This window comes from Mus musculus, chromosome 5 (assembly GCF_000001635.26).
Source record: "Mus musculus strain C57BL/6J chromosome 5, GRCm38.p6 C57BL/6J".
Lineage (NCBI taxonomy): Eukaryota > Metazoa > Chordata > Mammalia > Rodentia > Muridae > Mus > Mus musculus.
In genome coordinates, this window is record NC_000071.6 from 67,377,100 (window position 1) to 67,449,188 (window position 72,089).

Here is a 72,089-nt window from a genome sequence, read left to right on the forward strand (position 1 = left end):
GTATAGTAAACCAGCCCCGAGACCCTCAGCAGCTGGAACCAGAGCTATTTCTCTTCCTGAAGTTGCTTCCTCTCTAGCTTCTCAGAAGACAGGGGCTGGCTCAGGCCTTGCTCCATTGCAAGGCTCTCAGCTAGGCGGGCCTCAGTGGGGAGGGCTCAGACCCACCACCTCCCAGGCAGGTTCCTAGGTCTACCATATGGCTCAGACTCTCCTCCTCACCACAAACACAGGTACAGAAGCCTGGAGTGAATCATGACTGACAAGCCGGACTCACAGGAAGAAGCTGTACTAATAGCCGGAGATGTTTTTGTGAGTGGCTTAAGGGTTGAGGGTAGGGAGCAGGGAAGATGGAGGAGGGATCTCATTTCTGACGTTAGCTTAGGGGTCTGACGACTACAACTTATGACCTAGAAAGCATTTGAATACACGCAAGAGGAAGCACAATAAATAAATCCATGCAGACAGATACAAAGAACAGAAGGAAGTGGCTGCTAGTGATAGCGTTCAAGCATTCCAGACAAGTGGGTGAAGGGAACTGCAGTTGAAATACAGCCTTGGGCTTCCTGGGAGCCAAGGGAAACTGGGAGATACTCGGGAGACTGTGAGTTAGCTCATCCTTAGGGACTGGGCTGGATTGTTTTACATATGTTCAGCTGGTGTACAGCTTAGTACATAGCATGGATTCGGGAGGTTCTATGATTTTTTGAGTCTTGCTTTCTTATGTCATAGCAATATATCTTTTAATTAAAAAAAAAATATTTATTTATTTGTTTGGACACACCAGAAGAGGGCATAGGATTCCATTACAGGTGGTTGTGAGCCGCCATGTGGTTGCTGGGAATTGAAGTCAGAACCTCTGGAAGAGTAATCCGTGCTCTTAATCACTGAGCCATCTCTCCAGCTCATTTTTTTTTTAAATTTTTTTTTATTTAGTTAGAAGATTGCTACTTTTCTTCCTGTGTAATTTTCTGGTTGAGTGTTAATGATGCTTGGAAAAAAATAGCTTTTTTCCAACTTTTCACCAGTGTTAGACACTTTCCTTACATAGGCCTCCAAAGATTCTGGGGGCTCCCAGGAATTCTCCACTTAGGTTTCCTTAAGGAAAAAGGTGGGCTAGGAGAGGCCCCAGTCTTCATGAGTTTTTACCTCTCATATTCTACACAATATGTGTCTAGTTTGGGCTTGATGTTCTTCTGTAGTTTCAGAAAGAAACACCTACTCAAAAGATATTAGAACCCAAAAGGCAATGAGCAAAAAATGATAAGTCCCATAATCAACGCAACTCCTTGGTTTTGTAATTGAGTTGAGCGTGCCTCTTCGTTGCTAGATAAAAGAGAATCATCACACATGAATATACATAAGTAATCAGACACACACAGTGCAGTCAGACACACCACCACCACACACACGGACATACATAGATTGTACACACACACAGAGTTCACTCAGACACACCACCACCCACACAGACACACACAGATGGCAGGCATACATACAATGGAGTCAGACACCCCCCCCACACACACAGAGATTGCAGACACACATAAATACCACCACACACAGAGACCCACAAACAGATTGCACACACACACAGTTCAGTCAGACATACCACCAAACACACAGACACAGATTGTAGAGACACACACACAATGCAGGCAAACCACCACACACAGGCACACACAGATTGCAGTGCAGACACATACACAGTGTAGTCAGACACACCACTACATACAGACACACATTCACATAGACATACTAATATATACCAACACACACACAAATATATACACACATTCAATACACAGAAACATTGTCACTCTGAGACACTGACACACAAAGGCACACACATACTTAAGACAGACACACATTCACACATATAAACACATAGACATACTCACATACAGATATATACAACCATGTAAGACACAGGAGCATACACATAGGTACACTCATACACATTTACATACACAGACCACAGATACATTCACACACTGGCACACACCACACAAGACCCAGACACACACATTCACACACATAAACACTCTCGTATACAACACAGAAACACACACACACAATCATATACAGACATACACCCACACAAACACACATTCTGTAACATACACATTCTCACACACAGACACATAAGCAGTCATACACAGGCACACAAATACACACATTCACACATAAACACAGAAACAGTACCACAAAGACAGACTAGAAAACACAGAAGATATTCTTATTGCTCGCACCCTCCCCACACCCCCCCCTTTAGCAAGATGTGAGTTTTTCCGATAGGATCTGAAGGCAAGTGAAAAGTGCTTTAAGCCTCACTGTTAAGACGAAACATGATCAACAGAACGCCAGCTGGATAGCTACAACGCCCTCTGTTTAGTTACAACCTTTTAACTCTTCCATCTCCTTCCCATTCTAGTCCACCGGCATTAGTCACGCTGTTTTGAGGCAGGGACTCGTTTAGCACAGGCTATCCTTGAACTCGACATGTGGGTGTGGATGATGTTGAGCTTCGGATCCTCCTGCCTCCACCTCCTGAGAGATGGGATTGCGGGGATGTAGTACGAAGCCCAGTTTACGCAGTTCTGGAGCTCAAACCCAGGGCTCCCTGCATGCCAATCTAGTGTTGTCCCCCCGCCCACCCCCCAGCCCTTCATTAGTGGTCTTTCTTCTTCTTCTTTCTTCTTCTTCTTCTTCTTCTTCTTCTTCTTCTTCTTCTTCTTCTTCTTCTTCTTCTTCTTCTTCTTCTTCTTCTTCTTCTTCTTTTCTTCTTCTCCTTCTCCTTCTCCTTCTCCTTCTCCTTCTCCTTCTCCTTCTCCTTCTTCTTCTTTCTTCTTTTTTGTTTTGTTTTTTTGAGACAGGGTTTTTCTGTGTAGCCCTGGCTGTCCTGGAACTCACTCTGTAGACTAAGGCTGGCCTCGAACTCAGAAATCCACCTGCCTCTGCCTCCCAAGTGCTGGGATTAAAGGCATGTACCACCACGCCCGGCCATTAGTGGTATTCTTAAACAGTCTTGTGTTTTGATAAATATTAATTTTTTTACAAAACAAATAAACAAACAAAAACAGGGAAGGGAGATGCCGTGAAATAAATCAATTCATTCTTTCATATATATGTGTGTGTGTGTGTGCGTGTGCGTGTGCGTGTGCGTGTGTGTGTGTGAGAGGGAGAGAGAGAGAGAGAGAGAGAGCAAGGATGAATGTTTACATCAAAGCTGTAGCTTCAAACCATGATTTAACCCAATTTGTTAAAAAGTGACAACTGTTAAGTACAAGAATTAAGATACTTTATTCCTGACACGCTTTATCCCACCCTACTTATTTAATCAAAGTAGCAGCCCCACCCCCATCCCGGGTTTCCGTATCAACTTTCCGTCCTTGCATTTTTAATTGACAAAACAGTGCAAGCCTGGTGTTTGGTGTGAATGCAACCTGTGCGTGTGCTCTGTGTCTGTGGAGAGCAGAGGTCAACTGTGGAATGTCACTCCTCAAATGTGGGCCATCTGGTTTTGAGAAAGGGTCTCTCGGTGACTTGGAGCTTTCCAAGTAGACTGGGCTGGCCAGCAAGCCTCTGGGGATCTCCTGCCTTTGCCTCCCTAGTGCTGAGATTACAAGCATATCCTTCACGCTTTGGCTTTAAAAGCATTTTACTTTAAAACATTGTGTGTGTACGAACGTGTTCATGAGTAGATATATGAAAGTGAGTACTGTGCCCAGAGGTCAGGAGAGCGGCTCAGAGCTCGTGGAGCTGGAGTTACGGCGTGAGGGTGTGGTCGGACATGGATGCTGGGAACCAAACTTGGGTCCTCCACTGGAGTAGCATGTGCTCTTGATCTTCCAGAGCTCACGGCCTGACCTCTTATGTATGTTCTGGGGACTGACCTCAGCTTCTCAGTACTTTATCTGTTGAGCCCAAATTTATTGCTTGGGGATGGGAGTGGTATCAGCAGAGAATTTTACTGTGTGGTCCAGGCTGTATTGAATTTTCAGCAACCCCTGCCCCGCCTCAGCTTTCTGAGCACTGAGATTACGGGGAGAATTCTTTTAATTCAGACTTCAAAACCCAGTGTATTAAAAAATATATTTAAGAGATTTGACAAAAGGATTAACAAAAAAATTATCCCACTCTTCAAACTGTCATTATCACAAGTTTACAAGCCAGTCTCACAAACTCGACTCCTGCATTTAAGTAAAGGAAAGACAATTGTAAGTCACAGTATTTTGTTTTATCGGTTACACTACTGAAAACAGGTTCTCTAGTCTGTTCACACGGACTGTGTCATCTTGGTACTTTACAAGACCAACTGAAGTGATCCCATCCCAACAACACGGAGGGAAACATTAAGATGTGGTACATGTGGGAAGAGAAAATTCAGAACTTTGAAGATGGAGAACAAACTTAAAATGCAGTTAAACAATAACTATTGACGGTGGTGTTTTTAATTCTTGAAAAGTTTAAATTAGAAAAAAATTTTAAATGTGTATTTGCATGTGTCTGTGCATGTGTGGGTACCCAAGGAGGCCAGAAAAAGGCCTCGGATTCCCCTCGAACTTCAGTTAACGGGGTGGGGGTGGGGCGTGGGGGGATGAGCCACTTGATTAGGGTGCTGGGAACCAAATTCAGGTCCTTTGCAAGAGCAGCATGCACTCTTAACAGCTGAGCAGGCTCTCCAGTTCTGCCCCACCCACGTCCCCTAAACGCAGGGGAGATCATCATGTCATTTGGTATATTTCTTAACATCAAGGCCAATTCTTACATTGGCCTCTGGGTATGAACATAAGACTGCCTATGAACACCAACCTCATCAATATTCATGAATCTCATCAATATTCATGAGCCTCAGCCTTGGGGGTCACAGACAAAGTTGCATTCTTGCTGGGTCATGCAGAGCTGGGGAGACTTCTAGGAATGGATTGTTTAGTCAATCTCATGATCACACCATCAGACTTGAAAGTCTTTTTAAGATTTATTTATTCTGCCTGCATATAGACCTGCAGTTCAGAAAAGGGAACCAGATGGTTGTGAGCCACCATGTGGTTGCCGGGATTTGAACTTAGGACCTCTGGAAGAGCAGTCTGTGCTCTCAACCTCTGAGCCATCTCTCGAGCTCAAGTCTTTGAGGACCGCCTGAGAGGACAAAAGCATCAGTGTGGAGTTAGACTCCTGCATCTGCACTCTGGAGCCTCTCCACAGCCTCCACGTCCACAGAGCGGCGACATTAGAGCTTCCCCATGGGCTGAATGAAGGGATGGCCATAGAACGCCTAACTAGCGAGCCACAACCGTCAACTACTCAAATGATGAAGGACCAAGCGGCTCTCAGGACCTCAAGGAAGTGGAGCAGAAATCTTTCAGGCACTGGCCTCACCCACAGATCTGCGTTCGTGTCTTCTCCTCGGCCTCACTGTGTTGGGGGAGGGGGTTGGCTGGACATGGTGGAGTGTTCACACTGTGAGGTTTCCAGTGTGCTCAATTAGAGAAACCTCACATTTCATATCTCCTGTGAGATGGGAAGGAAAGGGGGGTTGCGATATGATCCTCCAATCTGGCTCCTTCCTCGCCATGTTCCTCGGATGTCATGATCACATTTCCTAGCAGGAAGGAGCCCTCTACAATTTCAGCCCCACAGCTGCCAACGCCCTCCCTGCTCTGACTGGCCAGTGTGAGTCTGGAGGAACTTCAGGCCACTCTGCTCTTACCCTTTACTGAAGTCTCAGAAGTTCTCTGCAGCTGCTGGCTGACCACCGGGCGTGGTATCACTAAGTCTGCCTGGGTGAATTCTGACCAACAGATCTTAAAATGGAGAGCGAAAGGAAGAGGGGGAGAAATGGACCCAGCCAGCATTTGGAATTCACCAATCCGTGAAGGAAAGATGCTTTAACTGACAGTGCTACGTGAATGCTGGTCAAACTGTCTTTGACACTCACAGCCTTTTATGACCAATTCCTCCCTTCTCAGTACAACTTCACCTTTGGAAACAAGGTGCCCAGTGGAACCTGGGATTTTCTTATCATTAATAGATCCTTATCATTTTTTCCCTAACAGTTAAGTAGCCATTGGCTTACACTACAGTTCGCTAGGAACTAAGTATACCACGTCTCAGGCGTCTCAGGCTTTGGACAAATGTACTGTATGAGCGTATAACCAGGTTCCAAGGGACCATATTACATTGGGCTTCTTAATTAGGTCCACAGTGTACCAAGAAGCACTCTAAGTGGTGCCTGTCTGCAATTGTGTCTCTCCTGGGCATTACATAGAAGCGAAGTTGTAGAATAGCTGTTTGTGTGCACGTGTGTTGTCCACTCTGTTCACTTACTGTAGTTCATCCGGGTCATGCTGTGCTCTCTGCACTCTGACCCTCGATGACCGCATAGTCCAACATGAGGAACACGTTTTCTCACCATGTAGGGATTCGTATGGCTTCACTTTTCACCGCTGTATACACAGCCTACGAACACCTGTGAACCTAGTTTGATTTTTCTTGGGTTCTGGGGTGCTTCCTCTCACCTTGAGGTGATCTAGACTCATCAAGGCATCTAGGTTCTGGGTGTGTCTGTGAGGGGAGCTCTGAGCTCCTTCCAAGGGCTAGGGTTTAGGATCCCACTTCTTCCTGCAGGAGCTAAATATCCTGTTGTCCTGTGTCTAAGGCTATTCTTCCTCTATGGAACCATTTTAACACCTCGGTTAATTATCATAAATGTAGCTCTCACTGTGGCCTTTCCATTCCCACGAATGGCAGTTAGCCTGGCAGCAGCAGTCTGCTACTTACAGGCCAGAGCTGTTAGCACTGCACGCTAACAGCCCACTCCTTCACTACAGGGTAGCTCTCCATCGTTCAAGCATACAGTTTCCTATTTTATAGTCTGCAGTGATTGAACTTGGAATTTATTTTGTTAAAGTTTCAAGAACAGTATTCTTCCGATGCTACTATAAGGGGAATCGCTTACTTTTCTTCTTAGACTGGTTCTTGCTCGTGCATAGAAATGACTGGTATTTGTACTAGATTTTGAAGCCTGTAACCTAGCTATTTCAATCAGGTTTATGCTGGACATACCTTGTTATATTCAATCCTTTCAGAGACTGAGTAACTTTCATTCAACTTGAACTGAGAACTCTAATTCTAACCAAAATTATTTGGACTGAAGCACTTTTTGTTAAGACAAAAAAATTGGCCCTTCCGCTCGACTCGAGACTCGAGCCCCGGGCTACCTTGCCAGCAGAGTCTTGCCCAACACCCGCAAGGGTCCACACGGGACTCCCCACGGGACCCTAAGACCTCTGGTGAGTGGATCACAGTGCCTGCCCCAATCCAATCGCGCGGAACTCGAGACTGCGGTACATAGGGAAGCAGGCTACCCGGGCCTGATCTGGGGCACAAGTCCCTTCCTCTCGACTCGTGACTCGAGCCCCGGGCTACCTTGCCAGCAGAGTCTTGCCCAACACCCGCAAGGGTCCACACAGGACTCCCCACGGGACCCTAAGACCTCTGGTGAGTGGATCACAGTGCCTGCCCCAATCCAATCGCGCGGAACTCGAGACTGCGGTACATAGGGAAGCAGGCTACCCGGGCCTGATCTGGGGCACAAGTCCCTTCCGCTCGACTCGAGACTCGAGCCCCGGGCTACCTTGCCAGCAGAGTCTTGCCCAACACCCGCAAGGGTCCACACGGGACTCCCCACGGGACCCTAAGACCTCTGGTGAGTGGATCACAGTGCCTGCCCCAATCCAATCGCGCGGAACTTGAGACTGCGGTACATAGGGAAGCAGGCTACCCGGGCTTGATCTGGGGCACAAACCCCTTCCACTCCACTCGAGCCCCGGCTACCTTGCCAGCTGAGTCGCCTGACACCCGCAAGGGCCCACACAGGATTCCACACGTGATCCTAAGACCTCTAGTGAGTGGAACACAACTTCTGCCAGGAGTCTGGTTCGAACACCAGATATCTGGGTACCTGCCTTGCAAGAAGAGAGCTTGCCTGCAGAGAATACTCTGCCCACTGAAACTAAGGAGAGTGCTACCCTCCAGGTCTGCTCATAGAGGCTAACAGAGTCACCTGAAGAACAAGCTCTTAACAGTGACAACTAAAACAGCTAGCTTCAGAGATTACCAGATGGCGAAAGGCAAACGTAAGAATCCTACTAACAGAAATCAAGACCACTCACCATCATCAGAACGCAGCACTCCCACCCCACCTAGTCCTGGGCACCCCAACACAACCGAAAATCTAGACCCAGATTTAAAAACATTTCTCATGATGATGATAGAGGACATCAAGAAGGACTTTCATAAGTCACTTAAAGATTTACAGGAGAGCACTGCTAAAGAGTTACAGGCTCTTGAAGAAAAGCAGGAAAACACAGCCAAACAGGTGATGGAAATGAACAAAACCATACTAGAACTAAAAGGGGAAGTAGACACAATAAAGAAAACCCAAAGCGAGGCAACGCTGGAGATAGAAACCCTAGGAAAGAGATCTGGAACCATAGATGCGAGCATCAGCAACAGAATACAAGAAATGGAAGAGAGAATCTCAGGTGCAGAAGATTCCATAGAGAACATCGACACAACAGTCAAAGAAAATACAAAATGCAAAAGAATCCTAACTCAAAACATCCAGGTAATCCAGGACACAATGAGAAGACCAAACCTACGGATAATAGGAATTGATGAGAATGAAGATTTTCAACTTAAAGGGCCAGCTAATATCTTCAACAAAATAATAGAAGAAAACTTCCCAAACATAAAAACAGAGATGCCCATGATCATACAAGAAGCATACAGAACTCCAAATAGACTGGACCAGAAAAGAAATTCCTCCCGACACATAATAATCAGAACAACAAATGCACTAAATAAAGATAGAATATTAAAAGCAGTAAGGGAGAAAGGTCAAGTAACATATAAAGGAAGGCCTATCAGAATTACACCAGACTTTTCACCAGAGACTATGAAAGCCAGAAGAGCCTGGACAGATGTTATACAGACACTAAGAGAACACAAATGCCAGCCCAGGCTACTATACCCGGCCAAACTCTCAATTACCATAGATGGAGAAACCAAAGTATTCCACGACAAAACCAAGTTCACACAATATCTTTCCACGAATCCAGCCCTTCAAAGGATAATAACAGAAAAGAAGCAATACAAGGACGGAAATCACGCCCTAGAACAACCAAGAAAGTAATCATTCAACAAACCAAAAAGAAGACAGCCACAAGAACAGAATGCCAACTCTAACAACAAAAATAAAAGGGAGCAACAATTACTTTTCCTTAATATCTCTTAATATCAATGGACTCAATTCCCCAATAAAAAGACATAGACTAACAGACTGGCTACACAAACAGGACCCAACATTCTGCTGCTTACAGGAAACCCATCTCAGGGAAAAAGACAGACACTACCTCAGAGTGAAAGGCTGGAAAACAATTTTCCAAGCAAATGGACTGAAGAAACAAGCTGGAGTAGCCATTTTAATATCGGATAAAATCGACTTCCAACCCAAAGTTATCAAAAAAGACAAGGAGGGACACTTCATACTCATCAAAGGTAAAATCCTCCAAGAGGAACTCTCAATTCTGAATATCTACGCACCAAATGCAAGGGCAGCCACATTCATTAGAGACACTTTAGTAAAGCTCAAAGCATACATTGCACCTCACACAATAATAGTGGGAGACTTCAACACACCACTTTCTTCAAAGGACAGATCGTGGAAACAGAAACTAAACAGGGACACAGTGAAACTAACAGAAGTTATGAAACAAATGGACCTGACAGATATCTACAGAACATTTTATCCTAAAACAAAAGGATATACCTTCTTCTCAGCACCTCACGGGACCTTCTCCAAAATTGACCATATAATTGGTCACAAAACAGGCCTCAATAGATACAAAAATATTGAAATTGTCCCATGTATCCTATCAGACCACCATGGCCTAAGACTGATCTTCAATAACAACATAAATAATGGAAAGCCAACATTCACGTGGAAACTGAATAACACTCTTCTCAATGATACCTTGGTCAAGGAAGGAATAAAGAAAGAAATTAAAGACTTTTTAGAGTTTAATGAAAATGAAGCCACAACGTACCCAAACCTATGGGACACAATGAAAGCATTTCTAAGAGGGAAACTCATAGCGCTGAGTGCCTCCAAGAAGAAACGGGAGACAGCACATACTAGCAGCTTGACAACACATCTAAAAGCCCTAGAAAAAAAGGAAGCAAATTCACCCAAGAGGAGTAGACGGCAGGAAATAATCAAACTCAGGGGTGAAATCAACCAAGTGGAAACAAGAAGAACTATTCAAAGAATTAACCAAACGAGGAGTTGGTTCTTTGAGAAAATCAACAAGATAGATAAACCCTTAGCTAGACTCACTAAAGGGCACAGGGACAAAATCCTAATTAACAAAATCAGAAATGAAAAGGGAGACATAACAACAAATCCTGAAGAAATCCAAAACACCATCAGATCCTTCTACAAAAGGCTATACTCAACAAAACTGGAAAACCTGGACGAAATGGACAAATTTCTGGACAGATACCAGGTACCAAAGTTGAATCAGGATCAAGTTGACCATCTAAACAGTCCCATATCACCTAAAGAAATAGAAGCAGTTATTAATAGTCTCCCAACCAAAAAAAGCCCAGGACCAGATGGGTTTAGTGCAGAGTTCTATCAGACCTTCAAAGAAGATCTAATTCCAATTCTGCACAAACTATTTCACAAAATAGAAGTAGAAGGTACTCTACCCAACTCATTTTATGAAGCCACTATTACTCTGATACCTAAACCACAGAAAGATCCAACAAAGATAGAGAACTTCAGACCAATTTCTCTTATGAATATCGATGCAAAAATCCTCAATAAAATTCTCGCTAACCGAATCCAAGAACACATTAAAGCAATCATCCATCCTGACCAAGTAGGTTTTATTCCAGGGATGCAGGGATGGTTTAATATACGAAAATCCATCAATGTAATCCATTATATAAACAAACTCAAAGACAAAAACCACATGATCATCTCGTTAGATGCAGAAAAAGCATTTGACAAGATCCAACACCCATTCATGATAAAAGTTTTGGAAAGATCAGGAATTCAAGGCCCATACCTAAACATGATAAAAGCAATCTACAGCAAACCAGTAGCCAACATCAAAGTAAATGGAGAGAAGCTGGAAGCAATCCCACTAAAATCAGGGACTAGACAAGGCTGCCCACTTTCTCCCTACCTTTAAAACATAGTACTTGAAGTATTAGCCAGAGCAATTCGACAACAAAAGGAGATCAAGGGGATACAAATTGGAAAAGAGGAAGTCAAAATATCACTTTTTGCAGATGATATGATAGTATATATAAGTGACCCTAAAAATTCTACCAGAGAACTCCTAAACCTGATAAACAGCTTCGGTGAAGTAGCTGGATATAAAATAAACTCAAACAAGTCAATGGCCTTTCTCTATACAAAGAATAAACAGGCTGAGAAAGAAATTAGGGAAACAACACCCTTCTCAATAGTCACAAATAATATAAAATATCTTGGCATGACTCTAACTAAGGAGGTGAAAGATCTGTATGATAAAAACTTCAAATCTCTGAAGAAAGAAATTAAAGAAGATCTCAGAAGATGGAAAGATCTCCCATGCTCATGGATTGGCAGGATCAACATTGTAAAAATGGCTATCTTGCCAAAAGCAATCTACAGATTCAATGCAATCCCCATCAAAATTCCAACTCAATTCTTCAACGAATTGGAAGGAGCAATTTGCAAATTTGTCTGGAATAACAAAAAACCTAGGATAGCAAAAAGTCTTCTCAAGGATAAAAGAACTTCTGGCGGAATCACCATGCCAGACCTAAAGCTTTACTACAGAGCAATTGTGATAAAAACTGCATGGTACTGGTATAGAGACAGACAAGTAGACCAATGGAATAGAATTGAAGATCCAGAAATGAACCCACACACCTATGGTCACTTGATCTTCGACAAGGGAGCTAAAACCATCCAGTGGAAGAAAGACAGCATTTTCAACAATTGGTGCTGGCACAACTGGTTGTTATCGTGTAGAAGAATGCGAATCGATCCATACTTATCTCCTTGTACTAAGGTCAAATCTAAGTGGATCAAGGAACTTCACATAAAACCAGAGACACTGAAACTTATAGAGGAGAAAGTGGGGAAAAGCCTTGAAGATATGGGCACAGGGGAAAAATTCCTGAACAGAACAGCAATGGCTTGTGCTGTAAGATCGAGAATCGACAAATGGGACCTAATGAAACTCCAAAGTTTCTGCAAGGCAAAAGACACCGTCAATAAGACAAAAAGACCACCAACAGATTGGGAAAGGATCTTTACCTATCCTAAATCAGATAGGGGACTAATATCCAACATATATAAAGAACTCAAGAAGGTGGACTTCAGAAAATCAAATAACCCCATTAAAAAATGGGGCTCAGAACTGAACAAAGAATTCTCACCTGAGGAATACCGAATGGCAGAGAAGCACTTGAAAAAATGTTCAACATCCTTAATCATCAGGGAAATGCAAATCAAAACAACCCTGAGATTCCACCTCACACCAGTCAGAATGGCTAAGATCAAAAATTCAGGTGACAGCAGATGCTGGCGAGGATGTGGAGAAAGAGGAACACTCCTCCATTGTTGGTGGGAGTGCAGGCTTGTACAACCACTCTGGAAATCAGTCTGGCGGTTCCTCAGAAAACTGGACATAGTACTACCGGAGGATCCAGCAATACCTCTCCTGGGCATATATCCAGAAGATGCCCCAACAGGTAAGAAGGACACATGCTCCACTATGTTCATAGCAGCCTTATTTATAATAGCCAGAAGCTGGAAAGAACCTAGATGCCCCTCAACAGAGGAATGGATACAGAAAATGTGCTACATCTACACAATGGAGTACTACTCAGCTATTAAAAAGAATGAATTTATGAAATTCCTAGCCAAATGGATGGACCTGGAGGGCATCATCCTGAGTGAGGTAACACATTCACAAAGAAACTCACACAATATGTATTCACTGATAAGTGGATATTAGCCCCAAACCTAGGATACCCAAGATATAAGATATAATTTGCTAAACACATGAAACTCAAGGAGAATGAAGACTGAAGTGTGGACACTATGCCCCTCCTTAGATTTGGGAACAAAACACCCATGGAAGGAGTTACAGAGATGGAGTTTGGAGCTGAGATGAAAGGATGGACCATGTAGAGACTGCCATAGCCAGGGATCCACCCCATAATCAGCATCCAAACGCTGACACCATTGCATACACTAGCAAGATTTTATTGAAAGGACCCAGATGTAGCTGTCTCTTGTGAGACTATGCCGGGGCCCAGCAAACACAGAAGTGGATGCTCACAGTCAGCTAATGGATGGATCATAGGGCTCCCAATGGAGGAGCTAGAGAAAGTAGCCAAGGAGCTAAAGGGATCTGCAACCCTATAGGTGGAACAACATTATGAGCTAACCAGTACCCCGGAGCTCTTGACTCTAGCTGCATATATATCAAAAGATGGCCTAGTCGGCCATCACTGGAAAGAGAGGCCCATTGGACTTGCAAACTTTATATGCCCCAGTACAGGGGAATACCAGGGCCAAAAAGGGGGAGTGGGTGGGCAGGGGAGTGGGGGTGGGTGGATATGGGGGACTTTTGGTATAGCATTGGAAATGTAAATGAGTTAAATACCTAATAAAAAATGGAAAAAAAAAAAAAAGAAAAAAAAAATTGGTTAAAATTTTGAATCTTGAGAGCAAAAATAAAACCCCCTTTGATTTCCTGGGACATGAAACTTTAGCTTTTGATTTAATCTGGCTCGTGAAATAAGGCTCGTTCAATCCTGCACTTCTGTAGTGGTCATGTCAGACACTTACTGCAAAGTGGAAGCCACAACCATGTCCCTACTTAACCACAGCTGATGTGCTTCTACGCTCAGCACACTGGTCAAATACCACACACGGCCAAGACCTGTGCAGTTGAGGGATTGTGAGCTGCAGCTTCGGGGACTTCCCATGTCGCTCCTAGACCTGACAGGCTGCTCCCCATCCACCTTACTAGGTCAGATAATTTCCGACATCACGGACCAGAGAATTCTTTCAATCACATTTATTAGCATGGTTGTAGTAGCAGGCTGGCAGAGGACACCTTATGGGAGTTACCCCTCTCCATCCTTCATGTATGTATGGGGTATCAAAGTCTACTGGTTGCTTTTAGGCTTGGGGGCAGTCACCTTTACCTGCCAAGACTTCTTGTTGGATTTTATTTGGGTGTTCAGCACAGAACATTTCCATGAATTTTGAGACAACCAGGAAAGCCTTGGCTTCTGGAGGAAAGGGCTCTAGACAAGAAACTAGAATTTTTAAAACAAACAAACAGGGCTGGAGAGATGGCTCAGCGGTTAAGAGCACTAACTGCTCTTCCAAAGGTACTGAGTTCAAATCCCAGCAACCACACGGTGGCTCACAACCATCTGTAATGAAATCTGACTCCTTCCTCTGGAGTATCTGAAGACAGCTACAGTGTACTTGCATATAATAAATAAATATTAAAACAAACAAACAAACAATTAATTGGCAAAAGAGGCCAAAAACCCCAAACCCCCAAAAACCAAAACCAAAAAACCCCCAACCCCACGTTAGCTGGGAAGATGGCTCAGAGGCTTATAGACTTGCAGTGCAAGCTAAAGGAACTGAGGTTAGATACCCAGAGCACAACATAAAATGCCATGGAGGTGGTGGCTTGCCTGTAATTCTGGGCCTGGAAGGCAGGGACAAGAGCTCCCCCCAGCAAGCCGCCAGCATGACTAGCCTTATCAATGTGCTCTGGGATTGACTGTGAGACTCTGCCTCAAAAATAATATGGTAGAAACACAGGAAAATTTTGATATCAACTTGGGCCCCATAATGTATACACATGTCCATACACATGTGAACATGCACACACATATGCACACATACCCCCCCCACACACACAAAAAGAAAAAAAAATCAAGTCAAAACACTTAACAGGTAACTTGACATTTATTGTGCAATTTTACCCCCAACAGAACATGTGGCCTTCTAGAGGTATATGAGGTAAGAAAAATCAATATTCCAATTAGAACACCCGAAATAATTAGCTCTAGTAACAAATGTCTCTTATAATTAAAAATATTGAATGTTTAAAAAACTCTTATAACATTTTAAGTTCCTAAAAGAAATGGCCTAACACTTAAAAAACAACTTACTCTTCTATATAAATTGTTCACAAAAATTTTTTTGCTATTCTATATTATACTATGCATTTTAGCTTTATTAACATATCCCTAGTGTGTATGAATTCTACACAGTACAATCAAATAGAAATTATTTCGAGAAGCCACAAGACTCCAACAATAAAAAATATTAGGATCAATGGATTTGTCACAGTTTCTCCACAAGTATTCATCATAGAAAATAGAGTAAAGGCAACTGGCCCCCGTGTTAGCTGCTACATGCCGTTCTGCAGAGGAGCAACATGAAAGCAAGGCTTAGCCTGGGCAGGGGTAGGCTGGACAGTGACTGAGTTCCCCGCCTGCCTCCAGCAGGCCTTGCTCCCAAGAGGCACAGGCCAGGCTCACCTGGCCTTGGCATGCTTTCAAAGGATGTTAAGTCTTGAACTACAGGGGCAAACCCAACAGGTCACTGTAGTCTTTACACAATCTCTATAGTTCTCACAGTGACATCGTCTACTAAAACCTCTCCATCCTACCAAATTGGAAGTGTCACCAGGGGCTGCGAAACCAGCCACACAGAGATGGGAACCCTGACCAATCGCCAAGGCTGTCACCAGGTGTCACGTAAGACGATCTAATCACGAGATCCAAAGTTGTCCTTTATGTCCCTGCATCTTTGCACAGGGAATCTAGAAAAGCGGAGGGAACTAGACTTCTGATATGTCCACTTTAAGAGTTTCTGGTCTCCCTCACAAGGTGTCAGTCAGGCCAAGCTTCGTGCCAGCCCTTTGACAGCTCTGGAGGCCTGGGCTGTACATGCTTGTTACTTAAGCACCTGTGTATTTCCAAATCAGATTTAATGATACAAATACCAACTTTCCCTTCATAGCATCAGAAAATCAAAAAAAATGTTCCCTCCCAAAGTGTTGGTAGATTTTGAGAACTACGCTTGACTGGGGCAAACAGAAGCGGCCATTCTGCTTACGGAGCTCAAAGGAAGCTCAGGTGAGTAGCCCGGCAGGAAGAGCTTAGGGCAGCTGAGAAGGTACGAGGAGAGTGGGGGATGCATTAAAGTGCTTACCAAAGCAACCGGCACACACGAGTCAAGAGTCACACTTAGGTAGCTGTAGTTACTATTGCGGTGCGAGTGATTTCCAATGGGACCAAGTCATCCTACAACACGCTGAGGCACCTCTGGCCACTTGTCCTGGTGCCACTGTACAGAGCGACCCAGGTTTTTGAATGGGTATCGCTAGCAGATGTACTTTTGTTGCAATTTGGGGAATGGTGATTCAACAAGAAGAACACAGCCCTTGCAGTCAGCTATGAAGCTTAGAATCAAAAATTTTTGGTAATCTAGTGCCTTCAGTAGTCAAACTGACAAGGCCAGTAATTTAGTGTGGGAATTCCAGTTCTCCCAGTATTTCCTAAAATCCAATATAGTGTGGGGAATGCAAGTGGCCTCTAATTCGATGGCGTATTCCTTTTGCCCTCCACATTGCCAATGTTAGTTCTTCCTTCTCCATTTTGTGTGCACGCGCGCGCGCACACACACACACACACACACACACACACACACACACACACACAAACACAAACACACACAGAAGCCCCTGGCTGATAATGCGAGTAGCTTTGCCATCAGTTAAGTGACATTTCCCTCCAATGTTTCAAGTGGTTATTTTTATCCAGTACTTATATGACTGAAAGGAGCCATCACTGTGTTTACAGAAATACATCATAATGACACACACTGCTGTTGCGACACATTTGCATTAGAGCTGTGACTCAAGCATCCCTTTTGACGTGTTTGCCAAGCAGCTTTGGCAAGTGTTGCCACATTAAGCACACAGCAGGAAGACTCACACGGTATGTGCAAACCCACTTTCCATTACATTTCTACAAACCCACATGTGAAAGCTGTCACAGACTAACACAGACCTGTACTGCGAGATGATACCGCACTGAGGAAATTATACACTTCAAATTCTAAGTCACCAAAAATGACCTTCAAACTACAAAAAAAAAAAAAAAAAAAAAAAAAGTCAACTGATCTATAGAGAAACTAAGGAGGTAGCCAGTGGGTATCAGGGCTAGTCTAGAGCACATACATGGTTGACTCCCTGTACCGCAAAACACAGAACTCAAATGAGGGTCATGTTTGCGTTCTGGACATAATTCACACCTTCCCAGGAGTTTTGTCCACTTTCTCAGTTGCAGAAGAGGCACAAGTCATTAAATGGCAGGGATACGCAGAAACCACACACCTGCAGATTCCTAAGTTTAGGAGTTATTGTTTAGATTTTGTGTTGACAGCAAATCATTCAAGAATCATTACTGGACTGAGAGAAAACCACAATCCAATTGTGCCAGTGCCGACCACCTGATGCCATGCATCCAGCTGCACCAAGTAAGACTGCAGTAACCTGTCTCCTTGTCATCCTGACGAAGGCATGGCCTCGGTGCAGATCACTGAAGGGTAAGGGGCAGTCTACAGGAACAGCCCACTAGCGACTGGCAGAGGCACGCGCTTCCCTCACCACCTGACCAAGAGATCAGCATGCTTTTACTCCTCCACTCTCTACCATAGGGAAGCCTTAGGAAACACATGGTGACAGTCCCCTAAATGCTGTGACCGACGAGGAACAGGGCTAAGGACTTGTAGAAACAGCTACACTTTTCTTGATACCACGAGAGGCTCAACACCCACAAATGGGCTGATGAGAAATGGGGCCTTATCAAATGTAAAACTCTGCTCCCCTCCACAGGTCCCTGGTCTCAGTCCCCTGACAGCTCATTCCAGGGCCATCATTCTCTTGGCAAGATCTGTGCCTGAGGTTAAACACTTGTGAGAAGCAGGCATTTTAATTTCGAAAATGAAGGATACACCAGGAAAGCACCACTGTGAACTATCGAGCCTTGGACACTGGGACTCCGGACCTACCCAATCACTGACGAAAACGCCACATTCAGTTACACCAGCCCGGCAACCACATTTTCCTCACCAATGACAGGGCACAGCTGCATCCTGAGATATTTTTAACTCAAGTCTACTTCCAACCAACGCTGAACGGCTCAGGGTAATTCTAAAAGTTGACAGAGGACTAGGTTTTGCATCACGAAAACAATGTGTCTGACTGCCAGAATGACGTGGAAAAGCAAACCAAGTCAATTTGACAACATCTTCAGACCTCTAGACAACAAACTCAAGGCATGTGGGGAAATCAGGGTAGTCAGCTTTAACAGGGAGTTCTGCCAGAAGCGGCACCTTTTGCAGGCTGACTTAATAGTCAGGGGACCACACAGGAAACCACTATGACTTGAGTAGCACCCCAGCCTTAAATGGATGCCCACACAGGGAAAGAGCCAGCAGAAGGCTGAAACAATCCTAAGTGTTTGACTGCTGGTATCAGGTGGTAAACTAAGCTGAAGAAAACAGCAATCACATAAGCAGGCAGAAAAAAGGGACACTTGACTAGGCTAATTCTAGGCCCTCATGTAATTACATGTGAGAACTGCTACGGCGGAGGTCAGCATTGTAGTCCTTAGTTTCCACATATGCACAACAGCTAGGTTCCCGACACTGGAGATTTCCTAGGCCAGACTTCCCAGACCTTGGATCACACACAAGAAACACCCCTTTCAACATCATATTGAACGAATGCTCCAGATGTAATTGACAACAGCTCATCAGTAGTCCACTGCACTTCTTATTATTATCATCCAGACCTTGCAATACAGTACAGGAAGCAGCGGGTGCCCTCTGCACATCTGAAGCAAGTGGCAAGAACCCTTGGTGTAGGTGTACCCACAAATGATTTAGATACCCCCTTCCTTAAAGCTACATTTGATAGTGAAGGTGATACAGGCTCTTAGTCAACTAAAGCTAATGTCCGCCTATGCAGAGATGACAATTAGAAGCTGCATTGACAAAGGCTTGTCCCAGGGCATGATGCTACCCAGAGTTGGTGTTGAGATCAGAGCCTTTAAAGAGGTGGAGGAGGAACTCAGGCCTCTCCATGGGGACTGTCTGATTCCTTATGCTAAGGCTCTAAGGCCCTGAGGCTAGCTCCTGCTAACTTCCCAAACTTAATGTAAAAGTTGCAAACTCGTGGAAGAGAAAACTCGATGGATCATTTAAAGACTACAAGACAACCAAGGGAAGCTTGTCCAAGCTTACTGACTAAATAAACCACCAAAGAGAGGAACGGGACTCAGCAGAGCAGATAAACAGCAGTATGAGAAGTCTTCGGTGCTACAGATGAGGATTTTAACAAGATGATAGTGAGTGCCCCAGACCAGCAAGAAGCTATCAACATTAATGCTATCCTGGATGTTATCCGGAGACAGTTTTTATAGTTAGGAAAAAACAAACAAACAAACAAACAACCCTTTCTCTTGGACAGCCAAAGACACTGGTCTTGGGTCCACTGTAAATGACAGCTCATTTACCCATTTAATTTCTTTTACTTCTAAACTGTTCAGCTGATTTGTTCAATATTTGCTAAATATTGAATCTAAAGGATGCGTGATTATTCTGACAAAACTGGCCTCCCCAAAAGTCCTTTCTAAACGGATACTCACAGTCTGAATTTCTACCCCATTTTCAAAGCTCTTTGCTGTGTTTGTAGATGACACTCATAATTTTCACAAACGCTGCCCATTTAGCTTTTGGTTCCACAAAGAACATAGTAATCTTGATTTGTTTAATAAAGCCAGTGTTCTCCGCAGGTCCAAAGCGTAATCTCCATCAGTAACAATTATAGCACCTCTGTAGCCTTTACTAGGAAGTGGTTCCCAGGGCATCACTAACCTCACATACGGATTCCACAAATTAAGCAGGGAAGCAGAAGGGTAACTCAGAGCTTAGACCGAGGAGGATGTGCACAGCTGGATGGGGCGTTTTCATCCATGACAATGGGAAACAGAAGTTTTATATATGCTAAACCTTCACTCAGCCCAGCAAAGGCCTCAAATTTCAGAGAAATCACCCACCAGCCATTGCATAGTTGTCAGAACGGCCTTGACGCTCCACGTCTACAATACCAGACCCCTGATCAACAGCAGATGCCGTCGTTCATGCCCTGCGTTTGATCTTACTCAACAGCCAGCTTGTGGGAGTTCTCGCTGAACCCACCACCCCGGCACTGTGTCAACGAAGTATGACTTAAGGCTACGGAAGCTGTGCGTTAGGAACTTATGAAACGAGGCATTGGAAAATGGTTTTCAATCTTTGGATGTTTCCTAAAGATATAAAGAGAATCTCCTGCTTGTCAACCACAGCGAGGAGGTTGCCCTTCTGATGGACACAGTGAGTTCTGTCTGTAAGGTAACAGAAAAAGTAGCCGACGTCCACACCTACGCGCTCTCTATAGACATGGCCTCTGTTCTGGATTCTTCCCGTCAGCGTTTAAAACGGATGGAGGCTTACAGTGTCACCTAGCTTGTGTCTTTGCTGGGAACTCTGAAATGAAGTCTTAGGAAATCGAAGACAGCTTACTTGTTACAGTTGCTCGTCTTCCCTTCGCCCATGTGCAGGAACACTAACTGAGCCTTCCCTGGAGACCAGCTCTGCTCAGGGGGCCAGGCTTCCCTGAAGATCTGGGACTGGAGACACCCTCAATGCCTAGCTAGAAATGACTTCATGCCAAATGTACATTTTCCTCTGTGATATAACACACCCCAAATCTACTGCAGGTGCTAGAGATTTCCCCCCCGAAAATCCTAAAGTGGATTCCTGTTTGGGAACTGTGGCAGTGGGTCAAGAGTTTTAAGTCCGAGAATGTGTAAAGTGTGACGGAATTACATGCTTTGGACTCTAAGTGACATGGGAATGGACATTCACAACTGGAGCTCTTACACAAGAAACCACACAGCACTGGGACGATTGTGTCCACTAGTCCCCAGATCCGTCCTGTGTCTTGCTGAAGACCTCATCCTGGGAAGCCTGGTGATCCATCCCTTCATAAAACGAGCCACCGTTGTGCAGGAAAGTCCCCACGGCCCGCCCCTGTCGGGCATGACCTACAGCATCGCTGAACACTTTGTTTATCTGCTCCTCCGAGGGCATCCACCAATCAGGGTTTGAGGTACAGTGCATCCTAATGAATTCTGTGGGAACAGAAACAACAGTAAAGACGAGAGAGAAAACAGCTGGTTTTTGGACAGATGATACGAAGGCAGCTTAGCCTACACCAGAGGCAACTATCAGCGGAGTCACATGAAGGTCCCCAGCAATGCAATGACCGCACCACTCACTCCATCCAACCTACCCCACGCCAGTGTTCTCGTCAGCAAGGCCAAAGCTATTATCTACACTCTCTAGGGAATATTTGCTGCTGAAAAGAAAGTGTCTGCCCCAAGTGTCTTTACCCAGCTTTTTATATGGGTCATCTGAACTCAGACCCTCAAGCTTGCATTCTACTAACTGAGAATCACTTCCCCAGAAGGGATAGAGCTGCTCTAAGTTTTTATTACACAGATAAGAAGTGCGAGCCTCTGCATCTCTGTGAGCAACTCCACCACCTTTGATGATGTTGGGGAATAAGAGGCATTGCGGTCAATTAGCTAAATAAGATAGATTCTAGAACTTTCCAACAGCCTGGTCATGCTGGAATTTTAGACTGATCCACAGGACTGATACTAGTGAATTCGTGTATTCCCGTGGCAGTGGCTACCCCAGACCTGTCCGCTTGCATGAGAGTCATCTAGGATGGTTGAGAGTCACGCATGCACCAAGCCTCCAATCTCTGCTGACCGTGAATCTCTGGACTGAACTAAAGAAGCCTAGCTGCTCCCCGACAGAACACGTGTGCTCTTCAGGCAGCAGGGCGTTCAGAGTTCAGGGATCTAGGGAAAGCTACATCTTGGGCTGAGTACAGAGACAAGCCTTGCAATCGGCAATGTGGTATAAATACATTTAAATTAAATAAAGTGTGACTTTCTCCCTAGGGAGAATTTGGATGCCTATGCAGACTAAATCAACATGTCCTTCTGGTCAATAGAACTGGTCCTGAACTGTGGAGGGCCTGCTGCTGTGCCTGCTGTTTTATGTGCCAGGGCAGTGTTCTGGTGGCCTTGTCGCGGTCCTACGTGTCTGTGTTTATCCTGAAGCTGCCCCATCACCTGCTAGTTCCCCAACCTCTGCCTGACCTGCCACTGACCAAAGCCGTTATCTAAAATATCAGCGAACTGTGTTCTCTAAGCAGATGCTCAGCTTTGAACATAGCAGCTCTATAAAAAACAAAAACTAAAACTAAAACCAAAAAATCTAAAAAGGTTTTATGGCTAAAGCCTATTTCAGGTATGCTATGTACCTAACAAGCAAGCTGGATGGAGGCCCATGGAAGCAAGATACGATCTTTTATTTTTTTAATCAATTACAGAACAGCACATATTCTCTCCCTACACTCCAGTTTTGCTAAATGTGGCCTTCTCTGGCAGCAAAGAAAATCCGAACCGAAAGCGTGAAACATGAGGTGCTATGCGATGCCTTTGGACATGACTCGAGAGCGAGGCTAAAGCACAGAGTCATTTACAGAGCTTCTCGGTACCACGTAGATGGGCCACAGGAAGCCTGGAAGGTCTCGGTGCAAAAATTAAAAAAAAATAATAAAAAAATAAAAAAAGGTACAGTAAGGGCCGAACACTTGTGTGGGGAGCACAGCCAATGCAGTGAAATGGCAATCACGATGGTGACACTGAGGGGAGGGATGCGGTACCTCGGAGGCACGTGACTTTAACTGGATCCAGAGGGCGTCTTTCGGGACCTGTCTCTCCTGACTGCACTGACCTTTTCCTTTTCCCAAGGCCGCATGAGTACTTAAGCTCATCTGTGGTGAAGACAAATCTGATGAGGTAGCGCAGGAGCCGCCGCCCGTCCTTCTTGGAGGAGTTCACGGCCTCGTCCCACTGTTTGCTCGTTATGTACACAGGGTAGTTGTTCAACAGCTGCTTGCTTCCCTGGAAAAGGGAAATATTTTCTCATTACCTGCCGCGCCAGCCAGCCAGAAGCCAAAGCCATCTCCATTTCAAAGGCAAACACGCTTTTTAACCAAGTGGCTACGCTGACAATGAACCGGGCACTGAAGAGCACACGTAATTGCTCACGCTCAGAACGGGCACTTTTCAAATTACATTTGCATTTTCTATAACAAGAGCCAATGAGGTATAATGAACACCTTTGAAAGAGGAGCTATTTATAACTCGCATTTTAACAGGTAGGTTAAAATGTGTCAAGATCCAATGACAGGGAACGCTATTTAAATATAACCTGTAACTTTCCCTTTCAATCTATTAAATATGCAAAAATGACTTTGAAGAGTGTGATCAAACAGGTCTCTTCATCCTCTGGCTGGCAGTTCGGTTCTTAGAGGAATGGCGCCGCGGTCTATTTTAATAGGCACGGCTTGTGTTTAAGGCACCTAACACATGGCTGTCATTGTGTTACAGTGAAAACATGAAAAGAGTGGGTTTCAAAGGAGAGAACTAAAAAAAAAAAAAAAAAAAAAGCAAAACAGCCCTTCTCAAATGGTAGCTTCTACAAGCGCCCCAAAAAATGTCAACCCAAAAAATGCTCTTGCTTCTCACCTTCCTAGTTTATGACTGCTGTAAAATCCCCAAGCTAACCAGCTGCAGTGGGGCTAATTAAGGAGACTTCTATAACGTTTATAAAGCCGTGTTTCGTCAACTGCACCCACACAACCATTACTTTAGTTCTGGCTGTCCATAAAATTCTATAGTCCAGGACAAATTAATTAACCCATGATCTCAGTTTTAATGTACTTCCCCAGTAATTAAGGTGTACAAAATAAAAGAGAGAGAGAGAAAGAGAAAGAAACTCATTCAGTTTTACAACTCTGAAAATTTATTACAGGTTATAAATCTGGCACTGTTTGGGTCTGACAGGGTTTTATTTCAAGAAGTGCTTGCTTATTTAACCATGGAGAAGGTATGAGAGCCGGCAGGACAGTCGGGACTGGATTTGACTAGGGAGCAGTCAACGACTCACCAGTACACACAGAAACTCATTACTTCTGCACCCACACTTTCCTGAAGGTGACAATGTGACTTGGTTTCCTTTAAGGAAGGGAGCTGAGGTTATGGTTTGTGTACTGAATTTAGAGACAGGCTAGGTTTAAGCTTAGAACTGGGTTCTATGTCTTCCTAACTTGAGAAAGCTCCCGAACTTTTTTGGAGTAAAGCTCAGAAACATAGGAACCACACTACACTGAGCTTCCGTAGCCAACAGGTGGTAGCTTACAAGGCCCTTGGCTCTGGGATCTTGTGCATATATATATGCGATAAGACATCAGTAGGAGCCCAAGCTCCACGGCTCCTCTCGGCGCAGCTGCCCTTAAGAGGGAGGTGCTGAGAGTGCAATGTGTGTGCAGTCCTGGGCAGTGCACGGAGAAAGGGCAGAGGAAGGCAGGTGGACAATGCAGCTAGCCAGGCTGAGGAACACATGATTCCTAAGTGAAACGGTGCTGAGTTGTCCGGCTGATGCAGAAGGGAGAATAACACAGTGCTTCTCATGGACAGAGAGGAAGGGGCTCAGTGGATCTCCAGTGAATGACCAATCAACCTAGGCAGTGGGCGGAGCTTGAGGTGGGTGGACTCCAAACCGGCTCAGAACCACTCACTCTAAAGCATTTTTGCTGAAGCCCTTTAATACCAGCTGCACTGTTTTCTGAACAATTAATGGGGAGCCTGAGGCATTTGCCCCAGGTAGTACAAATATAAAGTCTGGGATGGGGTGGGGTGAGGGGGGCTGGGACTAGAGAGATGGCTTAAAAGTTAAGAGCAATGATTGATCTTCCAGAGGGCCTGGGTTGAATTCACATGACAGCTCAGAACTATTTAATTCTATTCCCAGGGCCAGAGGGGACTAGGTAAAAAGATAGTCTATATGTATATATATATATGTGTGTGTGTTTTGTGTGTGTGTATATATATATATATGTGTGTGTGTGTGTATGTATATATGCAAAATAAAATAAAATAAAATAAAATAGAAAATAAAGTTGGGCCATGGGTTCAGCCTGGGGAGAGGGCTTTCTCAACTTCAGCTCTTTACTGTCAAAATAGGACTAAGATACCATATTCCCCAAACATCTGTAACCCCAGCACTCCTGAGTCTGAGGCAGGGAATTTGCTTGGATTTCAAGGGTAGTTTCAGCTATATTGTGAGATACAAGAGAGTTTTACGTATAGGGTGAGATCCTGTCTCCAAAGCATTGACCAAGCAAAGCAACAAATGACCGGTTTTAGTCAAGGTGTCCGGCCATCTCCCACCATAAAAATCCTGCCCCATAGGCCTCTTTGGCTTCCGAGGGTACTGTATGAACACAGTGCACAGACACAGGCAGGCAAAGCATCCACATATGAAAACTGAAAATGAAGATTAAAAAAAAAAAGAAATCTGTTCTCTTACAGCCCCTATGACTCCACGCATTACCAGCCTCACAGGAAACCGGCACTGCTATTTCTTGAACTGCTTATTTGATTAATAATAATAGTAATAATGATGTTAGTGCCTGGTTCCCTGGCTTGGGTGCTTACCTGCAAGGGAAGGTTATGGCTCTATTTTACCAAGGTTGTATACGTTTCTCACTCATCCGCTAATATTGCGCTATGTCGCTAAACTATTTCAAGATGAGGGTGTCTGCGACTCAGGGAGCTGGCAATCCGAGACAGGTACTTTTTCAAATCTTTGCAAAAAAAATCATAGAATAATTCCTGCGTAATTCCAAAGCACAGCAGCTCAGCATAAACCGCTGGCCTCATAAAACGCAGGATTACCATGTGGAGGTAATTCTCATCAAGACACAGAAGAGGAAAGAGAACTGGTAATTTATAGCTCCAAACACAGCTCAGAATGCCCTGTGGGTTACAGATGAGAGTCATAATCCTGTTTTAGCACAGCTAAAAGAAATGTGATAAATAATAAAAATTAGAAAATTTTCAGGTGCCTCAAATGACAATAAAAAATTGTATGGTAATAATGATGATGACAGGCAATAAAGTTTAAACGGCCCCATCCAAGGAGAAACAGGCAATCCCGTCCCCATGTCTTTGTGTGGGGGTCTGAGTGCAGTCTATGCCTGGGCGTGGAAGGCAGGGCTCGATGTTAGGATTCTCTTTAACTGACTCTCCACCTTAATTTTTTTTCTTGGAGACAGGGTCTCACTTTGTTGCCACAGTTGTCCTGGAACTCACTATGTAGACCAGGCTAGCCTCTAAGTCACAGAGATCCTCCTGCCTCTGCCTCCTGAGTGCTGGGATTGAAGGCTTAAAGGCATACACCACCACTGCCATGCCTAGTCTTCCCACCTTAACGTTGAGACACAGTCTCTCACTGGACCTGGAGCTCTCAGACTGGCTAGGCTGACTGGGTTAGCAAGTCTGTCCCTGCCTCCCCAGTGCTGGGGTTACAGCTGAATGCCACCATGAACCACACTTGCTATCCTTGTGGGTGTCCGGGTATCCAAGCAAGCCCTCATGGTCGGAAGGCAAGCACCTGCACTTAACCAGCTGAGCCTTCCTCCCAGTCTCTTTCTAATTTGGGGGGTAAGCAGGCTGAATAGACACTTCAGTTAGCCACCAACAGGTTACTAACCCTATCCTATTGTAAGAAACGCTGAACACCCCTCACCGTCTTCAAAGACCTGTAGCCAAATGGAAGTCGTAGGCACAGATTTACAATTTGGCCAATTCTGATTTCAACTTACAATGTGCTACAACGGGCACAGGTATTCAGTCACTTCCTGGAGGAAGCACATTCAGTCACTTCCTGGAGGAAGCACTCATTTATACTTGTGTGCAAACCGTAAAATGTAAAGTTAGCAACTGTGGTCTTCAATTATAGGACTTAATTTAGGTTTGATCTTTAATTTACAAAGATAACTTTGCAGTGTGCAAAGTGGAGGAGAGGGGTTAAAAAGCGCTAAGGGTGACCAGAAAGGAGACAAGTAATAGGAGCCTGTGCCTGGGCTTGGTCAAGTCCTTCATGGGAAGGTTGGGTGTCCTATGCACAGAACGAGGAGGCTGTGGACATCCCACTGACAGCCCGAGCAATGAATAGTGATACAGAACTGGCCTGTGGGGACCTTTCAGTGTTCATGTGTCAGAGAAAGGGGAGAAGTAGGCAGAAGAGGAAGAAGAGGGGGAGGAGTAAGATGAAAAGGAGAAAAAGGAGGAAGGGGAGGGGCGGGGGAGGAGCAGGAGGAGGAAGAGCAGCATAAATCACCTGAGACAGCAGACAGCAAGAGGAAGTAACTCAGGCGGGCAGATGAAAGGAAAGGGTCATGGGCGTGGAGGACAGGGAGCCTCGAGGCACGAAGACCTGGGGGAGAGAGCTTGAGCGGTCAGCCTGGACCAGACACCCAGGAAAGGTGCTAGGGAGGGCAGGAGAAAACAAGAGTGGGAAGCATACAGACAGACCAGTCTTACACATTTCATCGCTCAAAGACAAACCATCGCTTGGTGAGACCCTTCTCCAAGAGGCACCAGGGTGCTAATGGGGATGAGCAGAGTTTAAGAGCTGTGTAGCATGGGAGTGCTGCCCGAGGGTGCTTCGGGGGCTCGCTGCCGTGAAGGAGACTCAGAGTCACATTCTCAAGTCTTCAGAACACGAGGCAGTAACATACTCAAGACTGGGCTTTGAGAATCTTATAAAAATGTCATCTGTTAAACCATCCCCAGCGTCAAGAGATGACTGCCCTAGACGACTGGAGACTGGTGGCTTCTCCCGTGGCTCCGAGAAAGAGAACAGCTGTGTCACAGTGTCTGAGAGATAAGGTTAAAACCCCAGAGGATGTTGGTGCTAGACACCCCAGAGCGAGGCACATGGAGACCTGAGGGAATGCTGGATCTTATCTTCACCTCCATCTTCCCTGCATCAAAGGAATGAGGAAGACTTGCCTAAGCCATTGAAGCTGCAGTTTCTCCTTCCTTCCCAAGGACAGACGAATCTTGGTGAATTAAATCTGCACACCAGAATATGTGCTCACAGTGACAGACCCACAAAGTTCCCACAGTCAGCAGGCCACGCCTGCGGGCCCGCACCCCTCTTCCCGGAGGCCCAGTCCTACCTCGGTGGGCTGCTCGGCGGGCTGCGGCAGGAGCTGGTTGTGGTGCAGCAGCACTGTCTTCAGGTAATCGAGGACGGTCTGGCAGGGCACTGTGAGGAGGAAGAACAACGGTACGTATTAGCTAGCTTCCGACCAGAAGCTGCTTGCCATCGGTACCTGCTGGCAAAGGGGGTCAGTTTCTCCAATGGAGTGTCACTGGGTCTGTCAGCCACACCCCAGGGCAGGCCCCATGCCCAGGAGAAGCTGCCAACACAACCCAAACTCCATGTCTTTTTTTTTTTTTTTTAATGGACTTTCTGTCTCATTTTGTTTGTTTCTGTCTTACTGGTCTTTTGCTTGCCTGTCCTGATTTTTATTTGTTTTTTTTTTTTTTTTTTTTTGGTCTGTTTTTGTTTTCCAGGGAGATTGAGAGCACACAGTTGAGGTGGGGAGGCTCTGGGAGAAGTTAGGGGAGGGCAAGTGATCAGCATAGATTGTATGAAGATTTTTAATTAAAAAAGTAGCTGGGTAGTGGTGGCGCACACCTCTGATCCCAGTGTTTGGGAGGCAGAGGCAGGTGGATCTCTGAGTTCGAGGCCAGCCTGGTCTACATAATTGTTCCAAGATAGCCAAGGTTACACTGAGAAATCCTGTCTTGAAAACAAAAACAAAAACAAAACAAAAAAAAGTATTTGTGGGGGGAAATGTCAGGTGCCCCTAATTTCACCAAGCAACTAAAATGTCAACCCACGTTGTCGATTCAGTCCTGGGAATGCGCCTCCTGTGTTGAACGTTCACTGGCAGAAGAGCAGAGAGTTCCTCACGGTGGCTACACCAGTTCTGGGAGACTGAGGTTCAACGACGGTGAGGTCCAGGCCAACCTGGGCTACATACCGAATCTTTTCTATCTTTCTAAGGCAGCAGAGTTGAGAAAGGAACGGATGTGTCCTGTGACAAGTGTATGGCACAACCCTGGATCTGGCATGGGAACTGTAGCAAAATTTATAAATTTTCACTGACTAACTGGGTTTTGAATGAACCTCCCATGACCCATATTTTGCTCTGAGATTATAGAATTTTAAATTTAAATACAGAAATACTTACAAGGCAGCTTACAAAATAGAAAACTCAGTGTAACTTTAATGAAAAGAGATGGGGAAGAGCCGGTGTCACCCACAATGACTTAGCTCAGCTGTGGGGCTGCAGATGTGGGATTATCATTTGACTCCGTTATCCTTCTCAGGGAAAGCAGTACAGAGCGAATATCTTTTATTTAAAATCCAAACTGTCCTCAAATCTGAAATTTTCTAGAGTCAACATGATGTCACAAGCAGAAAATTCCATAGCTGACCTCATATGGTGGTTGCAGTACAGGTACATTAAATTTTTCATAAAAGTAAACCTAATTGAATTATATTGTATATATAAAATGTATATATGAAACATGAATATACGGCATGTTTAGACTTAAGCCTCATCCTGAAGATGTCTCATTATGTATATGTAAATATCCTTGCACCCAAAATGAGGAGAACTGTTATACAGATCTGGTCCCAAGGATTTTAGGGAAGAAATACACTTTTGCGTGTTTTACAATCTTTCTATAGTGGGCATTATTTAACAGCCACTGAAAGCTGTCTAAAAAAAAAAACCACTGAAGGAGTTGTTCCAGGCCTCTGAGACACACAGTGTTGGTTATACAGCCATGGCGGGCTGGAAGCTCACTCCATCACTTCAGGCATCCGGACATTGAGGCAGCACGTGGAGCAAGCGCTAAGCAGGCCTGCTGACTCGTGCTGGGAGGATACACTGAGTGTGTCCTTCCAGTGTCAGGAGCCCAAAGGTAAGTGGGTCCTGTGTACTGACACTGGAGACAAAGCGGAAGGCCAGGGAGACCAGAGTGCTTACATCAGCCAACTGTCCAAGAGACTGAGGTAGGCGCTGGAGAGGCAGCTCAGGTTAACACCACTTGCTGCTCTTGCAGAGGACCCAGGTTTGGGGCAGCTTACAACTGCTGTTAACTCTAGCTCCAGAGGACCCAATGACCCCCTCTCTACAGGCACCTGCATGTGCACACAAGCATTAAGTACCATCATTTTTTAAACTTAAAAACTCTGAAATGACCTTTGGACTCCCCTCCTCCCACCTTTCAGGTTTCCCCTTGCCATCTCCCTTGAGAAAGAGACATCCAGATATTCCCTGGAGGGATAGGTGGAGTGACTCTTGGCTGGCACATGTGTGGCACATTTGCCTAGAGTTACTCAGGGAAGCTGTAGAATGAAGTGAAATGTTTTCTGTGGGGAACAAAACCAAACCAAACAACAACAAACCCTTGGTCGGTCTTGAAAATGGAGACTGGTGAGCTTAGGCAGGGACGAGCCTGTCCCAGTGGCCCTGTTAGGCCAGCCCAGGAGCGATGAAGGCCGCAGCCAGAAAGTAATGGAAAACCACCTGTCTTGTTTACTCTGATACTGTACCCATAATGGGCAAGGGGGAATTCTCGAGTGAGGGCGTGTCACTTGTAGATAGGGACCGTGCGGCCTGTAAGGTTTCTTCGTTCATTTCAAGTTGCCATGTTCTTATGGCCTCTAAAGAGAGGAGAGAGAGGCCTCCCCCGGAGGCCTTAAACAGAACTGTATCCTTGGGCATAATGAGCATTTGAGCAAACTGCTCTGGCTGATGAAGAGCCAGTGACCCACTGGGCAGGGTTCCTTTGTGCCCTTGCTCGTTCTGCTGACTAAGTGAGAAAATAAACGAGGAAGAGAGATATAGAAGCTTTTGCTGAAAGGAGAGACTGTGTATGGTGGCACACATCTGTCATGCCAGAACTTGGGAAGTGAGGAAAGGACCCCTCCAAGTTCAAGGTAAAAGCTTGTTCCATAAAACCAGTGAGAAAGAAAAGAGGCTCACAAAAGAATCCAAGATGTATCCCGTGCCCGGCCCCATCCGGATGTTGCTAGCCTTTCTCCCTCTAAGGAACAATATGGCACCATTCACCCATCACATAATCTGAGAGAGGAAAAGGTAGCAACAGGAAGATCTGGGACAACAGCAAAGAGACTCCCTCTCCACCCCTAGTCTCTAAGGCTGCTTTACTTCGGTAGGGAAAACAGCTAAATATAGACTAGCAGTTCTACAGTCACTGCTGGCTAGGAGCTGACTCTGACATTCCTTACGTGGCCCTGGGCAAGTTACTCAACCTCTCTGAGCTTCTGTTATCATGCTTGTAAAACTGGTATAATGACCTGCCACGCAATTACTGTGAGGACCAACATTACTTCAGTAATGTATGAGAAACAGAAGCAATGTATCCTGGGCGCTACCAGGATTTTACAAGTAGCAGTCCGGCGAACTCCCTCAGAGGCCTTGTAGCTTGGCCACCACCTCAGTGCCTGTAAGGCAGCTCCCACATCTGGCTCTTCTTTCAAAGAAACCACTACGGTTTTGCTTGTCCCATATGAAGGCTAAGCTGGTCCTCCAGCTAATCATTTTAAGTGTACTGGCACTATGTATCAGCTACGTAGCCCAGGCTTCTCTGGAGCCCACCATCCTTTTGCCTCGGCTTCCTGACTGACGGGACTGCAGGCTAATGCTACCACACCCAGCTAAAATCTTCATCAGTTGATCTCTGCTCCTCAAACACTATTTTATCTACCTAGCTAGCCAAAGACTTCAAACTCCTCAAAATATTACTCAATCATTTTATAGGAATGTTGAACTCTTTTTTACTGCTGACAATCCCAGCTATCTGTTGTGTTTAATAGTCTTCAAGCAGCCTAATTATATTGTCTCTCCAACATAAAATAAGTTCCTGAACAGAAATACTTAAATCAAATGATCAGCAATAAGTATCAGTCTCGCAACAGTCACATGGTTGAAGCTCGGGTAAAGACAATGCCTTGTTTCAACAGAAACTGAGACATCAAGAAGATAGGCTTCGTTTCTGCCCTCCAGCGCCATATATGACCCTTCATCTTATCAGGACATCAGGAGATAACGGCATACTCTGGGTAAACCCAGCCTCGAAAAGGACTTTAACAGAAGTATCCAGGTGTGTGCAGGGACACTGCAAAAGCTCTCTCACAGAGGGCCCTGCCTGAACTGGACACTGAAGAATGCCTAGGAATTTCTCAAGAAGAGGGCAGCATGTTTTGGGAGTGGAAAGAACAGGGGTTAGGACAAGTATCTGCTTGCCCAGAAGTCACAACTGTCCAGTGAGGCTGGGCACTCGGTGAACTGTGGGCCCTGAGGACTGAGTCTTCGAAGATGCTCAGGAGGAGGGCCAAGTACAGCTGTGCATGCCCTGTAATCTCAGCTCTTGTGAGGAGCAGGCAGGAAGATTGGGAGTTCAAGGTCACCTTCAGCTATACGGGTAGTCACAGTACCCCATCTCCCCAAAAAAGACTCCAGGGAAGTGAAGACTTCTCTGTGACAAGGGAACCCAAATCTGAGGCTCTGTGGCTCCTCTTTCTGAAGTCAGACACCGCTTATAGTTTGGAGAATCCTTCAAGTCTCTGCATTGCTAGGCACACGACAGTTGTGCTCTCTTTTTGTCCTTTCTTGGTTAAGATGGGGTTGCCCTATGTATCCCAGGAAGGTCTTGGACTCTCTCCTGCCTCGGCCTTTTTGGTATTTGAATTACAGACATGCCCTACATATATCAGAAACAATTTTCCTCTAATTCGTCTTTTAAGATTTATTTTATGTGCGTGTATTGCCTGCATGTGTGTGTGTGCACCATGTGTGTGCCTGTGGAGGCCAGAAGATACTGGAACCCCTGGAATTGGACTTATAGATGTCTGTGGGCCACCATGTTAATTCTAGGAACTGAACCTGGGTCTCCTATGGAAGAGAAGCAAGCGGTCTTAACTGCCGAGCCGTGTCTCTAGCCTCAGGAGCAATTTCTCTTCAAGGGGATACTAAGTGTTCATGGGAAGATTTACTAAATCTAACACTTCCATATTCCTATAATATTGTTAACTTTGCTTTAAGGAAGGCTCAGAAGGCAAATTACTGCCAGCAGTCACCACCAGCAATATCAAGGAACACAAGCCCACAGCTGCAGCTACTCTTAGGGGCTTTTGTTTATACAAAGTCCATTTACCCCAAACTGGTTGTTCCTATTTCCCTTAGATAATGGCACTGAGGGACCTGAGGGGGTTAGCTCCTTATCTGCAGCATGGTGAGTCACCACTCACTCTTGGATTCTGTATTTGCAAGTCTGCGTGCCTGCTAAGGTATGCTTGGAACTCCCCAAACCGGAACTTTTACAAGCCATTTGCAGACTTGTGCAGAGCGCTTTGGAATTTGAGTGGCCTGACAAATGTCCCAGCTGTGATCGCCTGGTTTCTGTTCTTCTGCTGGAAACAAGTGTCCCTGTCCTGGTCTATTTAGGGTTTTTCCTATATGTCTGTTTGGGATTTCACTATTAAAATGGCTCTCCACTGTGTGCTCAAGTGCCTGAAGCACAAGAGAAACAAGGTCACGTACTTACTAGTTGAAGGAGGACCTGTCCTTTGTACTTCTGCTATAAGTAATGCCAGTGTTTGCCAACTAATTCTTTGGTGACCATTCAATACAGCTACGCTGACAATACACTGACCTCAGGTGGAGGGTTACGACTTGGACACCAAGTTAGAACTCTTGGACTATACAACTCTCCTCCTACTGTTGCTCTCCCATGGATTAGATGCCAACTTCCTGTCCGTAAGAGGAAATGAAATAGATAGCTGATGTGGGCAAGAGCACCAAGTGTTCTAACCTCGGAGCCATCTCTCCAGTCCCCGAAACTGAATGCTCAAAACAAAAACAAAAACAAAAACCCCCAAAAAACCTTACACCATTCACAAAACTCAACCACCAATTCATAGACTATCACTAATAAGAATTACAGAGAAGCCGGGTGTGGTGGCGCATGCCTTTAATCCCAGCACTCGGGAGGCAGAGGCAGGCGGATTTCTGAGTTCGAGGCCAGCCTGGTCTACAAAGTGAGTGCCAGGACAGCCAAGGCTACACAGAGAAACTCTGTCTCGAAAAACCAAAAAAAAAAAAAAAGAATTACAGAGAAGACCTAAAATTAAGACCAGAAACTATAAAATTCCTACCAGTGAAAGTCAGCTCAGTCAATGAACTGTTTTCCTTACAAACATTAGGACCTGGCTCCAGCCCCTGCACCCACGTAAACAGCAGCGTGTGGTGACGAAAGATGGTCCCCTGGGGCTTGTCTACACGTCCCCAGCCTAGCCTAAGTGTGAGCTACAGGCCAGTAATAAACCCTTCCCCTCTCTCTTCTCTGCCCCCACCCCTTCCACACAAACCAGGCAAGAGCCAGCACAGTGGTACACACATTCCGAAGTCATTAACAAGAAAGACAAAACTCGATCCCACTTTCCATGCCTTGGAATGAAAAAAATCAAAAGATAACAGAGCCTGGTGATGGTGTCCACCGTGGGTGAGAAGGGAGACTTCTGTCCTCCGCGTGCAAAGGTTACAGAGGTTCCTAAAGTTAAGCACAGCACTACTGTATGACCGGAATCCCCCTTCTTGGACTACATTCAAAGGAAACAAAATTACCACCTTGGAAGAAACCCACACTCCGTGTTTACTGTGACGTGGAAAGACACGACTTTCCCACAACAACAAAACAGGCATAGGCAAGTGTTCAGTGGAGTATTAAGAAAAAAGCTTTGCCATCTGCCAAGGTGTGAGTAAACTGCGGGGGGTCGGGGGTGGGGACGACAGGGCAATACTGTCTATCTTCTTTTTTTCTTGTAATTTTTACTTTCTGAGTGTATGTATACCACATGTGTTCCTGGTGCCCAGGCAGGCCAGAGGAGGGAGTCAGATCCCTTGACGTAGGAGTTACATTTGTGAGCTGCCACGAGGGTGCTGGGAAGCAAATCTGGGTCCTCTGTAAGAGCGGCGAGTGCTCTTCACTGTAGAGCCCTCTCCAGCCCGTCTCATCCAGCCTATGTGTGGAATCTTAAAAAGTCAAATCAAATCAAATCAAAAATGCAGAGAATGAAAATATTCAGCTAGGCATGGTGGCACAGACCTTTAGGCCCAGCATTTCTCAGGCAGAAGCAGGCAGATCTCTGTGAGTTCAAGGCCAGCCTGGCCTATACAGCAAGTTTCAGACCAGCCAGGACTGCACAATAAGACCCTGTCTCAGTAAATAGGTTAATTTAAAGATTATCTTCTGTATACTTGGTATTTACACATTTAAAGGAATTGTAATTGGTATACATGGTGCTCTTCAAGACAGGTTTTCAAGCTCAGGGGATGCAGTGCTTGGCTAACAAGCCTGAAGGGTTTCTTCTCCAGCACCACACACACTGTAAAGGAGCAGACAGCCCTGTAACCACGCCACAGTACTCCAGGGACAGGAGGAATGAGTTCAAGGCTATCACTGGCTACACAGCGAACCAGCAGCCAACTTGAAAACCAGGAGAAACAAAAAATAAAACGCCAACAAACACCCCTCCCATAGTTTTCCTTATTTTAGTATCTATGGACTTGGTATTAAAAAATAATTGTTGTGAGGCTATGCCAGTGCCTGGCAAACACAGAAGTGGATGCTCACAGTCATCTATTGGATGGGACACAGGGCCCCCAATGGAGAAGCTAGAGAAAGCACACAAGGAGCTAAAGGGATCTGCAACCCTATAGGTGGAACAACATAATGAACTAACCTGTACCCCGGAGTTTGTGTCTCTAGCTGCATATGTAGCAGAAGATGGCCTAGTCGGCCATCACTGGGAAGAGAGGCCCCTTGGTCTTGCAAACTTTATATGCCCCAGTACAGGAGAAGGCCAGGCCAAGAAAGTGGGAGTGGGTGGGTAGGGGAGCAGGGTGGGGAGAAGGTATAGGGGACTTTCGGGATAGCATTTGAAATGTAAATGAAGAAAATATCTAATAAAAATTTTAAAAAATACTTGTTAATAGGCAGCTGAGATTTGTCAGTGATTTCTTCTGAGAGGTGCGACAGAGAGGGTATGGTTTGCAATTGTTGGCAGGTCAGGTTAACATGGGATCTTTATATCTATCCTCACGAGCATGTTTGATTACAGCTTGACTGTGAGCTCGATTGGCGTCCCTCCCCTGACGTCCTCTCCACTGAGGAACTGCCCCAGGCACTGCTTCATATTCCTGGTCCCAGTAGCTCATTCACTCACTCAGAAGCTTCTTTAAAAGATTTACTTACGTATTTTATGTATATGACTGCTGTATTTGCATGTATGCTTGCATGACAGAAGAAGGCATAATCAGATCCCATTACAGGTAGTTGTGAGCCACCATGTGGTTGCTAACTCAGGACCTTTGGAAGAGCAGCCAGTGTTCTTAACCACTGAGCCACCTCTCTAGCCCATGCAGCTTCTTAAGCTGTTTTCACCTCTTATCAAAACATCAAAAAAAAAAAAAAAAAAAAGGACAAACTTCCAAATGTCTATCGTGATGATCTGATACAAAAGGAAAATTGCCAATGTGGGCTCCTTAGTGTGAGCTGTCTCCCATCTGAAAGAACCTCGGACCACCTACAGCTTCTGGCTGTCCACACTTCACCAGCAATACATAAATAACGCTGGTGGAAAGCCCTCCCCAACCTCTTTAGGGTTAGATCTAACACCTTCCCTTCCCCTAGGACCATCCAAGCCAAGCACTTTTCCTTGTGGGCTACCGGGCTCACCCTCTTTAATTCACTTCCGCTCCAGGTATAAAGGCTTTTCAGGGAAGAAAATGAAGCCCCCGTGCTCCTGGCAGTACCTTCAGGAGAACCTGAAGACACTTAGTCAACTGATCTCAACCTTCCTTCTTCCATCTGCTGACTGCGGATGTTGCTTTCTCCTTTGTGCCTATCCGTCCTGGGTGTCCTGCCACAAACTGACTGTCAGATGGAGCAGACTCTACAAAACAGCCCCAGGTCTTCCTATGGGAATGCACTGTCTCTAGGACAAGTGCAGAGCTACTGCCTGAAAACACACAGGTAACCAGCCTCTCACTAACTGTACTTTTCTTCAGGTGGGTGTCTAAGGGCATATTCTTCCTGAAAATACTGTCACCAAGAGTCAAGAATGGAGTCTTGAATGAGTCTCTCATTTGTTGTTCATCCAGAGACTAGGAAGAAGGCAAGATGGCAGTACTTCCCCTTCTCTTTGGTCAAGTTTCCATCTTCAGGTGACACGTTCAATCTCTTTCCTGAGATAGCGATCACATTCGACGACAGGTAACCACCAATCAGCTTGGGTGTCCTGTCCCCCCCCCCCCTACTCCTTTTTATCTGTGCATAATTCATAGCCTGATTCTTCATGTGTATTGCTGGGCTTCCACAGACATGGTGAGAGGGACTCACACAGCCCACGAAAGCCTCATGCTTGGTATGTAGTTGAAGATGCCCTAGAATGCCTTATCCTCCTGCTCTGTCTCAGTGTTGGGACTGATGTGTGCCACCAAGCCCAGCTCTCCATTCATAAAGAATGCAATTTGAGTTCTGTGTAAATGGCAATTAGTTCAAGGTTCATAGAGAGTTGCTCCTAAGGCCGGGGTAGCCACAGTAACTCTAGTGATCATTAGACCACTGACTTTCAGCCAGTGTCATTCGATATCTGATCATCAAGAGTGCTTAAGAAATTGTATCATTTTTCACCTTTCTGGATGTCCAGACAGTGACTAGTGGAAGGCCACCAATGAGTTATCCCTGACACCAGCATCTGGCCTGACTGAACCCCAAATTTATGATATGCCAAGAACACTGCCACATATTGAGGACCAGGAATAAGTCACGTTCTGACATTTGTGTCACCTCTTCCCACACCCAGGATGAGGCTCAGGAGGAAGGCTCCCAGTGGCTATTAAGCCAGCAGGAGCCTGATGTTCTAAACCTATGGGACAGCAGCACCTGGCCTGGCTGAGCCATAAGCATACCCATGGGGACACACTGAGAGTGGCTGGCATTGGCCTCTGCAGCCACTCATGACACTATTTTCTGTCCCCTGAGAAACAGCAAGGCAAGACAAACGCTTAGAGGTAAACTTAAGAATGAGTGGAGCCTAGCTGCAGGCCGGCAGAGGTGCAAACTCAGCACATTAGCTGAGACCACCTTTCCCTGACTGGGGGAGACAAGGAACAGTGTGGTTCCACACAGCCTCCTGGGTTCTCCCAGGATGTTTCCTGTAGGCACGACAGCCTGCTTGGAAGAGCATCCCGACTCCCCTGACCCCATATTTACTTCTTGTCTCTTCTTCCAAGACCAACACGCTGAGCCAGACTCCACAATGTTCTGAGCCAAATTTCGGCTCCATTTGGAAAAGACCTTTAACGAAAGATGGGAAACAGCTTAATTTTTAATTTGGCAACTTGTATGTGTGTGTGTGTGTGTGTGTGTGTGTGTGTGTGTGTGTGTGTGTGTATGTGTGTGTGTGTGTGTGTGTTTGAGACAGGTTTCAATTAACTCAAGCTGGCCTCACACTTCTGTAGCAGAGGATGACCTTGGACTCCTGTTCCTCTTGGCTCCGCCTTCCAAGTTCTGGTACTACAGATATGGGCCACCTCACCTGGCTCTGTTGGGCAAATCATAATAGCCATTTCTGGTTTTCTGTCCTATGTGTCCCAACAAACAGAGACTTTCTTCTATTATTTCTAGATGAGCTACCATTTATATGGTACACTGGCACACACCCACACACCCCAGGCTTAAACAGAAGATATCACTTCTATTTATATATTTTATCAGTCTTAAAACTCCAGAAATTCTTATGCTTTGAATGTATGAATATAGCTATTTGAGTGCAGATAGTGGGGCTGTGGCCCTGACTTTATCATCTTTGGGGGGGGGGGGGTGTCACATGATTAAAACAGCTCAGAGATCTTGTTCTAGCTAACAATTCTGCTGTCAATGTAAGTCCCTCATACACAGGAACAAACTCAAAGATACAAGTCAAATTAATACTTTTCTTTTTTTTTTCAAAAATTTTAAATGATTTTTACTTCATGTGCATTGGTGTTGCCTGCATCTATATCTGTATAAGGGTGTTGGAGCCCCTGGAACTGGAGTTATACAGAGTTGTGAGCTGCCATGCCATGTGGATGCTGGGACTGAACCTAGGCCCTCTGGAGGAGCAGCCAGGGCTCTTGACTGCTGATGCATCTCTCCAGCACCCATGCACTTTTGTTAATAGCAGAGGAAAAACCACTCATAACAAAAACTCAGGTCATGGCCGGGCGTGGTGGCCCACGCCTTTAATCCCAGCACTCACTCGGGAGGCAGAGGCAGGCGGATTTCTAAGTTCGAGGCCAGCCTGGTCTACAAAGTGAGTTCCAGGACAGCCAGGGCTATACAGAGAAACCCTGTCTCGAAACAAAAAATTAACAAACAAACAGACAAACAAACTCAGGTCTTGTCCTAAGAAAACTCCAACTCTAATCCTGTGAAAATGGAGGATGTTTGAGAGGACTGCCTCAGACCAGGGCCACAAACAATTTAGGGCCAGCTAAATTAACAGTTTATCTTTGATCTCCTAGTTTGCAATGTCTAAATTAACTCTACACGGAGGGGCTTACATGCTGAATCAATTCCATGCTGAAACTTAGCAAAGGAGGCCAAGGAGAGGCGTGGACAGAATAGATCATGTTCTTTTGCTCAGCGCTGAATCCTGCTAATGCAAAGATGGATTTGTTCGCATTTGTACCTGGGGACACAGATGCCATATTTAAATACAGGCCACTTGTAAAGGGCTCTCAGCCTCGTAACAGTAAATGCACATCAATGTAAGGCATCACACATAGGAATTACTTACACACCAATAGAGACATCCTGCATGAGGACTGTGGCCTTCAGGGCTTAACCCAAGAACAGGAAGCTAACACAGACAAGTTAGCTCTTGCCCTGGAATTCCTGCCTGGACCGGGCAAGCCAAGGACATCTTACACGTTTTACGCTTTTTCAAGTTTTCAACATCCTGGCTCCACCGCCATCACTAAAGCCAAACCCACGTACGCACAGAGGTACGGATTGGAGTTGCCGCTGTCTTCATACAGTGTGAACACATACCTGGGATGCTCTCTAATTTTCTTCTGAGCTCTTCATTTTCTTGTTGCAACGAGATAACCTCCTGCTCCAGCTCCTGGCATCGAGGGCAGTAGCCTTCTTCTTCCTCTTCCTCTTCCTCCTCCGGCAGCGTAGAGGAGGATGGGTGACCGTGAGACTCAGATGTTGCCGGAGAGGTCCAGCCACCTAAGGTGTGCACCGGGGAGGCTGAGAGAGGGTCCACATCAGCCAGGTGGCCATACTCACTGGCTGATGAGGTGTTTGGAGTCGGGAAGCTCCCCGAGAGCAGATAATTTTGGAGAGAGTCAGTGAACACTCTCAAAAAGGCAGAAGTTTGTTGCTTTCTTTGCATATATTGCATTTCTATGTCTATGTTGTCAGAGGTCTGACTCTGGACCCCTTTCACAATGTGACACTGGTCCTGTCTTTCATTATAACTAGAGCCTTCCTGCTTGACGCAAGAAATCATGGATTGAGAGTGGTTGGAGTCCAGAAGTTTTCCTCCACAGTTTAAGAGACTAAGAACACGACTGCACTGTTGGGCAAAGGCATCCAGGATCATCCGGCTCTCTGGAATGGAAGAAGAGAGATATCAGTGACCAACAGCCAGGCGTGGAAGGAGCAAGGGCCTCCATTTTCAACTTAACCTCATAACACAAAAGGCGCAGTGAAGCCACCCGAGAAATGACGCATAGCTCCCTGCTGTTCTGTGACCAGTGGGGGCCCCAGCCCCTTATTCTGAGAGAAGCCTGGGACCCAGATGAAGATATCCCTCTCTGGTCTGCACAGGTCTGAACTTACACCCTTGGCTTCATTAATATCCTCACTCTAATGAATCGAGCCAGCCACTGCAGACTCAATTCCTCATTGATAGGAGGCCTTACTGCAATCATTACTGCTATTTCTGGAGTGCCCTCTTGCCCTTGCTATTCATCAGCTGATACAATCCCTGCCACAACCACGCAGCTCCCAGATGCAAACTGGAGCAGAGAGATAAGTCCTTGGGAAGAGCTCACTAGAAATCCAAGGTAACACCGAGGGCTCTATAGACAAAGGATGAGCATGAAACGAAACTGTCACCAACACCTGGGCTCAACAGCCTTCCTACTCTGGAATGCTCGCTGAGGTCAGGGTTTAGAGAGACGCAGCAGCGCTGTCTGAAAATGGCTTGTTTCTCTTCTCAGAGCCATTTGCACTGGACTGTCAAGTCTCCTAAAAGGGGAAAAGGCATGGGTGGGGACCACAAAGCCCACATACCTGAACTCTACACAAACTGTCAAGCAGTGGAAAGTAAAAAACAAAGAGAAACCAATCAACTTGCTACAAAGACAAAGAAAAAAACTCTCTCCCACAAAGCAGGATGTTTGATTGATCACACCATGAACCCTGTGACTGTGTTATTTACTGGAAAAAAAAAACCTGTTTCTAGTTGTGGTGTGTCTCAGCCTTAGCATGCACTTTTAATCCCTCTGGCTGGAATACAGACACACCCTTAGTACACATCTTTAATGAATGTAAGTCCATAGAAGGAAGCAGCCGTGTTTGAAAAGTGATGTCTAATTGGCAGACAAAGTGACAAATCAGAGAAAGGTTTGGCAGACTAGCATCTGCCCAACTCTCAAAAGAGCACAGAGAGAAAAAGAGAAGAGGAGGCAGTTTTCCTGGGCTGGTTGTATGGAGACAGGCTGCACAGAGAGAACAAGCTAGACACAGGAGAAGACAGAACGAGCAAGGGAATGAGAAGGAGCCAGATTAGAACACATGGTTAGAGCTGGTTGGGACCAACCAGAGCAATTCAGGAGAAGGCCAGAGATGCCATATGGAGTTAGCGTTGAGCCAGAACAGCAGAGGTGAACCAGCTAACTAGAGATGAGAAAGAACAAGAAAAGGTGAGCTTATTCAGCAGCAAGTCTCAGAGGCTGGAAACATTCTAGGCTCAGATTAGATTGTACAGAACCTAGAAACTTCCAGGACTAGATCTAGGTAGCAGACTGAAGCAGTTAGCCTCAGAGACGAGTATCTTACACTTCCAAATTCTGAAAGCATTACTTAGTGTAGTCCAAAGTCATCTTAAATATGAGCACAAGTGGTTGCCTCTCCTCCCGCTCACCACCATGTAGAAACAGCTCTCACTAGTACAGAGTGACACTTTTCAGGGCGTGTTCAGCAGGAGGAAGTTGCCTTACATTTCTTCTTCCCTTTACGAGATTAATGGTAACACTGGAGAACTCAGGTGCCAGAAACAATTGATGACAAAACTGTAGCTAGCTCCTGGCTTTCTCTGAAAACACTGGCTAGATACTTATGTTTTGTTTGGTCTGGGAAAGAAAAAAAGGATTCTTTTAAGTAAAACACGGTGAGATGAGGTCTTCTTTGGGGTAGAGATGACAGATGTAGTAAAAAATCCCCTAGAAAACTCAGCGTGTGTGATGAACAAAACCACAAGCCTAGCAGTCTGTGCTATCCATGAGCTGTGCTACAGAAGTACCGCCCCAGCTACACAGGAGACCAAACAGGAGGATCATTTAAACACAGGAGTTGGGGACCAGCTTGGGCAGCACAGTGAGGCCCCTTCTCAGAAAACATGGTGGGGGGGGGGTAGGGAGGAGGGGCAATAACACAAGGCAGAGACAGACACTGAACTTCTGTCTGAAACTCAGTGTCTACCATGGTTTGTTTCTTAGTGCATTTTAATGAAGTAGGTACTAGTGAAGTAGGTATTGGGGGAAGATCCAAGTGTCCTGGTTCAATTACTTAATTGAAAGACATAAAGAAATTCTAGCAGTGCCCCCAGTATGCAGAAGTATCTATTCCCCCAAGTCTGTACAATGCTACCATTCTGGGGAATTCTGAGCCCAAACTCTTCTCTGTCTAGGAGAGGACTATAGACTACACTGGGGTGGGAGAATCAGGTGATTACAGGGTCTCAAATATTACCCACTGAGGGATGGGGAGACAGAGCAATTGGTAAAGTGGCTGTCACACACACAAACTTGGATCCAGGCTCCATCTCCAGCACCCATAAGAGATGGATGTAGGTCCATGTTTGTAATCCCATCCCTGGGAGACAGAAGGGTTACTCTGGGGCTCTCGGGCTGCCAGGCAGCCAGCCAGCCAGGCAGCCAGCCTAGCCTAATCGGTTAGACCCTGTCTAAAAACAAGGTAAAGGCTGGAGAGGTGACTTCTAGGTGAAGAGCCTGATGTACAAGCACAGGGATCTACGTTCCATTCCAAGCACCTATAGAAAATAACAGGGGGCCGGGGGCCAACAAATGACCATAATACCAGCCTTGGGGAGGCAGAGACAGGAAGCCACTTGGCACTTGCTGGCTAGCCAGTATAGCTAACCAGCCAGCTCCAGGTCTACTGAGGGACCCCATCTCAAGAAAATGGGGTGACTGTGTAAGAACTGCTTGACTCAAAAGGCCCCATGCCTTAGCTATTGGCAGTTGATAGCGCATGGAGCATGCCTTTTTGGTGGGGTGCCCATGCTCAGAGTGCACTGCCACACCCCCACGTATATACGCATGGTGCTAAATGGGACCTCGTGGGTTGTTAGAAAAGAAGACATCAAGTTGGGAGATGCTCCTGTGGGTCAGGAGGCAGGGAGGAGCTAGCAGGGAGAAATGAGGGATACATGTGATCATATTTGTTGTTTCTATTATTATTATTATTATTCCTATGAATTCTCAAACATAAAGAACAGGATGGGCAATTGAGGAAGTCACCCAACGTTGACCTCTGGCCTCCACTCCCCCGGTCATCCCCCAACCCCCACAACACAGAACCTTTTGTTTTCATAGCGTTTTCAGGTTTAGTCAAGGCAGGGGGTGAAAACAAGACCACCTCTGAGAGGCTAAAGTTCTGGGGAATGCTTTTTTCTTGGTACATTTCCTGACTTTCTCTTCTTAAAAAAAAATCTGTGTGCTGAGGGATGTGCACCACATGTTCTGTAAATGTCAGGCTAACCTCAGGGGTCAGCACCTTCTATCGTTTCGGAACACTGTCATCACTGCATATCCCAGCCTTGCCTATCAACACCCAGAAAGTCTGTTTCCTTCTCCTACCTTGCTATACAGGGGTGCTGGGGTTTCATGCTTGTGCTACAGCGTTTAGCTCTACACACTTGCAAGGCAAGCAGTTTACCCACTGAACCCTCTCTCCAGACTACACCCTGATCTGGGGAGCAATACCACCCTAGTCTTCCTTAGATTATCTCGTGACAAGGTCAAGACCTAGGAATCTTTCCACAGACCTCTCTGAAGGCCTAGGCTGGTCCCCTCTCACTTGGAATATCTAGCCAAATAAATACACCATGGGGCCAGAGCTCAGGAGTGTGGACCATCTCAGTGAAGATACACCAGGGTTGGCAGAGAACATGATGGCTCAGCACAAACCCCTGAACTCAAGCCTGATCACTGATGAAGGTGATCACTGATGAAGGTGATCACTGATGAAGGTGATCACTGATGAGGGTGATCACTGATGAGGGTGATCACTGATGAAGGTGATCACTGATGAGGGTGATCACTGATGAAGGTGATCACTGATGAAGGTGATCACTGATGAAGGTGATCACTGATGAAGGTGATCACTGATGAAGGTGATCACTGATGAAGGTGATCACTGATGAAGGTGATCACTGATGAAGGTGATCACTGATGAAGGTGATCACTGATGAAGGTGATCACTGATGAAGGCCCAGAGTCCTATAGATCCTTGGGAGCCATTTCTTTACTGAACGGCACAAGTGGAGAGGTGTCTCACTCTTGCTATTTTACTTCCTTGGTTTTGTTCTTTTATTAGTAAAATCAAAGGACGGTATTGATCGGGGATGTTCACCTCTACCACAAGAGCGGTTTTCATTCTGTTTAATCCTATAATCCCACACAAGACCTTACGTTGTATTTACTGTTTGCATTTTAATCATCGAGGCTCCAATTGATTTACACCCCATACCCCCCCCTACCATAACCTTGACAAAAAGGGAGGAATACAAAAGGAAAGGCTAAGACAGAACCTTCTAGAAAGAGCTGCTCAAGTACATTTGTTCAGGGTCCTACAATACACTGAGCAGTTTTAACCATATTGATGAATCACATTATAGCATGGATTTTTAAGGGGGAAAAAAATCTGACTTAGGGACAAGCGTGATTTGTTTTCTTAATTGAAGGATAAACTCATAACATGCTGAGAAAAAAATCATTATGTAATATACTACATTATGAAGATAATCTATTAAAGTGCACTCAGAAAAATCAGAGAATGGCGGGGGGATCACAGAACAGTTGTTTTTGCCTGCAGAGCTACACAGGCAGATTTTTAAATGATTCTGAATTTGCTCTCAGAACCAATCTATAGGAAAATGGCGATTGTAAACAGTTAAGGTCGAATTTTCCCTGTTTTCAAAACCTTGACCTATCTGGACAGTATATCTTAACATCAACATACAGAAGAGTGTAATAAAAATATTAGCATTGCACTTAGAGGGAGGGGGGCCTCTTAACTCGTATGCTCCACAACCAGCAACACTTCAACTTCTGGACAGCCCTACTGTCAGAAACCCACGTGCTGTGCAGTCCCTTACCACTAAGAAACGGACAAAAGTTCTGTCCCTGGGAATGCAACCCGATGGCTGCTGGCCCTGGAGTCTTCACTGAGTTTTCATTTTTTTTTTAACTGTTTTTTTTTTTTTTTAAATCTCTCGTCATAGAGCGTCTCACATTCAGGAAACATAAAGTCAACCATCTACAAACAGACTTTTAAAGGCTGCCTATCCCTAACGTCTCACAATGTTAATAAATCCCAATTCCAACGCCCTCTGGATGACCACTTAGCATGCTTTACAGCTCGGCCTACTGGGAGATAAGAGCAGGCTGTGAACTGTGCCCACCCTGACTCTAAAGGCCTAAACTCACGGTGATGATTATTTTTTTTAATTAAGATTTCCATTTCTTGAGATCTTTCTGCACTTGTGGTTTTAATCCATCCTCAAGCTGTGCCCGGGAGGAGGATGGGAGGCAGGCTATCGCACACACTGCCTCTTCTCGTCTCTAACGGCCTTCTTTGTAGGGAAAGCTGTGCACAGACTGTGCCCATCACGGCCGATCCCTCAGAGAATTCCGCCTCTGCGAGGGAGATCACAGCACTGAAGATTAGTGGTAACCTTTTGATTTTAGCTCAGCCAAGGGTAAAATACATTAATATTAAAAATGTAGAAGCAGGAAAAATTTTTTTAGTGACCTATTCTGTAGCCACATCTATCAAAGGACTTCCAACTAGTTCAAAATAGAGGGTTCCCTTAAAATGTAACCTCTTTTTAGGAGGACTTTACGGCATGGTACAGGAGACATAAGTTAGAAAATTAGATTGTCTTGGAAAACATGACCAGCATCTTAAATCAATGAAGGATGCCTTAAAAAAGACCAATTTTTTTTTCCATAATGGCAAACATCAACACAGCAAAACAGAATGCAATTTTTCTAAATAAATAAATCAATGATGTGTCAAAAATTAACAGATGAGTTAATATTCTCGGAGCCACCAAAAGCAGGTGGTGCTTCCTAATATGCATCCTGCTCAGTCAATCCCTGAATATTTTCTGGACCATCGGTATATAAAATAGGATGCTGCTATTTGTGATGGCAAACAAAAGCAATCATGCCTGCCAAGCACATAGTATAACAGGCAGCATTTCAGCTCTGCTAGACAGAAAGTAATTAGAATGCTTTTAATGTCCAAAAGAATGATGCTGATAGGCTGCCACAGATGTGTAGATTTATGAATATTTATATGGTGGTTTATGGCTGACACTTTTATCAGTTGAAGAAGATAAAATATCTGCCTGACTCAAAAGCTTGACAGTCAGGTTAATAAAATCTCATTAAAGAGAATGACCTATGCAATTATATAGGATTTATTGTAATTCATTTTTGATTGTACTCTGCTTAAAGATGCAATTTCCCATTTCCTGATGCCAAATTTAGGCTGCGTATCAAGATCTACGTGGGTTTTAACTCTAAGCCTCCCACAGAGGAAAAATATGCTTTTTAAACCATGGTGTATTACCCCTTTTAAGGAAAATTATACTCTTCATGAGACTTTATAAGAATGTTGAAAAAAATCTATTTTTAATCACATATTTCTTCTCCCAATGGCTTGTAGCATTTAATGGCAAATAAGACTCACTCCAACCCTTTCATCTTTTCAGCATATTTACCCTGGACAGTCAGTCATCTCCTCTACGCAGAGCTCATTTACCACAATGCTGTTTGACTATTTCCAGCTGACAAGGTGGCCTGAACACTCAGCACAATTACTCTGCTGAGAGAGAAGGCAACAGGCAGAGCCCCACCTGCCCCACCCCCAGGCGGTTAAAAGGCCCAGTCGAGCAGAGAAGCTCATTGGCTCAAAGTGGCACCATTAGTTCCTCAAAGAACCAATCAGCTCTTCAGGTGGCTGTCCCTCTGATGGCTACTCACATGGCTGTGCCTGTTGAGAGATGGTCTGCTCATTAGTGATTAATATTACCTTAGTTCTGTGGCTTCCCCCTCTACATCCAGAACATTCTCCAGGACACAGGGAAGAAACCTACTGTCCAGTTCCCATCTTTCCAACAAACACCACTAGGTGGGCATCCAGAGCCCCATACACACACAAGAAAAGCCCCAACCAGAACAGCCTTGAGAAAACTGGTAATAAGTTTGAAGGCAAAAAAAAAAAAAAAAAAAAAAAGAAGAAGAAGGAGCCGTCCTATCCTTAGATTCAGCAACAATGGCTTCTAACTTGTGACAGAGACAAACCAAAATAGGAAATTGGGAAAAAATACCCAGGGGAGGAGAAAACAGACCCCCAAAAATTCCAAATGAAGGAAAGACGGCAGAGTAACTTCCAGAACAAGAGCAGCCATGGGAAGAATGGTGAGAAACTGAGGCTGAGAGAAATAACCCGGTGAGTGTCAGGGAAGAGCAACCTCCGGATGCAAATAGTAAGGAGGGGTAGGACCATAGTATTCTGGAGAAAGTCAAAGACTGAACCGCAATAGCTTGAAGGAAGTGCTTTATCAAGGGCTGAACCAAGAAGGTAAAGGGTTGGTCCCCAAAGAGTTGGCTGGAACCAACATTATACAAGAGTGCAAAATATGGGAAAAGGGAAAAGGACTCACACTACTGGAAAGCAACATACAAAAGCAAAAAAAAAAAAAAACCAAAAAAAAACAAAAAACAAAAAAAAAAACACAAAACGCCAAGCAGGGGTAACAGACACAGCCAAGAAGTAGCAGGGGAGCCCCCAAAACAAGTTCCAAGCAAGACCCTGTTTCAAAACCAAAAGCCAACGGAACATGAAAGCAGAGAAGAGCCCAACAATGAATATAAAAACACAACACAATGGGATATGAGGGCAAAGGCAACAGAGGAAAAAAAACATCCCAGAAATAGTAAGGAAGCCCACGTAAGAACTCCAATTCAGAATCGCTAACATCTCCAAATCATTGGGGAGACGACAGAAACAAGGCTTCACTATAACCTGTAATTAGATTTTCTTTCTCCAAACCAATCCTTCACATGTCAAAATATTGACAAACAGCAGAGCTCTTAGCATAGGCATCTATAACTCCTTCAGAGACAATGCCCATCTATTGTCACTAGGAAGAAAAAAAAAATCCAACACAAAGTCTTAGATTCGCTGACAATCTGAATCTAGGAGGCTCTTAAGTGCCCTGAAAGGCCTGAGCAGGTTCTGATGAGCCCATAAACGTGGCTGTGTGTCCTTCCCTCAGGAGCTGAGACTGGGTGCAGGCCTTGCTCAGTGCTCGCTCACATTCCCTAGAGGAGATAAAATCTCGACCTCTGGGTAGGTGATCCCATGGAGACTCATTGACATAGAAACCAGGGTCTCAAGGACAGGGTGGGTGGGGATTTTAACTCTGCTCTGTGGATGCTCCTGTGCAGCGACCCCTTGCCCACGCCAAAAAATCTTCACTCCCCACCCCACAACCCAGAGCAGCAGAACCGCGGATAAAGCTAGGGGGACTGTGCGCCATGGACACCGGAGCGCACAGAGAACAAGAAACCCAGAGACCCCAGGAGGAGCCCAAGTGGTCCAGGTCTGCCCTACTGGGGCCGGGATCTTCAAAGGTCAGCTCCCCCCACTCCCCCAGGCAAAGAACCTCCGAGAAGGACAAGTAGACCTCGGGCGGGCGGGCAGGCGGGAAAGGGAAGTGTGGCGTGGGGGAAAAAGTGAAGTGGCCGGGAATAAAATGGGCGTCTCCTCGGAGTGGCCTCAGCCCGCTGTCCCGGGGCCTGTCCCCTCCCCAGCTCCCCGCCCAGGGCCTGCTCTCTTCACAGGCTCTCCCGCTGCCCTCCCGGGTGCTCGCCAGGAGCCCGCACCCCACAGCCACCTGTTAAGGCGCGCGCGCCGTCGGAAGCTCGGGTCACCGCGGCGCCCCGGAATCTTCCAGAAGTTACTACTGCCCGAGCGTAGCACGCTCCCGAGGCCCACGGGGACCACGGGGACAGCGCGCACAGCCTCTCCGGACCCCCCGATTCCCACGCCCTCCCCCCCTCCACGCCACCTTCGGAGCTCCGCAAAGTTGCGGCCCGGGAGTCTGTACCTGCACTGAGCTCCAGGCTGGCGCCGTCGCTACCCGCGCCGCTGCTGCAAGCGCCGGTCGCCGGGCCAGGGCCGTACCTGACGACGGCGGCGAAGGACGACGACGACGAGGCGGCGGGGGCCGCGAGCGGCGGAGGCGGCGGCGGCGGTGGCGCCGGAGTCCTGGGATGGCCCGGGGGCGCGGCGGGTGTGCAGGACGGCGACGACGACGAGGCGGCGGCGGCGGCGGGGGCCCGGCCTGACCCGGCCGGGTAGGACGGCTGCGTCGGGAACGGCGGCGGCTCGCTGCTGCTGATGGGCACGGCGGCGAGCGAGGCGAAGGGCGGCGGCGGCGGCGGCGGCGGCAGCGGGGACGGCCGCGCGGGCGACAGCTCGAGCAGAGAGGGTCTGTCGTAGCGCTTGGCCAGCGCCGGCCGCCGGCTGGGGAACGTCTTGAGGACGCTGTAGGGGCCGCGCTGCTTGTAGATGCGGGGCGCGCTGGGCCCCTCCTCCGCCGCCTGCATCTCGGGCTCCATGCCGAGTCTGAGGCCCTGCCCGCCCCGCGCGCGGCTCCGGAGGTGGCTCGGCCGCCCGGCCGCCTGCTCTACCCCGGCGCGCGCCGGCGGGAAGGCGTGTGTCTGCGCCGTGGCCGCCGCCGCCGCCGCTGCCTGTCGCCGAGCCTGGCATCTCCGAGCCCCCGCGCGGGGGGCTGCCGCCCAGCGCTGATTGACAGCCCGCCTCGCCAATGCCTGGAGGGAGAAAGGAGGTAAGGAGCAAGTGTTTAGGGTAATATCTGCTAATGATGATGGGGGCGGGGCGGGGCCTGGGCCCGGGCGGCCCGCGCGATCGGCGCTTCGGACAGGGTCGTGGGGGGAGGTGGGGAGGGGGAGCCCGTGGCCCGAGGGGACCCGGTGGGGGAACGGAACCTGGAGGGCGTCCCGGTGGGGACAGGTGGAAGAGGTGGCGTCCCGGCTCTCTCGGCTGTGGACGTGAGGCGGCAGCGGTTGTCCGCAGGGTCCGAGCTTTGGAAAGGAGTTCCCGGCGCCCTCCTGCGTGACCTCCCAACTCTCGGAGTGCACGAAGGGGGTGGTACCTAGAAGTTAGGGCGGGGTCGCCAGAGTGCAAGGGTGGGACAGCAAGTTCTTCTAGAAGGAAGCTACACCTCCCTCCCCCCGCCCCCCTCCCGAAAAAGAACATCTCGAAGGACTTGGCACAGGCCGCTGGGAGGTTTGTCCTGCCTTAGGGTCTTGCTGTCCCAGGTCTGGCGGCCGAACCAGAAAGCACTCAGGGCCTAGTGCTTCCATACTGTTTCGCTTGTTCTCCATAGGGAGCTGGGCGAGAGAGCACAGAGGCGCCATCATTTCTTTCCATTCTACAGATTTGAAAACTGAGGCTCTGAAAGACCAGATTTGAAAACTGAGGCTCTGAAAGACTAAAGGGAAATATGCAAATTCACGCAGAGGAGTTTGTGAGTGAATTGCACGGTTACATATAGGTCTTCAGAATGTAAAATAGCTGGTAGACAGTGCAATTCAAGGGAACAAAATGATCCCACGGTTCCCTTTGGGATGGTGACTGCTTTGAACATTATTATATTATCTATGCATATACGTTGCAAGACCAAAGTGGCCTGGGATCACCCTTTCCTTGCGTTGCTCATACTACCCGGCACCACCGGGCTAAGGATTCAGTGATGAAGATCTCAGTAATTTGCCGAAGCTGCCCCGTAAGGTTCTTCAAACACAAGGAAGGGTTCCGGCCTCTGCCAGTCACTCCTTCCTGTCTCAAAGGGAGCATCCTCTAGTTAGGCCTACCCCAATCCCTGCATCCCCTCTTCCCAAGCTTGGGTTTCAACCTCGTTCATCATTATCCAGGTCCTTGATGAATGAAGCTCATCTCTCCAATCTGGAGTTGCTTTTTTATTCAGAGCTATCCTTCAGTCTTGGGAAAGTGACCCATTTTCTCCTGGGGGCCAGGACTTTGGCCTCTCATTTTCCAGATCTCTCCCATTGGAAGAGTTCCTCTCCCTTGCTGTTTCCAGAGTCTCTGCTCACCCACTCTGGACTGTCTTCCTCTCCTCAGCAAGCTCCTCTGATAGTGCTGTGCCCCTCCCCCATTTATTAGAGATGAAATAAATAATGCCATAAATAAAAGTATTTGGGAGTCCAGGAACTGTCAGGGCTGATTAGGGCATAGAGGACATTTTCTTTCTCATTATGCAAAAGCATTTCATGGGGAAATAAAAGAGGTTTCATTGTAACTCATGCATGTCATATTTCAAGGAATTCACGATATTAATCATATTTAACATTATTTGCAGCGTTTCTTCTCCCTGGCTTCTGAAAACTGCTAAATGAGGACACGTGGATCACTGGGAAGAAAGGGCGGGCGATGAGCAAGTGAGGGACAGTTAAGAAATAATGAAACGCTGGTGAAAGACAGAGAGAATGAGATGCCGGGGAGATGTTTCTTAGGCACCGAAGGGAGAGGTGGGGGAGAGGCTCCCGAGCCGGGAGACAGCTGAAACTGAATGATATACGGAGGAGATAAATGGTAACAACCCTCCCCTCACTTTCCTGTCTAGAGAGCAGTTCTGAATTTTGCATCGAAATCTTTCCCTCCCACATTTACTCCCTGATAATTTGCCAGTAACTCCCTGCTTTGGAAAAGAAATTAGGGTGGTCATGGTGGTGGTCATGGGGCTGAGCAGAAGAAAACCTTCAGTCCTTTGGTAAGAAAATGATTTCCTGTATCTGGGGCAGAGCTTTCTCTTAGATTTATTAATTTTATTTGTATGAGTGTGTTGCCTGCATGTGTATATATGCACTGCATGGATACCTGGTGCTGGAGGATCTGGAACTGGTAGCACAGTTGTGAGCCACCATGTGGGTGCTGGGAATTGAACCCAAGGCCTCTGGTTCAACAAGTGTGGCCACCTCTTTAGCCCTTATGTACATATTTTAAATTTATGTTAACCTTGCCACTCAAACACCTTGAGAGACCGGGAACGATACTTTCTTCATGTTTTACTGACTAAAGGAACCACCTCTATTTTATATCCCCAAATAGCCATTTCTACAAAAGTGAATATTCTAATGAATGGTTGCGGTAATTGGGTTGGAAGCGTAGTCCCCAGTGCAACAGGATTGGGAGATGGGGCCCAAGAGTAGACATTTAGTACATACAGGCTGTGTCCCCAAGCTTGGATCAATGCCTGTTACAAAAGAGCTTGAGATTGTGAGTGAATTCTTGGGTGCTCGTGTGGGTGATGCCTCTGCCACTGTATGGTGCGTACTACAAGAAGGTTCTAACCGGATGCTGCTGCCCAGCAACCCTGGATGTCTCAGCCTTCGGAATTGCAGAAAGAAACAAAATAAAACAAAACACCCCCCCCCAAACCTACCTAATTGATGATATTCTGTCACAGCAAAAAAACATAACCTTGTATAGGGAACAAGATAAGGATTGTTGCAACAATTTCTTTACAATGTGAAAATGCCCAGGTAGTAGAGTATGGAAGAATTTGGAAGCATAAATTTGAAAAAGCCTAGGTTCCTATGAATGGAATATTAATGCTGATTCTAATAAAGACTGTTGCAGGATATTTGATCACATGGCCTCCTCCAGAACTCTGAACTGGAAATCTTGTTACTTGTGGCTAGGTCCTCGCACACAGCTTTAACCCAAGAGCTGCAGACAAGAGCTAAATAAAGTCAATGGTAGGCTAGGAGATAGAGCTAGCAACCAGTTGGTAGGGACTGTACATAAGAAAACCCAGGAAACACGCCGTTAATCCCAGCACTCGGGAGGCAGAGGCAGGCAGATTTCTGAGTTCGAGGCCAGCCTGGTCTACAGAGTGAGTTCCAGGACAGCCAGGGCTATACAGAGAAACCCTGTCTCAAAAAAGAAAGAAAAGAAAAGAAAACCCAGGAAAGAGAAAGGAGGGCCTTTGAGTTGAAGGGTGTAGGAGTTCTTTTCTTCGGGGACATCAGGGACATTGGGGGAGTAGGAAGGTCAGCTGCGTGGGTGCTTCCCCTGTCTCTTTGAGCTGGCATGGTAGCTGGCTCCTGAGTCTTCGTTTGGTAAATTGAACATTTGGGATTTGGTTTTAAAAACCACAGACGACTGGGAACTATAGGTAAAGTGTGGGACTTTTTTTTTTTCAATGAGCTTAAGCAGTTTTGATCCGTGGTAGAAAAGTAAGCTTTGGTGGTTCATGAGTGTAATCCCAGCACCGTCCCCTCGTCTGGCACCCACTGAGGAGGCCACTCAAGTGGCCTGACCTGACCATACCCAGACCCTATTGAGGAAGGCGGGTGGAGAGAAGAGCATTCTGATGAGTGTCTGATGGGAATGAGGAAATGAGCTGGAGTAAAGACTATCTTTGTTTGAGCCGGGCAGTGGTGGCACATGCCTGTAATCCCAGCACTTGGGAAGCAGAGGCAGGCAAATTTCTGAGTTCGAGGCCAGCCTGGTCTACAGAGTGAGTTCCAGGACAGCCAGGGCTACACAGAAAAACTCTGTCTCGACCCCCACTTCCCCAAAAAAGACTATCTTCATTCCACAGAACTCTGTGTGTGGAAGGCAAAACTTACACATAAAGAACAGCGAAGTGCTAAGATGTTTGGCAGAATAAATATCTAAGTAGTCGCAAAGCCTTCAGAAGGCTGTGTAGCCTCTTTTGCCTGAGAAAGGAGAGATGATTTTAAAATGGAATTTATAATCGAAGGGAATGCAGAGCAGAAAGATGGGGAGATTTTCAGCCTGGCACGGTAGGAGTGAAAAAAGCATGCCCAGGAGAGAGTACTACGGGTATAGCCAGTCACCCTTTTGCTCAAGAGATTATTTGGGCTCCCGTTGCTCCAGTTCTAGTTCCCAGGATAATGAGAGAGTAGCCTTAACCATGTTTCTGAAATCTTTTAGACAAGCTAGGACTTTGAAGGCAAGGTTTCCAGAAAGGCATTTGCTGGCCAGAATCACCTTGAAAGGCACCTACATTCTGGGTGCAGCACTCCCTGGCTACTCCAGGTGTGCCTCAAGTTAGACTAGGTTAGCTTAGAAGGGCGGAAGTGGTGAGCTTTGGAAGTGTCTGTGTGGGCCAACTGGGACCAGTTTTCAAAGATGTTAGACAGTTTGGAGCTTTAGGCAGAGACATGGCTGGGTTACTACAGAGCATTCCACTGAGGGCGGTGTTTAGAGAAGGCAAACACCTTCTCCCGCAAACAGTAGAGCCGCTAGTGTCCAGCCCCATTCTGGGAAAGCCGAATAAGTGAATCCCAGCAGAGAGTAAAGAGTGTCCACCGAATACTTCCGGGGCCCAAACCCTTTAGGGCAATGATCCTCAACCTTACCGATTCTGCGACCCTTTGATACAGTTCCTCATGTTGTGGTGACCCCTCCCCCAACCGTTTTTCATAACTGTAAATTTGCTAAATGTAACCATAATGTAAACATCTGATATGCGACCCCTGTGAAAGGAGGTTGTGAACCACACGTTGAGAGCCACTGCTTTCGGGCCTCTAGGAGGTGACAAGTAGTTATTCTGGGGTCCTATGCTTTAAGTATATGGTTTAAATACGATGGCTCCTCTGTTGGGAACCGTCATATTTGTGGTTTTGAGATAAGGTCTCACTGTATCCAAAAGTGGCTTGGAAGTCACTGTGTAGCAGAGTACAGACTAGAATTTGAAGTGATTCCCCTGCCTCAACTTCCGAAGCACTGGGATTACTGCATGCTGGGGTTACAGACCTTGGCCACCATTCCTGGCCTATAGTTGTATTTGGATAATGTGTTTGAGTTCCCTGACTCCCAGTTGGCAAGGAATTAGCCTGAGGATGAATTAAAATACCTGATTTAAACGCCGCTCCTGGACTTAGGACTTGTAACCTGGCATTGGAATGAATTTACACTTTGCGGGATTTTGAGGTGGACACTTGTATGTATGTATGTATGTGAAAATAGCATGCATTTTTGAGGCCGGGGGAGGGGGAGGGGGCACAATACTAATGATTTGAATCTGTCTCCCAATATTATGTAGCAGAAACAATCCCCAGTGTGACAGTGTTGGGAGCTAGGGCCCGGTGGGAGGTGGTTAGGTCCTAGGGGTTGCCCACCTCCCCCATGAAAGGATGGATATGGAGTATATAGGCTACAAGTATGTCTGTTGTACTCCCTCACCCACACACTGTCTGTTGTGTCATAGAACAGGAGGAAAGCTCTAGCCAATAAGACCCGCATCCCTGGACTTCCAAGTCTCCAGAACTATAAGCCTAACAAATGACACATGACCCTCTCTGGAATTCTGTTGTAGCATCGCAGAAATGAATTAAGACAGTGGCTTAGCTTTGCTTCCTATAAAAGGTCTCCTGGAAGAAACATATTAGAAATGTAAAGCAGACACTTTTCATATCCACACACAGGCAGCGTCTTAGCCCGCATCACAGAGAATCGTTTTCCTAGCCGAGAGCACGTGTAATCCAAACGCTATGGACGCAGAGATAAGAGAATCCTGACTTTGAGGCCAGTCGGGACAGCTTAGTAAGACCCTGTCTCAAGACAGAATTAAAAAAAAAATGCCAGTAGTCTAGCTCAGCGGTGGAGTAGACCCCTTTAAGTTGTGATTATCACCCCTCCCACCTGGGTTATACTGAACCCAGAGCTGTGTGTGGATGTGTGGAGCAGAGCCTGCTTGACCTTGGCTGACCAGAACACTGCGATTGTGGATTGATGGACAGACACTCAGGACCAAAGTTACTCTGGGCTCCTTAGGCCCTTTCCTATCCTTCCCTTTCAACCCCGTATCTGTTCTAACATCCTTGTGAGCGGGTTAAGATCTTACAGTAAGTCACTAACCTTAGGGGACCTGTGACTTCCACCAACTCTAAAGCTAAGAGTATTCTGACATCTCGGCCTGTAGAGAAGACTTCCTTTCCACCGTGCGGTAGCTTCTCCGAAATTGTCTATCAGTGATCTTGAAATGTGTCTGTTTATCACCTTTGTTCTGTGGCTGTGAACAAAGCCTCTTCTACAGTGGAACGTGCTGTTCAGAGAAGCTCTAATCTGTGTCCTAACCCATGGTCACTGTCTTTGCCTAAGAATAAGCTGTTTTCTTTTCTCTTTGAATGCCAAGTTGTTGCTTTGGTATAAACACAATAGAGCTAGGCACTTTTTAAAAATTACATTTATTTCTTATTGATTACATGTATTTATGTGTCTGGGTACATGTGAAGGTCAGAGGACATCTTGCTTGAGTTGGTTCTGTCCTTTCTTAATAAATTCTCTTTTTTTCTAGATTTATTTATTGTTATATTTAAGTACACTGTTAGCTGTCTTCAGACAGGGCGTCAGATCTCATTACCGATGATTATGAGCCACCATGTGGTTGCTGGGATTTGAACTCAGGACCTTAGGAAGAGCAGTCAGTGCTCTTAACCGCTGAGCCATCTCACCAGCCCAGAGCTAGGCACTTAACAAAGCCATAAGTAACACTCAGTAAACATCTTGCTCTGCTCTGTAGTCTGAGTCATAGGACAGTGACTTCATCATTATCTGCTCTTGGGGGCCTTACAGAGATGGTAATGACACTCATGCTTTCTACCTCTTTAGATATTTACTCTTATCTCAAAAATACGAGATAGTGACCTTTTGAAAACCAAGGGGCTATATATGGACAGGGTGAGTTTTTTGATTGGCAGCCTGTCAATTCCTTGAGCCATCTAGAATATAGCTTTTAAATAATAACTCAGCCATGGGAAATGCTTTTTATTGCACCAATTTCAATGATATTTAATGAGCTTCTGATTGACTGTTTGATCTCCCAATGTTTTGTGCTACTTTTAATTCATTTCGTATAATAGAAAAAAAAAGTAATTGGAATAAAATTTTGTGACAAGATAATGACCTTCCACTTTGAAATTAAATGTCTGATTAGCTTCAACATTTTAATGCCGAGATGATACTGCAGCAGGCACGGGAGTGTGCGTACTGTCATTCCATAGGAAGTGACTGAGAAATACGCCTTTGCTTTACTTATTGCATGGTGAATGGGCGTGGTGTCTACAGAATCATAGATGTGCAGGCCTAGAGGAAACGCTGCAGTCTGACCGAACCCATGTCTGTAGTTTTTAACAACTCTGCTACACGGTTGTACAAACCATGTTTCGGTACCAGTGATGGAGATCTCACTGCCTCCAAACACTTCATCCATTCACCCGGATATTAGTCAAAAATATTTATTGTGTGTTTACTATGCTAGGTGTCTTTGTGGGCACCGAGGGATATAATGGTGAGACGTACCAGGGTCCATTGAGGGAATAAGGAGAAGATAATAAATTAGTTGCCAACTTGCAAATTTTTGAGAGCCGCAATTACTGAGAAAGGTGGGTAAAGGGTGTTCCCGTCCAGCCTCTTTTCCTTCCACATAACTAAGGAAGTCTCAAATCTTCTACCTGGTTGAGGGTGACCTTGAAAACAGAGAAGACCGCCGTTAGGTGGGTTGATTTGGATAGCAGAGAGAAAGGCAAGAGGTTAGGCGTGTCAGGCAAATGGCGGAACCAAGGGCCAAGAGCAGGTGGGGACTGAGCAGGGCAAGGTTTGCCAAAAGAATATCAGAGACTTGTTCTAACTGCAGTGCCGACTCCGGAGGGACCTGACCTGTGGAGTGACATGAGCAGATTGATGTTATTAAAATCTAATTTTCAGCCAGGCAGTGGAATTGCACGCTTTTAATCCCAGCACTTGGGAAGCAGAGGCAGAGGGATCTCTGAGTTCTAGGCCAGACTGGTTCCAAAGTGAGTTCCAGGACAGCCAGGGCTACATACACAGGGAAACCCTGTCTCGAGAAAACAAATGAAACAACAGAAAAGACCATTTTCAGAAAAGGTACAACCGTGACTCTTATAAAGACAGTAAAAACAAGCATGTGCTAGAGATTTTATTAGGTGTACTTGATAGCCTCATGGTTTCAAAGGAAATGCTAGTATCGAGAGAAGAAAGGAAGGCTAACAAAATGTGTAGATTCATTTTTCCACCGGAAGTGGGCAAAGGCGGAAGGGAGCCTTTTCCAGAAAGGATAACTTGGATGTCTAGTAATTATCTGAACTTGAAAAGTAGAAAAATCAATCAATCAATCAATCAATCAAATTAAAACCAGTGGAAGAAAATGAGTTTCAGCAGATAACTACAAACCAAGAGCCATTAGACACAACAGCGTGACCCTATGAAACCTAGTATTTTCTGCACTGCTTTTTAGAAAACAAAAGGACCATTTTAAAGATCATTTTCAATTCACAGGAGGTCAAAAAGACGGAATAGAGAGTCCCAGATACCTTGTATCTAGTTTTTACAAGGAGCACACCTTGTGCTATTATGTTCGTTGCATGAAATATACACCCTTTTGAGGATTCGCATGTAACTCAAGGCCATTGAGACTCACCTGTTTGCTACACACATGCATAGTATGTTCCTTTTTATGACTGGAGAGTAGCCTTTGGTATGGATGCACTATATGCTTTTAGCCAGTCCTTTTTTGTGGGATATTATGGCTGTTAGCAGTCTGGAGGGATTATATGCATCTAGCCAACCTCAACAATGCTGTGCAGGTTTTTTTTTGTGTGTGTGAAGGTAAGTTTGGTTTGGTTTGGTTTGGTTTGGTCTGGTTTGGTCTGGTTTTTCCAAATAGGATCTTTCTCTGTCCTAGAACTTGCTCTGTAGACCAGGCTGGCCTTAAACTCAGAGATCTGCCTGCCTCTGGCTCCTGTGTGCTGTGATTAAAATGATTAAAGGGATTAAAGGCCTATATTTACTACTGCATGGTAATTCTTATTCTCTGGGGCCAAGTGGCTAAGAATGGGCTGTCAGTGTGCTTTAATGTGTCTTAACAATTCTCCTTTTTTTTTTTTTCTTACAGGATTTGTCTGACAGCAGAGAGAGTTTTCAAATCAGCAGCTGTGTGATCCTTTTAAAATAGAATTGTGCTTCTCTTGGGTGGGTGTGGTGATATATGCCTATGATCCCAGCATTTGGGAGGCAGAAGCAGGCAGACCTCTGTTAGTTCAAGGCCAAGCTAGTGTACATCATGATATCTGGGACAGTCATAGGGCTACATAGTAACACCCTGTAGAGACCGTGTCTTAAAACAAAACAAGACAAAACAAAAACAACCACACACACACACACACACACACACACACACACACACACAATCAGCTTCCAGTCTCCCCTTCATTGTCTTTCCCCTCTGTGGTTACACTTTGCCTCTTAGAGCACATTCCTCTCTCCACTGCAGCCTCACTGGTCTTTTTGAGCAGGTCAAAGGTATTTTAGCTGGCATGTTTTTCCCTGGAGTGTATACACAGTTCTTTTCCATATCTCTTGTACGTTTTCCTGTGGTATCCCTGTTTCAGTGAGGCCTTCACTAAGCTCCCTGCTTACAACTGTAACCCTGGCCCTTTCTTGTCACACACACACACACACACACACACACACACACACACACACACACACCTCCCTTCCTATCTAGCACTGTCACTGTCTGTCATACTATGAAGTGCCATTGTGGTGAGATTATAACTCCCTCACAGGAAGGGAGGTCTGCTGAGTCAGCAGGTAGACTAGTGCCTAGCACATGACAGAGCCCCAGTGAACCTGCTGGGTGAGGAATGGCTTGAAGAGCTGTGGAAGCAGCTGGAGGAAGTGCTAACATTACCTAGATGGAGAGGGGAGAGGCAGCAGTCATGCTAGAGGGACGAGAGAACACTTCAGTATTTCAGTGTTTCAGGAAGCGCATATCCTATTGCAGCCAGCTCCGAGCAGAGGAAAGGTTCAACCTTCGTTCTCTCTTCCAAATGAAGTCTGTAATAGTTTTCTTTTCTTTCTGTAAAGGAGGCTCTGTTGAGCCTGTTTGGAAAAGTGATGTCCTTTTAAAGAATATATAAAGGCAGTCATTTTAAAAAACTGAATTACTGGGTTTTTTTTTCACTAATAGTATTCTAGATTCGTGAGAACTCTTACAAAGAGTAAGAGACCTCCCAAAATGGGGAAACAATGTAGGGGAGAAGAAAGCTGATTGTGTGTGTGTTTGTGTGTGTGTGTGTGTGTGTGTGTGTGTGTGTGTGTGTGTGTGTGTGTTGAGACAGTCTAACTACAGGGTGTCATGATGGAGCCTAGCCTGAGGTACCCACAAGGACTGGAGCTTAGGTGGTGCAGGGTAGACAGGCATGTTCCTGAGATGTTACTAGCAACCCCCTTCAATCTGCCTCCCACCTGCTCCTGTCTTCGTGTCCATCCGTTTTGCTGTGTGTTCCTTGCCAGTCCACATGGCCCCAGAGGTTGTCAGCTGTGTGCAGAATATCTATTTCTTATCAGATTTGGAGGTGTCAGCATAGAGCACCGTTGCCTAATTGGGTCTTGATGATTGATGGTTTCATCCATGAACACTTCCAATATTACAATGTGAGTAGCATTTCCCTTGAAGCAAAGAGAAAAACAAAGACTTGCAGATTTCCCCACACCCACAGCTCATTTAAAAAGTTTAACTGAAAACTCTCCGATTTAACCAAAGTAGCCGGTGACCCTTTTGAAGTTTCGAAAATTTGACCCTTTAGTTTCTTATTCTTTGCTTCCCTTCAATGCCTAAGGAAAAATCACCTCCAGAGAGCAGAAATCACCATGGACAGAAATAGTAAATGTTTGAGATATTTAAGAAAACAAAATGGGATATTGAAGCCTGGGCAGGAAAGAGAAAAAGAAAGCATAGAGAGCAGAGAGACGAAATGTGTGTGATCCAGGTCTTCAGTTTCTATTGCAAGATCAGCTTCCATGGTGCCTCTGCTGGCTTTCCCTGCCTGGGGACTATATTGTGATGGAAAGACCAAAGTGTCACGGGTGGTACATGCTCGCTCAGCAGGGAGTGGAACTATTAGAAGGTGGGGCCCTGTTGGAGTATGTACGGCTATGTTGGAGTATGTACGGCCTTGTTGGAGTAGAAATGTCATTGTGGGTGTGGGCTTTAATACCCACGGCCTTGCTTCCTGGAAGCCAGTATTCTGCTGGCAGCCTTCAGATGAAGATGTAGAACTCTCAGCTCCTCCTGTACCATGCCTGCCTGGATGCTGCCATGCTCCTGCCATGATGATAATGGACTGAACCTCTGAACCTTGTAAGCCAGCCCCAGTTAAATGTTGTCCTTATAAGAGTTGCCTTGGTCATGGTGCCTGTTCACATTAGTCAAACCCTAAGACAAGGTGATACTGTGTCTTAAGTGTTTAAGCCGAGGTTTAATCTCACAATACCACAGGAGCGTGGTCTTTCACAGAGAGGTTCCCGAAGTGAGCCAGTGAAATACAGTCCTAGATATTGGCAACTATAGGCTTGGTAACAACACACAGACTATCTAAATTAATCCGTACCATCGGCCCCTTGGGCCCTAAAGCAACTGGATTTGACTGGCTGCCTGGGGTATTTCATAGTTTGTTAACAAATTTGCTGTGAACAGTCATATTTCTGTTGACTTTGGAAACCAGTAGAAAAAAATGTTTTTAGTGCACAAAATTATTATTCTTCTCTAACTAATTTTCCCACTCTCTAGGTAGGTTGCTGGATGCTTTGGGTTTATCTTCTGGGCTGGGAAATAAAGGTTCTTTTGTTGTTGTTGTTTTATTTTAAGTTTCTTCTTCTGTCTTTGTAAAGCAGCTGGTGTTAATTTCATGGAGTGCACAAAGATTAATAATGACTTACTAGGCAATGGGATTGTTCAGTGGGTGAAGGCACTCGATGCCAAGCCTACTGACCCGAGTCCAACTTCTAGGTCCTACATGGCAGATGGAGAGAACTGGCTACTGCAGGTTGTCCACACACACTAAGACGAATAAGTACATACTTAACAATGATTTACCATTGCTTGTCACTTGAACCTCTGGGTGACTCTCCCTACCATTGTGGCATCAGTAGTGACTGAGGACAAGGGCTTAGCTGCTTTGTTTTATCAGAGACTTTCAAGAACTTCCTAAGGCTGCTGGAGCAAAGTACAACAAACAATGTCTTGAGCAAGATGTATTTTCTTAGTGCTTAGAAGTCTGAAGGCCAAGCAGAGTGTTCTATTGTACCTGCAGGCCAGCCACCCAAAATAGCTGAGGCAGGAGGATCACTAGAGACCAAGAGATCAAGGCCAGCCTAGAGAACATAGGAAGACCCTTTCTGTCTTATTTACTTTTATCCTTATTTTTGAACATAATAATACTCAAGACATTTTAAAAAAGGAAGAAGGGTTTATTCTGATTTGTGATCTTAGAGAATTTCATCTGTAATTGCTTGCTTGATCCTGTTTGCTTGGGTAGAGCATCATGGTTGTTGGAGCCTGTGGGGAGGTGTGAGGAGAGAGAGCTGTAACTTCATGCTGGACCATGGGAAGAGATGCAACACAGGAAGACAGAAGAGCAAAATAAGACCCCCTAGAATACCGCACACTGACTGACTTCATACTACTGGCTCCGCCTCTAGCCCGCCAACGCCTGTCAACAACCCACCAAAGAATGAACCCATTCCCTGAGCTAGCCCCCCTTTTATCCAGTCTTCTCTGGAAACATTTCAGACACAGCTGGGGTGTGGAGGGGTGAGCTTTACTCCTACCTCAGTCTAAGCAAATTGGCAAGATACCCAGTGTTCAACCCACACAGCCGCAGGACCGCTTCCTTGTGATTCTCTAAGGGCGAATCTGCTTGCTTCCTCTGGTTGGTTGCTGGCAATCTCTGGGCTTCCTGCCTAGTTTCCACCTTTGCCTTTACTCGGAATTCCCCACTGGAAACTTTCCTTCGAGTTCAAGTTTAAGTCACTTGGCTTACAGTCCTTTCTTTCTATAGTCCTGGCATAGCCTCATCGACTAGGCTATACGATCTTTGCTAGTTAGCAGAACGAATCATGGCAGAAGGTCAAACCCTGCTTTTTAAGCTTTTCGGAGTCTTTATAACTTAATCTACATGCATAGACGACTTGAAGGTGGAAGCACTGTGGGCACAGCTTTGGGTTCTCAGTAGCTCCCAGAGCACAAGGCCAGTGCGCGTGTCCACTACAAACAGGCATCATTGTACTCCAGCAACATAAACTATACCAAGCACTCCACACTTGGCTTGAGCACAGTGGCCAACCAGTCCAACTGTCTGGGGGAGAATTTTGGAAATCCTGATAGTCAGACCTATCTTCTAGATTGAAACCAAATCTCTGGGCTGAGACCTTGGCATTAGTAGTTTAAAGTAACTGTCTAGGAAGCTAGGTATAGTGGTTCATGCCGATAATCGCAACAATTTGTAAGTAAGGACAGGTTGCTGTGAATTTGAGGCAAGTTTGGGCTGCAGAACAAGACCTGTCTCAAAAGCAAACCAAAACTCTTTAGTTTGTTTTTCTGTCTATGCCTGTCCTGGTATTCACTGTATAGCCTAGGGTAGCTTCAGACTCGTGGCCAGCCTTCTGCCTCAGCCTTCTGAGTGCTGTGATTATAAATGTGAGCAACCATGCCTGACTATCCAGTTATTTTCAGAATTACTGCTTGAAGTGACAGCATTGTACATGTCACGACACAGGCTGATCACCAGGAAGACAAGGATGCCTTCGAGATACCTGAGCACATTGTCATTTGTGACTAAATACACATCTCTGGGGACAAAGCTACCGCAGTTAGAGAGCAATCACATATCCTTCACATCTGTGCTAGGGACAAAGCCCAAAAGAAAGAAATCCAACCCAGAGGACTGAGGCTCCAAGCAACAGGTGTATTGGGCCTAAAAGAGGCATAGACCTTTCTACAAGAGTGGAATTCATTAGGCACAGGTAGGTGCCTTTGTGGGAGGCCGAGGCAGCAATTTAAACTTTCAGTCCTTTATGTTATTACTTTTGGTTGCAAGGGACTGAAATCCAAGACAAACTAGATTTAGGGCAGAGGAAATTTGTCTTCTTCCATGCCCAAGGTTAATATGGAAGAAAGGGAGGAAAAGGAAGGAAAGAAGGAAGGAAGGGAGGGAGGGAGGGAGGGAGGGAGGGAGGGAGGGAGGGAGGGAGGGAGGGAGACAGACATTCTATCCTTGGGATTAGAAACAAGCTCACTAATTGCAGAATTTTTTTCTCTTTATCTTATTCTTACCTCTTAATTTGCAGCAGCCATGACCCACCACAGAAATATAGCTACCCCATGCTGTCCTGTACCCTTCCATTACTGACGGAAGTTATTCCATGGGGTTGCTAGGGTCCCCAGGACAGCCCTGGAACTGCACATGAGGAGATGTGATCTCCTCACCAAGGAACGCAAGGGATACAAAAATACCTGTTTTTCCTGCATCAGAGAAAAGAAAAATAAATGTTTCTCTTTTAAGACTTGAATAAAAACCATTTCTGGGGGTGATAAAAATGTTCCCTAAGTCAAGTAGATGACCTGTGAAAATGTAAGGCAAAACCAGGGGACAAAGGCCAGGAATGTCTAAAGTGGTAGCCAGGTAACTTTAAGATATGCTGTCTCTCTCTCTCTCTCTCTCCTAATTGGGGTAGTTCAGAGGGATGCATCCAGACTTGCTCACAGATACCAGTGCACACAGACTGCATGCTCGCCACACTCTGGCTCTGTTACCCTGGCGTGCCTTCTCTGGATCATGCAAGACAGTAGCTTTTCTTAGTTTCCCTCTCCTTTAATGAAAGAGCCTAGTTTTCACCCCACTTGGCTGTCCACGCTCCTCGGGGAAGGTCATCTGTGGATGCAGAAGATGAAGACAGACTCGTGGGTATTACTTCTTTTTAGAGGGACCGGTCCTTGACCTTAGGGGGACACAGGTCTTTCAGAGTTAATGCGGGTATAAGTGTTTGGACTTCACAAACCTGCTTTCAAATACAGCTTTACTTTTCTATAGTGTGAAGTTGAGAACACCCTGTAGATAAGAACCAGGCATCTCATTTGTAAGCATGGGGGCTGGGGAGTAAAGGTCATAGTGTGTGCTAAGCACTCACTGGGAGAAGCAGATCCACAGAGAGATTAGGAGCCAGGCCTTCTGGAGCCACACTGGCCGTTTCACTTATCAGTGTTCTTGTGTTCTTGTGTGAGCTGGTTTCCACGTCTATGTGAAGGGGACAATACAAGTGTCCACTTGGCAGCATTGTTCTGAGGTGTTTGATCAGTGCTCAGCACAGAGAGCATTGGATAACAGACAGCGATTAGCTCTTCCCTCCCCTCCTCCCACCCCTCCCCTGCTCTTGATTGACAGATTCAGATGGAGTCCTAGGTGTGTATCATAGGGTTTCTGACAGTCAACGTGTGCTGCTGGCCCTTCCACAAGCCACACAAAGTGCATAAACTCTGAAGTGGGTCCCTGGATGTAGATTCTCATTCCACCCCTGTGTGTGAGATCCTATAAGCCTAGATGGGCTAGGCATGGTACTGTGTCCACTTTTCTCATGGAACCAGAATGAGCCTCCAGATTCCTATGGGTGGAGCAGCCCATGAACGCCTGCTGCTCCGACCCTCTGCCCAAGGGGTAGCACAGGGAGAGTGGGTGAGGCCACCCAGGGTCCACCCCAGTCTTGCTTTGCCTCTCTGCCAGTGTCTTGGTAAATGAATGATGTCCTCCCTACACTGAGACTTCCGAATCTCTTCTTTTGTCCCTGTCTAGCTCCCAAGGTTTTGCTATTCTGGATTTCAGAAAATAGTTCAGTTGCCAAAATTGGTTGAATGAGCTACTTTTAAAATTAGTTAAGTGGTAAAAAAAAAAAAAAAAAAAAAAAAAAGTACTGCTTTGCAGGGTAGTTTCAACAAGTCTCCTTCACGGAAGTGTCCTGGAGGATAATGTTTTAACAAGAGATGATGACTTACAAAATTAACCTCAGGAGAACTCCTCTGCCGTCCCTTCCCAGGAAAACACATACATCGCCTAAGTCTCCCTCCCTAAACTGGAGGAACAAGAGAAATGAGGGCTGGATCGCTAGCAGGTAATCTCACATCAAGGTGTCCAAAAGATGGAGACACCCTCATGTCCACCAAGAAGTCCCTTTTGGGATGTTGGTTTAGTCCTATCTGGATGGCCTGGGGCTTTAGCCTTAGCTCTTTAATTTAAGATCGGTTCAGTAGCTCATGTTTATGGATAAATGAGTAAAACAGGAAAGATCAAAAGCAAAAAATAAAATTGCTATGGAATTCAATATTTCAGAAGGCTGAGCCCTGTAAACGGTAGTGAAGTGTGGTGTTCAGAACGAGAGCCCCCCTCTTATGATAATTCGCCTAACAAGGAAATGAGATTGACACAGCGCTTCTGTTTCTCTGTCCCCCGAGGTTAGAGATTATGCGGCGCATGTTGCTGTTTTTAGCTTCTTTGGTAATTCCTATGGTGAGAGACGACACTCTGCATATTTGTCGCATATTTGTCAAGTTGCTCTTCTGTCAGGTGCCAGGGTCTATGAGGTAGCAAGAAAATGCAGGTCTCCCCTGAGTTATGAACTCCCTCCCCACCCCCACCCCCCACTCCACACCGTAGCTGCCCAGTGCCCCTTTCCCAGGGCTTACGTCTTTATTTACGTTCTGTTGCCAGGGAATTCCATGAGTCTGTACAGCAACCATTGGTGGTACTTGGTGACAAGTGAACCCAGCTGTATTCTCAGGGTTTCCCAGAGGAAGAAGACAGGAATCCATAGGCCGAGAGATAGGTAGGCAGATTTGACACGGTTTTATTGGCAGTTTATGATGGAACAACAGAGGGCTTAGCGTGTTTTGTTAAGGAAATTAGAAGATAAATTCTGGTCCCCAAAGCCTGCGCTGTGCTCAAACCAGTCCACTTAGGGTTTGAGTCACGTGATTACTTGTTATAGATTCCCAAACCCATGGCAGCTTGCAAGCCTGACCAGTGGCCAGGGGTGGGGGTGGGGTGGGGAGTGGGGGTGGGGGTGGGGTGGGGCTGGTCCCAAGTGTATTCAGGAGCAGGAAGCAGCCTCACAGGGACTTTCTGAAAAGTGAGCTGTTTCTCTTAGAAAGCTCTCTACAGTGTTACACATTCCTGCCTTCCAAAGAAAACTTGAGTAGTCCAAGTTCATCATGGACAGGTAAAAAAGAAGAATACAATTAACAACAAAAGTGTTACCCATAATACCACTATCCACGGATGGTGACCATCAACACTTGGACTTCCATACATCCTTGCTGCTTTTTTTTTTAAAGTTCATGTGTCTACATGCTTAGCAAATATGAAATTCTACCATACAGCCTGTCTAAAGTCCCTCCCCCTTCCTTTTTTCTTTTCTTTTCTTTTCTTTTCTTTTCTTTTCTTTTTTTCTTTTCTTTTCTTTTCTGGTCCTCCTCCCCCTTCCCCTCTCCTTCCCCTTCTCCCTTCCTTCCCTCCCCTCCCCTCCCCTCCCCTCCCCCTCCCCTCCCCTCCCCCTCCCCTCCTTCTCCCCTCCCCCTCCCCTTCCCTCCTTCCCTCCCCTCCCCTCCCCTTCCCTTCCCTCCCTTCCCCCTCCCCTCCCCTCCCCTTTCCCTCCCTCCCCTTCCCTTCCCCTTCCCCTTCCCTCCCCTCCCCTCCCTTCCCCTTCCCTTTCCTTTTTTTTCTTTTTTTCTTTTTTCTTTTTTCTTCCTTCCTTCCTTCCTTCCTTCCTTCCTTCCTTCCTTCCTTCCTTCCTTCCTTCCTTTCTAAAAAAGCGGTAGTGGGCTGCTTAGAGGTAGGACAGGGAGCTAGCCTTTTTGAGTGATGATGCTGTATGGAGCAGTTTATTTACATAGCCTTGCTTCATCAGGACGCCAGCAGCAGCTCTCCCAGCCTGTCTCCCATGCTCCCTCCCACCCTCTTCATCTATGAAAATGTTTTCCTTGTGTCTTCTTTATCTCCTCTGGCAGACACTTCCCACGTTTTTAGTTTATAACGCCATGGAGTTTTATCTGGACTTTTGGTTTTGTTTTGTTGTTGTTGTTTTTAAGAGAAGCCTTGTTTTATAGCTCAGGCTGACCTTGCCTATGCCCTGCCAGGCAGGATGTGCTCTAGTCTGGGGAAGTGGTATCTGCTGCTTTCTTTCCTGAGGATTCAGTCTTAGGAGTCATTAGCCTTTCTCCCATCCTCTCCTTTATTTCTTCTCCTTTCATGTTCGCACTGTGTCCTCCAACATTTTTAACTGGACTCTAACTGAATCTGTAGTTCTTAAGATCCATGTACAACCTGATATTGGGAAAGGACACCTCATTTCAACCATGCTGTCTTGGCCATCTCTGTAGTGTATTTAATTGACCAAGATGCTGTGTGTGCATTTGGGGAAAATGATCTCTCAGCTTGGCTGTGAAAACCTCCAGGGTGAGTTGGTAGGTGTGTAGGAACATTTTTGGAAGCCTTGTTCTGTCTTGTTTTGCTTTTTTTGGAGGCAGGGGCTCACTATGTTGCACTGTGGCTGCCCTGGAACTCACCATGTAGACCAAGCTGGTCTCGAACTCACAACAATCCACCTGCCTCTGCCTCCCAAGCACTTGGATTAAAAAGGTGAGTGCCTCTACAGCCTGCTCTCATTTTGGAAACCTTAATTAGTCCTCATTTTATGGCTGCCATATGGCTCCTGCCCAGGCCAGAGCCTACACAACAGGAGGACATCTCTATCCTTGATCTCTCCCTCTGTTCCCATCATGCTCCGCCCACAGCAGAGTGTCTGTTTTTAGGAATGCTTGTCTCTCACTAGCTGTTCCCTCTGCCTGGGGCTCCCCTGTTGATCTACACCACTCCCTTCAGCCACACCACTTCCTTCTCCAGTCTCAGTGTAAGCTTGCCCTGAGGAGAGGACCATGGTGTCACCTCCCCAGAGAGGCCTCCCTGTAGCCAAGACCTCCCTGATTTCATTGCTTTCTTACAATCCTTGTGAACCCTCTTCCTGTCCTCCCGAGTGTGAAAACTCCAGAGAAGCAAAGGGTTTTGCTTACTGCAGTCGCCCAAGCACCTAGAATGGTGCTTTATGTGATAAAGTCAGATGGATGTATCAGAAGCTATTTCCTCAAGGGTCAAACAGCCATGACCGGGGAATCCTTCCTACATAAATACAGATGTCTACTCGCTAATGGAATAGATGGCCTTTTGTAAAGTGGCTATAACATAAAGGCTGTTTGAGTCTTCATTCTCACTGTGGACTTAAATATGTATTTCAGTGGAGAAAATTTTCCCCAGGAGATTAAACAAGGATTGGGAAAGCTTCCAAGCCTGTGACATTACAGGCCGCTGTCAGGCCTGCTGCTGCCTGCTGTCCCAGAATTCTCGTCTCAGTTCTTGCTTTTTCTTGGTACTTGAAGCCCAGGGTGGCAACTCTCACGTGATCTCTGTCTCCAAGAGGTTGTTGTTGTTGTTGTTGTTGATGCTGTTGTTGTTGTTCATGTTGTTGTTGTTGTTGTTGTTGTTGATGCTGTTGTTGTTGATGATGCTGTTGTTGTTGTTGTTGTTAATTGTTCAGGTTCTATCATTCCCTTATTGCATTCCGAACTTCCTGTTCTCTTTCTTCTTGGAGTTTATGTATGGCATCATCTAAGGGCTGCTGATCATTATCTCATAGATACAAACGAAGTCACGGCATAAGACATGCAGATTTCACGTCTGCATCCTTACTGGCCCCACAGCATCTCCAGTAAATACTTCTTGGAGTCTTCCAAGGCGAAGCCTGCAGTCACTGTGTCAGCCATAGACACTATTCACGGGCTGCCGCATTCTTGTCTTCTGCTTTGGCTCTTCTTGGCTGAGGTCTATGACAAAGAGCACCTACATTGGTGCTCAACACACTGGATATGGCTCCAGTTTCTATGTCAATATTGCTGCCTGGAAGAAGTAACATGGAGAGAGAGAGAGAGAGAGAGAGAGAGAGAGAGAGAGCAAGCCAGTGCTTCTGGGCATTGACAAACATCGCCTGGGTTTTGTCTTTATTTCTTGTTGGTGTTTTGTTTTGTTTTGCTATTTCGTTTGTTTATCATCTAGTTGAAACCTTGGAATGACAGTTGGCATAATTTCTGTTATTCCTATGGAAGTTTCAGAAATCTCAAGGGCACTTTGGCTCAGAGCTCAACCCTAAGGTCCATGGGCTTCCTGGCCCATGGAGGTCAGGACTTGAATGACCGGGTGAGGGATGCTGGCATGGGAACATGACCCAGCCTTGTTTCAAAGAGTCACTGTTTCATCTTGTGTAGGGGAAACTCTTACCTCAACAAACGAGGTCTCTTGCAAACAGCCATGGTGGGGAGTTGGGGCTATGGCTCTCTGGGTGCAAGCACTTGCTTTGCAAGCATTGGAGATCTTAGTCTGAATCCCCCAGCACTGACATAAAAATCTGGGCATGAATGTGCATGTCTGTAACCTCGGTGCGGAGGAATGGATCCCAGGAGTTTGCTGGCCAGCTAGCCCGCAGGCAAGCTTCCAGTGCAGTGAGGACTCTGTGTCAAGACAGTCATACAAAGAGTGACAGAGGACACCCCCACACACACACACACATACACTACACACACACACACACACACACACACACACACACACACACACACGCACACTGCTTAGAGTGGTGTCAGCACATGCCTTACAGGTTTTACTCATCGGTGTCTTTACTGGGCAGCTTGGGTATTTGCTTCGCACTAGAGAACGAGAAGACAACCATGAACCGCCAAGCATGGCTCCTACCCATCTGGAGCTTGCTGAGAGTCTAGAAGGGGACACAGCTGTTAAGAAGATGAATGGACAGTGGCTCTAGACCAGTGGAGGCTCCTGGGCTGTGAGGAAGGACACAGAGCTGTTGACTCTGAGGGACTGACAGGAGAGACTGAGGAGTGGCTATCTACATAAGAGTGCTCCAGGCAGAGGAACCACTCAGATCAAGGGTTCTAGAACGTGTTAATTGTGAACAGAATAGAGGGCTCCAGCAGAAGCTTCAGTTTCAAACATGAATTGCAGTGATGTCCAGAAACCCATCTTGGGCCACATTTCTTAGGACCTGATTCCCACTCTGACAATACTCGTGTTAAGAGAATAACAAGAGTCTCTCTTTCGAATGACTTGGGTTTCTGATTTATCTATGTATCTAAGTATCTCTGACTGTCTGCTGCCTACCTATCTTCGATCTGTCTGTCTGCCTATCTATCTGGTGTTTGTTTTGTTTTGTGACAGGAATACTGTGCTATGTAGGCA

General features: G+C 46.0%; 1 protein-coding gene and 1 long non-coding RNA gene across 4 annotated transcripts; one reads left to right on the plus strand and one right to left on the minus strand.

Moving 5' to 3' along the window:
* Positions 1-15,047: 15,047 nt before the first annotated feature.
* On the minus strand, positions 15,048-51,029 carry Bend4 (BEN domain containing 4). Of its 3 annotated transcripts, none has more exons than XM_006504059.4 (6): positions 50,871-51,029; positions 49,967-50,693; positions 40,357-40,923; positions 28,332-28,420; positions 23,033-23,202; positions 15,049-21,351 (listed from the first exon to the last, which is right to left on the minus strand). In XM_006504059.4, the coding sequence occupies exons 2-6, from the start codon at positions 50,478-50,480 to the stop codon at positions 21,342-21,344; spliced, it is 1,350 nt and encodes a 449-aa protein (XP_006504122.1). In that variant the 5' UTR covers positions 50,481-50,693; positions 50,871-51,029; the 3' UTR covers positions 15,049-21,341. The 3 variants fall into 3 exon arrangements, with proteins under 3 accessions (NP_001158278.1, XP_006504122.1, XP_030110626.1); XM_030254766.1 differs by having other exon boundaries at positions 22,962-23,202; NM_001164806.1 differs by lacking the exon at positions 50,871-51,029 and having other exon boundaries at positions 15,048-21,351; positions 22,962-23,202; positions 49,967-50,700.
* Gm33345 lies at positions 28,377-42,705 on the plus strand. Its single transcript, XR_868469.3, has 4 exons — positions 28,377-28,441; positions 37,022-37,293; positions 37,422-37,533; positions 40,795-42,705. It is a non-coding gene; the product is annotated as a predicted gene, 33345 (long non-coding RNA).
* Positions 51,030-72,089: the final 21,060 nt, after the last annotated feature.

Coding starts and splice junctions, on each gene's coding strand:
- Bend4 (NM_001164806.1), bottom strand. CDS start 50,480: ATGGAGCCCGAGATGCAGGCGGCGGAGGAGGGGCCCAGCGCGCCCCGC. Junction 40,924..49,966: donor CAGCCTGGAGCTCAGTGCAG/GTACAGACTCCC, acceptor CTTCCATTCCAG/AGAGCCGGATGATCCTGGAT. Junction 28,421..40,356: donor AAAATTAGAGAGCATCCCAG/GTATGTGTTCAC, acceptor TCCTCCTCACAG/TGCCCTGCCAGACCGTCCTC.